At 54.3% G+C, this 68,449-nt stretch overlaps 4 protein-coding genes across 6 annotated transcripts in view; 1 reads left to right on the forward strand and 3 right to left on the reverse strand.

The window, feature by feature from the left end:
* The window catches only part of JOSD1 (Josephin domain containing 1), a 14,002-nt gene extending 9,621 nt beyond the window's left edge, over nucleotides 1-4,381 (reverse strand). Inside the window, exons 1-2 of the mRNA XM_080660589.1 lie at nucleotides 4,252-4,381; nucleotides 3,120-3,949 (exon numbers count right to left, since the gene is read on the reverse strand). Coding sequence (XP_080516715.1) covers nucleotides 3,120-3,304 — 185 coding nt within the window. The 5' untranslated portion in view covers nucleotides 3,305-3,949; nucleotides 4,252-4,381. The remainder of the gene's footprint in view (nucleotides 1-3,119; nucleotides 3,950-4,251) is intronic.
* Nucleotides 4,382-7,931: 3,550 nt separating this feature from the next.
* Nucleotides 7,932-31,865, forward strand: GTPBP1 (GTP binding protein 1). The gene is made up of 12 exons (XM_080662506.1): nucleotides 7,932-8,151; nucleotides 11,307-11,418; nucleotides 17,500-17,680; nucleotides 18,216-18,564; nucleotides 22,648-22,771; nucleotides 23,881-23,995; nucleotides 25,618-25,762; nucleotides 25,891-26,073; nucleotides 26,815-26,950; nucleotides 27,517-27,695; nucleotides 28,279-28,479; nucleotides 29,348-31,865. Exons 1-12 carry the CDS (start codon nucleotides 7,960-7,962, stop codon nucleotides 29,438-29,440), a joined length of 2,010 nt encoding a protein of 669 aa, XP_080518632.1. The 5' UTR covers nucleotides 7,932-7,959; the 3' UTR covers nucleotides 29,441-31,865.
* Nucleotides 31,866-33,006: 1,141 nt separating this feature from the next.
* Nucleotides 33,007-50,502, reverse strand: SUN2 (Sad1 and UNC84 domain containing 2). Of its 2 annotated transcripts, none has more exons than XM_080662460.1 (18): nucleotides 50,273-50,502; nucleotides 46,882-47,040; nucleotides 45,890-46,074; nucleotides 45,446-45,583; nucleotides 44,811-44,906; nucleotides 44,331-44,424; nucleotides 43,678-43,748; nucleotides 42,204-42,331; nucleotides 39,728-39,982; nucleotides 39,269-39,346; nucleotides 38,758-38,801; nucleotides 38,104-38,269; nucleotides 37,573-37,794; nucleotides 37,214-37,298; nucleotides 36,715-36,830; nucleotides 36,459-36,626; nucleotides 36,000-36,092; nucleotides 33,007-34,548 (listed from the first exon to the last, which is right to left on the reverse strand). In XM_080662460.1, exons 2-18 carry the CDS (start codon nucleotides 47,001-47,003, stop codon nucleotides 34,435-34,437), a joined length of 2,175 nt encoding a protein of 724 aa, XP_080518586.1. In that variant the 5' UTR covers nucleotides 47,004-47,040; nucleotides 50,273-50,502; the 3' UTR covers nucleotides 33,007-34,434. The 2 variants fall into 2 exon arrangements, with proteins under 2 accessions (XP_080518586.1, XP_080518587.1); XM_080662461.1 differs by lacking the exon at nucleotides 50,273-50,502 and adding an exon at nucleotides 49,547-49,726.
* A 9,754-nt stretch (nucleotides 50,503-60,256) lies between these two features.
* The window catches only part of DNAL4 (dynein axonemal light chain 4), a 9,536-nt gene continuing 1,343 nt past the window's right edge, over nucleotides 60,257-68,449 (reverse strand). The window contains exons 2-4 of one of the 2 annotated variants that reach the window (XM_080658544.1): nucleotides 63,593-63,802; nucleotides 62,557-62,640; nucleotides 60,257-61,343 (exon numbers count right to left, since the gene is read on the reverse strand). In XM_080658544.1, coding sequence (XP_080514670.1) covers nucleotides 61,179-61,343; nucleotides 62,557-62,640; nucleotides 63,593-63,661 — 318 coding nt within the window. In that variant the 5' untranslated portion in view covers nucleotides 63,662-63,802 and the 3' untranslated portion in view covers nucleotides 60,257-61,178. The remainder of the gene's footprint in view (nucleotides 61,344-62,556; nucleotides 62,641-63,592; nucleotides 63,803-68,449) is intronic. The other variant, XM_080658545.1, reaches the window with a different exon arrangement.

Here is a 68,449-nt window from a genome sequence, read left to right on the forward strand (position 1 = left end):
CTGAAACTCCACCCTGCTTTTGTATTTCTCCTTTATCTGGCTAAAATTCAACTGCTAGGTTGAATTTCCTTCTCAAGAAATGGTATTAACATTAATAAATTTTTTTTCTCATTTCTACTATTCATTAGTCACATCTTCAAAAAAGCAAAGAATTTTAGATCTGGGAATTTGAAATTATCTAGTTAAACCTGTCAACTTTACTGTTCTTTCTGTTAGGACCCAAATAGATCGATCTTTTTTCCTTTTACATTGTTCTAAATTCCATGCTTCTAAGTTTACTTGAGTCTGTTCTCAAGACTGGCCAATGTGTATCTCCGAGATGTACTCTCAGTGGCTGAGTCCTTTTCAACTTGTTTTCTCTATAGTGTCCAGCAGTGCCTGGCACACTGCAGGCAGCCAGTAAATGTTTGTTTAAAAAATTCCATTTTTTCTCTCCCACCTCTTCTCCTTTGCTTTTTCCTCGGATCCTTTTCATGCTTTTTTGTTTGTTTGTTTCTATTCATCCACACAGAATCTTTCCATACAAAATAGTCTAAACTATAGAATTCTTGGAGTGCGGACAGAGTATATTCTCTTTGTGTACTGATTTGCTATTACTTTAAGGTGGATCTTTCCACTATGCTGCTAGGGAATTGGGGAGTGTAGTACAACTTGCTAAAGCTTTAAAGCCAGGAATAGAACTCTGGTTCCATGTTAATGTTTAGCAAGTATTTAGCATTCTTTCACTCAGGGAAAACACAGCTAAAAGAGCCCCACTATTATTTAGTTTACAATCACAGTCCACATCTTCAGACCGAGACCCAACTTACTAGCAGAGTGAACAGCTACTGATGATATAATTGTTCTGACGTGTCTTTCCAATACTTAGGGAGCAACAGAGCAGTTAGGAGGCCCTGGAGTTACAAAGCTTGGGTCCAAATCCTGCCATTAATAGCTCTGTGCCACGATTTTCTTATCTAAAAAAATGGGAAATAACAGAATCTATTTTTTAAAATCCATGTGAGGAATGACTTAACACGAGGAAACAGTGCTTTGCACAGAGTGAGTGTTCATCTGTGTTAGTGATTGTCATCATTTCAGATGGGGCCAAATTTATAGAGGTGAAAAACCTCTGAATGAATCTTGACTGTTGAAATTTACTAGTGAGTGAAACTGGGCAAATTTAACTGAATCCTTGGATCACTATGATAAGGTTGCTGCAAGATTGCTACATATTGCCCTAGCCGGTTTGGCTCAATGGATAGAGCCTCAGCTGGAGGACTGAAGGGTCCCAGGTTCTATTCCAGTCAAGGGTATGTACCTTGGTTGCATGCCGGATCACCCGCCCTGATTGGGGTGCGTGTGGGAGGCAGTTAATCGATGTATCATTCTCACATTGATGGTTCTCTCTCTGTCTCTCTCCCTCCCTTCCACTCTCTAAAAAGATTGCTACATATTACCAGGTATTGTACAAAGCACATTCAACTACTCACTGTGAGTCCTTTCCTTCTCCCTAGACTTAGGTTAGAAAATAATTTGCAAATTTCCAATTAAAAAAAATACGAATGGCTGGTGAAAAGGAAGCAGTGTAATGGATTGGCCTCCTTTCTACTCCTTTCAGTTACATGACTTGATGATCTGAGACAAATTATCTACCTGCCAGGGCCCGATTCCTGAAGAGAATTAATTCTACTTGCCAGGTAATGGCCTTAATGCAAATGACACATTTGCACAGCTAAGGCATAACTATGGTTATTATTGGCAGAGAAAAACAATTACTCTCATTATAATTTTGTCAACACCCTGGGATTAACATTCCTTTAAGAGAGGTCTATGGTTCTTTCAGGGTAAAAAGTCTACACCTATGAACTTTCACCCCAAAATAGATTCTTTCCAGTTGTAACACAAGCCCTTATAGCGCAATAATTTTATCTGAGCAAAGGGAGAAAAGGGTCTTCTTAAACTGCCAATATGCACTGCTTCAAGAATTCTTCAGCTTTATCTGCACTGAGAACTGAGTAGGCCTTAACACTTTCTAGCTGGAGGAATCAGATCACTGCGGTGGACTGCAGACGTGCTGACATGACCTGGTGATCTGAGACATACTATCTCACCGGCCAGGGCCCCGTTTCCTGAAAAACCCTTTGATAAAAGAATTTTAGAACATCAAAGCAGAGAGAGAAAAGCTGAACTTCTATCAGCCTGTCATGCAGCATTTGGCAAAGTGGATAAGAAAGGGTATCTAGAATGAAGTAAAAAAGGGAGGGGATCAAGAGTCAGCTTCATATCACAGCTTTGCTACTTAGAAGCTATTTGGACAAATTACCTGACCTTTCTGCCTGTTTCTCCATCAGTAAAATAGAAACAGTAGACCACTGTTGGGAGGGCAACACAAAATAATAAATGGAAAGCACAAAAGCTAGCACATGGTCTCAAAGAAAGGTGTATACACCTTCTTTCTTTTCTTAAAAAAATATTTTTTTATTGATTTCAGAGAGGGAGATAGAAGCATCAATGAGAGAAAATCATTCATCGGTTGCCTCCTGCATGTCCCCCACTGGGGATCAAGACTACAACCCAGGCATGTGCCCTGATCAGGAATCGAACGGACCTCCTAGTTAATAGGTCTGTGCTCAACCACTGAGCCACGCCAGTGGGACTGTGTAGACACCTTTCTATGGAATCCACAACATTCCATCTCTGATGGCAGGTGACTGAGTAGTACTTATCTTGTCCCCTTCTAGACTGTCAAGTCCTTAGGGGCAGGACTTGAGAGGCATTATAGCATAGTGGTCAACAGCACAGACACAAACCTGAATTCAAACTTGGCTCCATCTCTTGTTACGTTTGTGACCTGGGCAAATCACTGAACTTCTCTGAGCCCTGTCTTTATCTATGAAACGGAAATAACAGCATGTATCCCATGGCATTGTTGATGCTCTTAGCACTGTGCCTAGCCCGTAAGTGTTCAATAAAAAGTAGTGGTTATCTTTCCAATTCTGTGTCCCTTATTCCTGTTAACAGTATCTAGCCGACAATACTTTTGGTTTGAAGGTGTATGGACATGAGACATTGCTCCACCCACAGAAATTCAGAAATAGCAAAAAGTATCAAGAAACCAAGAAGAAGGGGTCCCCTACCTCTGGAAAATCTCCTGCAGCGTTTCCCGGTTGAATGCACTGCTGTCCTGGAAGACATTATTGAGGGCGTGCAGGGCACAAAGCTCCCGGCGCTGTTTCTCGTGGTAGATCTGTGGGGGTGCTGCCTGGGGCAGCTCCAAGGATTCCGATTTGGCCTTGTCTCCTTTCCATGGCACGCAACTCATGTTTTTCGTTTTGGGTTCCAGAGAGGGCTAAAAACACCCCACCCTCCCCTCCTGAGGAAGAATGTAAGCTTCTGAGTCTTTTCAGGATTCCTGAGGTCCACCTTATTTTCTGGTGTCCATGATTTATGCTTTGTCACGGGGAGAAAAGATTGGAATCAAAAGGAAAAACAATCCACCTCTTCTCAATAGAAAAATAACTTTTGAATTAGTGTTTTTCACCACTAATGTCAAAGTGCAGAATTTTTTTAAAAAATCATAGAAAAACCTAAGACCTTGCTCCCTTCTCCCACCCTCCCCACCCGCCCCCCCTCGGGAAAAACCCCACGATTTCCTTGCTGTGTTTTCCTTTGTAAAAGCCAACCAGGCCTCAATGCAGGAAGACAGAACGGAATCGGTCACATCGCTCCTTTTCTTCCATTTCTTCCAAACCACAAGGCCACTGACCCAGGAGACAAGGCCTAGGTGGTATATAAAACGCAAAATTCGAGCAGCTAGCGAGGGCCGGCCAGCGTGGGATGGCGGGCAGCGTTGGGGCCTCCGAGGCGCCTCTCCATCCCCTCGGGTACGGTGGGTCCCCGCAGGGCGCGAGCCGAGGCGGGCGCGGCTCCCTCGGAAAGCGCGGACTCTCACCTTCTCGCCGCGGCCCTGCGGGGGAGACAACCCCGGTCAGCTCCGGCGGTCAGACGGGCCCCCGCAGAGGACCAGGCAGGCCGGGGAGTGGCGCGGCGGGTCCGGCCCCAGCCCGAGGGAAGGTCCTGAGCTGGGACGGGCCGACCCGCGAGGGGTGGAGCCGAACAATTCTCCTCACCCTCGGGGGCCCACCCGTCTCGCCGCCCCCACCCAAACCTCCCCGCCGGTCACGTGAGTGCAAGCCGAGAGGCCCTCCCGCACTCCCCTAATCCCGGCCCCCGCGCCAACTCGCGTCCGCGCCGCGAGTCACCCCTCACCGCGGCAGGCTGCCCCCTGGAACTGCGGGCCGCCACCTGGGCCGCGCTCCGGGAGCGCGCGCACCTGAGCCCAACGTCAGCGGCCCACGCCCAGCGCGTGCTCCGGAAACGCCCTCCTGCGCCGCTCGGCCCCGCCCCGACGCGGCGTCACGTCTGAGGTCAGCCTGACGTCAACGGCGCCAGCGGAGGGGGTCGCTGTTGCCGCGCGCCGGTTGACCGGGCTCCAGTAGCGTTGGTAGACCTGGTCAGTGCGGGGCCTGCGGGCCTCCGCGAGCGGCTGCGGGGCCCGGCGGCAGCGAGTGGAGCTGGTACGGGGTTTCTCCGCTCCGGTCCTCGCTGGGCGGGGCGATTGCGGGAGTCCCGCCTCAGCGCCCGCCGCTCCCAGGCCCGCCCCTCCCCCGGGCGTCGGCGCCGTCCCCGAGCGGTGACCCAGCCTGCGGGTGCACTTCACGGCCCTCCCCACCCGCCCCTCTTGCTGGGCCGGGTTGGCTTAGGCGGAGCGCTTCCGCCAACCCGGCCCAGCTACTCCTGCGCTGACCGTTTTGTGTTAGTCTAGCGAGCTGTTCACCGGTCGGGCGCAAATTCTCTTAGGTAAGGGGTCCGGGAGCACTCAGGCTGAGTCACGTTTCAAGTAGAGTGAAGAGTCTGATCTCGGGTCCTGGGTGTCCTAGTTCGGTTCACTACTCACAGCCCACTGTCTCTCGTCCTCCCGGCGGCTGCCTCGGAGCTTTCCTCCGGGTTTTCTTAGGGTCTGTCTAAGCGCATTGTGTGCCGGAAAGATAAACTCAGTCCCCCGTGGATTTTCCCCCTTTGGCTGCCCCGAGGGCATGTGGAAGGCATCACCAAATATTCACTATCCACCTTAGCTGCCCTCCTTTTGGATTTTTGTTCAGAAAATTGAAAAAACAATAAGAGATTACGCTTACGCCCTCGCCGGTTTGGCTCAGTGGATAGAGCGTCAGCCTGCGGACTGAAGGGTCCCAGGTTCGATCCCTCACCTCCCTTGTAGTTTGGTTGCGGGCACATCCCCAGTGCGGGAGGCAGCTGCTCGATGTTTCTCTCTCATCGATATTTTTAACTCTCTAATCCTCTCCCTTCCTCTCTGTAAAAAATCAATAAAATATATTTGGGGGGAAAAAAGAGATCACGCTTAAAATTCGTCACTTCGTTAACCCTGCTTCAACAGCACTCAACACCATTACACTCAACAGAGTTAGCACTTAACACGTTTGAGGACCCACTATGCGGTTTGGAGTCCTCCAGATAACTTTTGGATTACCTTAAATTTTTGTAATTTGTAAGCCTGCTAAGGGTTACAGATACATTTACATAAGATCAGTTATTGAGGCTTGCATGCATTGTTCTAGGTGCTTCACAAATATAAACTTACTGGTAACTATTCTGTGAGGTAGGTTTTTTTTTTTTTTTTTTTTTTTTTTTTAGAGGAGAGAACTAACACTCAGGTTAATTAACTTGCTCTAGGTCACATAGCTAGTAAGTAGTGGATCCAAATTGGAACTCAGGCTCAAGTCTAACCTGTCTTTAGAAAAAGGATGTAAAGATGGGTAGGGAATTCTCTTTATAAAATGTGACTTTAGACTTCTCTATTCAAGAAGCGCCTACTCTGCGAATAGGACACAGCCCTATTATGAGAAGAGCATGCTTAAAAAAAAAAGTTTCCATTTACTTCAGAAAGAGGAAGGGAGAGGGGGAGAGAGATAGGAAACATCAATGAGAATCATTGATCTTGATCGGCTGCCTCCTGCTCGCCTCCTACTGGGGGCCGGCCCAAAACTCATGCCTGTATCCTGACTGGGAATCTAAGGGTGACCTCTTGGTTCATGGGTTGACGCCCAACCACTGAGCCACACCTGCTGGGCAAGAACATGATTTTTAGTATCCTATCGTGTGTCAGCACATTCTGAACTTGAACTCTTTCTGGACAAGCCAGTTTATTAGTAAAATATTAAATATCAATTATTATTCTAAAGTACAATGCCTTGATAGTTTGCTTTTCTGACAAATCAAGATTTTATTTGTAACTACTTCAGAGAAATACATGGGACAGTGGTGAGCAACTTAGCCAATCACAAAGGAAAAAACTCATTCGAAGAACTATTACCAAGACATTTGGAGTTAGGTGACTTCTTGTCCAGGTTCCCAGCTGTGTTTGTACACAGAAGACTTGAAAACAGGAACAAAACGAGGTTGCCGCTTTCCTTACTGAAACTGAAAGCCATTTTGAATCCTGCCTTTTGTTCACTAAATCCTGTGTCCCAAACCCTAAATCTCGGACATGTTACCTTCTCGAGCGGCTGCTTTCTTGCTTGCTACCTGGGACCAGCGGCCTAATCCCTAATTTCATCAAGCTTTTCAGATTTTTGAAACAGGAATTCAAGATACTAAAACTTTGTTGATGGTGTTTTGGACTGGGGCTTTCCACAAGTGGTGATACTGAAAAAAATCATCCATAGGAAACTACCTTAAACAGACACTAGCTAGATCTCAGTTCCACAGTTCATAAATGTGGTGAGGTGTGTTGAACAAAAGTTCAACCGAGTAAATGTGAAGGTCTAATTGGCTTTATTAAGTGATTCATGAATTGGCAGTAGCAACTCATCTAGTAAATAGAAGGGAGCCCCAAGTAGTTGTACAAAACGGAAGGTTTTTATAGGCAGGAGGGTGGGTCAAGGAGGTTAAAAGAATGGGTTGTTTCAGACTAGGTCACCCTCCTTTGGGAAAGGCAGAGGGATCTTTTCAGGCAGCTTACCTCACTAGTGATCAGGAAGTTGCAGACTGATTGATTTAAAATTCCACTCCTGGGAGAGAATGAAACTGCATATTGAGTCTTGGTGAAGCTTACCACAGTGACTCCATTTTGGGTCTATTTCTTTTTAAAAGGTGCTTCTGGCTTCTGTTAAGCTTGCTGCCTCTTTTTGGTCGTGTAATTGCTCTCTCCGCAGAGACAGTGAATGGAGAATTCTCCCTAAGGTCAGCGTTTCATTAATTGCCTCGCGCTGGCTGCTATAGTATTCCAGGCATCGATCCAATCCTGCTATCAAAATTGCCTGGAGATTGCCAGCAGATCGGACCTGGGTCTTCCAGGGACTGCCCTGAGTCACTAAGTAGAGTGGGACGCGCCTTGTGCAGTTTACTATCTCCGTGGGCGGTGGCCCAAGCGCGGGACCTATCCCATGACCGGATTGGGCCTTGCCCCTGTCCATCATCCGAAGGCTCTGGCGCCGACTGTTTTGCCGTAGGATTTGGAAGTTGAGCACCGCCTCTGGAAACGAGGAGAGTGAAGATAGGTGAAGGTAAACGTTGTGTGTATGTTTCGCCTTATTGGATGGCTACTGTGTCAGTCATACTCTCCGCTGCTCCCGTTGGCTGGAAGGCTCCGGGCTGGTAGCGTGGACACAGTGCTGCCCCGCCCAAGTTGAGATCCGGGCGCGTGACGTCTCAGATATTTGTTGTTGGGGTTTGGGCCTCATTAATTATTCACTAGGTACTTGAAAGGGCTGCAGCGATTGGTGGCTAAGAAGCCTGGTCGATTGTTTCTTAGCTAGAGATAGGTGTCGCCCTCTACGCGACCGAAAAAGTTGCGCATAAATTATTCCGATGAGGTGTGGGGCGGGGCTACGCATAGATTAGTCAAATGAGCAGGGGAGGGACGGGAGGCCGGGTACGAATTAGCCTAAGTTATTAAAGATGGCGGCGGAGCGGAGTCGCTCCCCGATGGAGTCGCCGGTCCCGGCCTCTATGTTCGCCCCCGAGCCCAGCTCCCCGGGGGCGGCCAGGGCCGCGGCGGCTGCCGCCCGCCTCCACGACGGCTTCGACTCGGACTGCAGCGAGGACGGCGAGGCGCTCAATGGCGAGCCGGAGCTGGACCTCACCAACAAGGTAGGCCCGGGCGCCGGCATCGGCGCTAAATGGGACCAGGTGCCCAGGGGACCCGGAGGTGGGCCGAGCCGTTTCCCGGGCGACTGCGGGGGCGGGAGCGGGAGGGGCCGAGCCCGCCCACCTGCCGTTGCGAACAGTGCCGGGGGTTCCCGGGCGATGGGTGGCCCCGTGCGGCCCCCCACCGCCGTCCATCTCCCAGCGGCTCGGACCCGGCCTCCCGCCGTCCGGCTCCTGGGGAGATCACAACCCCTCGGCTCCGCCACGTGGAACTTGGGTGCCCGACACCGGCAGCGCCCCGCGCGGTGCCACCTCCTCCGATACCGAGAGGGGCCCTCTGGACTGTCCATGGCAGCCGAGGGTCGGCGGTGGCTTGGGCAGGGGGAGTGGAGGCGCGGGAGGATCAGGTCGTCCGAAGCGAAGCGGGGAGGCGTCTCTTCCTGGTGTCGGGAAAGGAAACAGAAAGTAGTCGCTCAGTCGGGGAGAAGGATGTCTGAGCTATGTCTACTTTGCAAATCCACCCAAAACAAAATTGAAAGATGGACCTGACCTATAATCTCGCCATCCTGGGAGTGGAACCACAACTTGTATGAATGCAATAATGAAGGACGTTTCAAATCGTGTCCTCTGAGCTCTTGAGAAGGTGGGCAGGAGTTAAGGTCTGACCTTCTGCTTGGCATTGTGGGGGGGTGAAAATTAAGTATAAGATGTGACTGTGTTTTGAAGGTGCTAAAGGGAAAGAATGCTAACTTGGGAGCCAGACAGGGTTGGGTTCTGGTAAAAAAAAAAAAAAAAAAAAAAAGAAAGAAAGAAAGAAAGAAACAGGTCCGAGGTGGGGTCACTTGCTCCCTTGACAGTAAAACAAGACTTAATTGCAGTTTCAGCCCCTCCTAGGTGTGGAATATTGGACTGTAATTTCCTCCTGGACACTAGACAGGTAATCTGCATAAGAGCCCCCTGCCACCCTTGCCCACCAACATGGGTCAACTGGCCTGAAACAATCTTTTCTTTTGCTAATAACTTTATATATACATATAATTTTATGTGCCCTAGGCATGAATAGCTCTGGCCACCAACACAGGCATCCAGCTACGATGAACTAACGTTGTCCCTGACTGATAGAAGAGCAACACCCACCAATCGTGCGTCTCCTTGCCCATTGCCAGGGGCTGCTAATAACTTTCTTATCTGGCCCAGTTTCCTGTAAGAACCTTCCACTTCGCACTGCTCAGAGCAGGTCTCTTATTTACTAGGTGGGATGCTGCACAATTCATGAATCACTCACAAAGCCAATTAGATCTTTAAGTTTATTTGGTTGAACTTTGTTTTTTAACAGATTCTTTTCCTGCCTTGCCACTTACAAAGGCTCTGTGACCTTGGGAAAGTTTCGCTTCTCAGTTCTTCAGCTACATGATTTTTTACATACAGATGGTTGTAAAAATGAGAGATGCATGTAAGCCACCTAGTATGGTGCCTAATACATAACTATTCAGTAAATGAAGTGAACTGAGGAACTGATCATTCCCTATGCAGTTTAATAGCAGCGGATGGAAGATAGAACACCAATACCCCCTCCTACCTGTTGCTGGAAAATTGCAGTAGAGATGTTTGTGACCTTACACAGTCTTCGGTGGCAAAATTGCATGAAACTTGGCCCATACTGGAGAAAACTTGTCCCTGCCACCTAAGCAACCAAATTTCAATTGCTCTTTCTTTAGTGGCAGCTGAGCTTTTAGAAGCCAGTGGTCTTATCTGGTACCTCTAATGCCATAGTGAGGATGGCCACGCTGGGAGAGAGGGAAGGTCTGGGGATATGTGTGAGGCAATGTGACATGATGCAAAAGACCCAGGCAGCACTCAGGTTACAAGTACAAGGTCTGATGAGTCAACTGGAGAGTTGTAAGAGATGTGCTTGACTCAAGCAGACCAGCTGGATGTCAATTCATGGTCAAGTTGCTGAAGAAACCTGAAAACAACAGTGGGAAATTGCAGGGCAGTATTGCAAAGAGAGTAATACCTTCATTTCCTGACCAACTTTAATGTTCCAGAATAGCGAAGTGGTTCTTCATCACATAGCTGGGGAAGTCCACCTCAGTATCTTAAAGTTGAGGAACTGTATGTATATAAATATTGGTGATATTGAGAAGAAAAATGACCATGTAGAGAGAGAAAAGGAATGGGTTGATAGATTGAGTCTTGAGGAAAAGATCAGAAGCTGTAAGTTCTGCACTTGCTATAATTATATGTGAAGATCTAAGGCTTTGAAAGTTTCCAAAGTGAGAAATAATTAGTGGCTAGTTTCATCCAAGAAGGTTTTTTTTTTTTTTTTGGAATGATTGTGAAGAAAACTGTACTTACCACTTACTGAGCTTTGGACTAGATGCTTACATGTTACCTTATTTGGTCTTTACAGTGGCGTGGCCTAAAGGTGCAGGTGGTATTATCTACATTTTGTAGATTGAAAAAAATGAGACTGAGAGAGATTAAGCTCTTTGTCCAAGGTCACACAAGAATGGTTAGAGAATGGCTATTGTTAAATGACCTCCCCAAATAAGTGGTTGATACTTTAATGTTATTGTCACAGATTTGTAAAATGATAGTGCTAATGCCCATCTTAGTGGTAATGGTGTTTTGTTGATGAAGATGAGTCTTGCAGCAGTTTTTACTACCAATCCCTAAAGAAAAAAAAAAAAAAATCAAGATAGCCAAGGCAAAATGGACCAGAATTCTTTTGTTATTATGGCAACCATTCATTGGTCTAGGGTGGAGGGCATGGCAGTATAGGAGAGCTTTGTCCTATGAGTTGCAAGCTGTGGATAGAAGACTTTGGCATGTGGGTATGAAGCATTGCTCATCAATTTCTACCCACAATGTCAGATTCTCAGTCATCGTTGGTCCTTCCCCTCCTGTTAAGCAGCTGGAGGCAGGCTGCTCACACCCTCTTTTCTGTGGGTGTGTTTCAGACAGTCATTTTAGTACATTATAAAACTCAACTCATAGAAGGCCTTAGGCTCAAAGGCTATTTAAGGAGTGGCAGAGGGGGCACGAGGGGGCTTTGTAGCTATTTTAGATTAGGGTGCTGTGGGGTTCAGGCAGGGCCTTTGGCTGTGGTGCTCTTTTAGTAAGTGTGGTCCTAAGGCTGTTGGTTTCTTTTCTAGCTGGTTCTAGTGAGCCCTACATCAGAGCAGTATGACAGCCTACTTCGGCAGATGTGGGAGAGGATGGACGAGGGATGCGGAGAGACCATATATGTCATTGGGCAGGGATCAGGTGAGCATAGTTTTCCTTTCACTTTATTTTTTAAAAATTATTTAGAGCACATTTCCCATCTTTTACCCATTTTCTTGATCAGTGTCTGCAGAACTGTTTGGAGGATATAAAAGTATCATGTGATAATGTTAATTCCCACCTTTTTGGTCATAATATGCTTGACTTGAAAGATTCCCTTTCCAAGCGGTTTTACAGATGCTTCTACCTCCATTTGCATAAAGGGGAATGAAGCACAAAGCAAGGGAACTCCTGTCCCAGGTGAAGAGCAAGCCACAGGCCTAGAATTCAGCCTTCCCTGGGCAGCTCTAGTCTCCCCTCCAGCCACTGTACAGATCCCATTGCTGCTTATTGTCTGCTTAGCAGAGAACTTACGTGATCCTTCTTGATACCAGCAAGAAGGAGACACCGGAATTCTTCTCTTCAGCAAGGCCGTCTTGCCCCACACCGCACTGACCACTCAGTCTTGCACACTGACCACGCAGTATGGATAGTTGTGCTAACAGAAGCCCTCTCTTCTCCCTGTGAGATCCCATCAGACAGGTAGACTTGGTAGCATTCTGGAAGGAACTGGTTATTATACTCCAGCCTGCTTATTCCATCGTAATGGGGCTGTTGTAGCGGAAGGCAGCTTCCATAACAGAATCCCACATTATGTCTTGGGTATTCCCCCCTAGTCATTCCTCCTTTATCCTTTCAATACAAGGCCTACTTACTTCATCTTCATTATGACACTGTGCTGAAATGACAGCTGGGCTTGTTAATGATTATGAATTTAGCCTGTACCAGAACTTCTCTGTCATCTTTGCAGGAAGCCTCAGTAGGGCTTGGTGTATCGTTAAAGGAACAGCTCTCTTTGTGAATGTAGGCTTTGTAAAGGCAGATAATAATTCTTTTGTTGACTGAGTTTAAGATGGAGAAGATCTCAATATCATTCTTTATTTGGCAAATACCTATTAAGTATCTTCTAAGGGCTTGATACTGTTGCAAAGTAGTTTTGGATACTAAAATCTGGTCTCTGTCCCAAGGAGGAAAGATAGCATATATACAAATAACCTCAGTAGAGAACAGTATTTGGAAATGCTCAAAAGTGACACAAAGAAGAAGGGCTTGATATCCAATTACTGCTGTGCCTTCCTTTGAAATGTTTTTCTTATCTATCCTTCCCTTTCCATCTTTGCTGCCACCGCTTGGTTTTGGTCTTATCACCCTTTGCATGTCAAGAAAGGGAGGGGGTTGGTTAGCATTGTCAAGTGCTAGAGAGACAGCAAGGAGAGTTGGGTTCAGAAAAAGCCACTCGTTTGGTGACTAGGGGATCATTGCTACCCTTTTGAAACCTTTGTGTCAGGTACACACTAGCCCTGCTGTGATAGGATGAACCATCAGAGACCACTTCATGCTTGTAGAACTGAAGAAACCACATCTAGATCAATTTTGACAAGTGGTGGGACTGTTCTTTGAAGACCCAGATTCCTAAAACACCCTCCTCTGCCCCCAATTCTTTAATGTGGACTTTTAGTGAATTTTCCCATACCCTGGCAGCTGACAACTGATTAACCCGTTCACATCTACACACCCAGGCATTATCTTTGCATCTGTCAACTGGGTGTTATTAGATTCTCAGTGACTCCTTCCTGCTGGAATTATTTAGAGCTCATAACTAGTTAAACAAGCTGAACATCAAACAGAGGACTAAACCAGATGCAAGGCCCAGGGGTCCTTCAGCACCTGCTTCCTGTGTGTGCCTGGCGCCTCACCTCTGTTTATCACATCCTTTGCCTGTAAAATGAGGATAATGACATCCTTCCCCACCCTCCCGCTGAGAAATTTTGTATGAATAAATTAGGCATTAAACATTCTAAGCAGTATAGAGGAATGTGCTCTTTAAGTATACATTCCTACTTTAAGATTGCTCTTATAAAAGGGGGCAATCTGGCCCAGTAGTTAGTTCAGGGTCTGGAGCCTGGCAGGTCTGAATTTGCCTACTGGCTCTAACTTATCTTAAAAAGGGGAGAGCAGTAGTGTCATGGTGAAGGTTAACAGTTGGCACATAGTAAGCATTATATAAATGTTAGCTACTATTAATAGTTGCAGTAATAATTTTTTAAGGGTTCCAGGTCTTAGTTGATTTACCATGAGATTGCTTTCAAAAAGAATCTCGTTAATTATTTTTAAAAATATATATTTTATTGATTTTTACAGAGAGGAAGGGAGAGGGATAGAGAGTTAGAAACATCAATGAGAGAGAAACATCCATCAGCTGCCTCCTGCACACCTCCTACTGGGGATTGAGCATTCAACCAAAGTACATGCCCTTGACTGGAATCGAACCCGGGACCCTTTAGTCTGCAGGCCGACGCTCTATCCATAGAGCCAAACCAGTTAGGGCAGAATCTTATTAATTTGTCAGATATTAAGTTATAACTTTCTAAGAGCCAGGTACTGTATTAAAAGTTCAGGGAACAGAGGAAGAGTATTAAGTCTTTGTGGAGAGTCAGGAAAAGCTTCAAAGAGGCTTTGACCCTTGAATTGGTTTTAAAGGATGAGTAGGAGTTTTCTGGGTAAAGGAAGGCAGAGTGAGTGAGCAGAGGAAGCCACAGGCACAGAGGCACAGAGGCAGTGGCCAGTGTGTAGTATGTGGTGGGCCAGTGGTGATCCAGTAAAGTAGGAGCGTAGCGTGTGAGGTTGGGAGTGCCAGGTAGGGGGGTCCTTGAATGCCATACCAAAGAGTTTAGGCTTTTATCCTATAAGTTCGGAGAACCTTTGCATCACGTTGAGCAGGAGAGTGCATATAGAAAAGGTAAGTCAGGTGGCAGGACTGAAGTCTCATTGAGGGTCCGGTGTGGGTGAACAGTGGCCTTTAGTAATTGGACCGCTGCGGCTTTTCTCCTTGGCCTTTGTCTCCACTTCTACCGAGTGAGGACTGCAGTGATGCTGGAGAAGGGAATATGATGGGGCATTTTACCATCTGGGAGCTCTGATGGACAAGGTGGTATTTGCCTCCAGGTGTGGAACAGGACTTGAAAACATTGCTTTTTGTTGTGTCAGAATCAAGAAACGGTGGCTAGAATTTGGGGATCTGGCAAGAATGGCACGATTAGCAGGCCTTGTCCAAGGAACACTTCCAGCAAGTTCTTCTCTGACCCAGATGTCCAGAGCTCGGTGGCCATGCATTTAGAAACTCCTCAGCCCAACTGCTCCTTCTTTGTTCATTTGGTTTGCATTTTACAAACTCTGAGAACTTTATATAGGAAAGGCACCCCACATGGGGGATCCAGGGAATGTTTGAGTTTGACTTCTTTCCTGAAGATGCTTATGTATAGTGAGGGAAGACGTGCATCCAAAACACTGTTCCACAAGATGTAGTGTGTGGGAAATGCCATCAGTGAGCAAAATAGGTAGGAGATGTGCTCGTGCGTTTTGTAGGATAGGAAATACATAAGCAAAGGTGTGGAGCTGGAGAAGTGCAGGGAACATGGGGAGGGGTGGTGACTGGGTCACTTGCACGGGGACAGAACTGAGGGGGGGTGTGGAATCAGTGGGGAGGCCTTTAAGGAATTGAAACGGAACCTGCTGGGCCTGGGAAGCCATTCCCAGGCTTTGACTAGGACGTGACAACATTAGAGCTTCTTTGTCTAGGAGCATGGACTTGTGTCTACGCAGGATGGGTTGGCGGAACAGAGACTGGATTTGCTAAGACCAGTTAGGGGTCTGTTGTGGTGACTGAGGTAGAATCAGGGCCTGAATCAGACTTGTGGCGTTGGGTTGGCCAAAAGAATAGAGCAGGGACAAAGAAAGAAGGGCCGGTATAAAGCGAGAATCTGCGGGACTGGAGTGGAGCATTCAGCTTGGGTGACTGGGAGGATGGTGCTGTCTTCAGAAATAGGGAAGGCAAGAGGAGGAACTGGTCTGGCAGTAAGAGGAACCCTTGCTAGAGGAAAAGGCTCTAGGTTTGGAATCTGAAGACCTAAGCTCACACAACCCTTTGGCACTCTGCCAGCTGAGTCCTCTCTGGGTTCGGTTTACCCCGCTGTTGGAAGAGGAATGCCCTCATAGCGTTGCAGTGAGGACTGAAGTGGTTTATTTATTTATTTATTTATTTTTAAATATATTTTATTGATTTTTTTACAGAGAGGAAGGGAGAGGGATAGAGAGTCAGAAACATCGTGAGAGAGAAGCATCGATCAGCTGCCTCCTGCACACTCCCCACTGGGTATGTGCCCACAACCAGGGTACATGCCCTTGACCGGAATCAAACCTGGGACCCTTGAGTCCGCAGGCCGACGCTCTATCCACTGAGCCAAACCGGTTAGGGCTGAAGTGGTTTATTAATGGTGTTAGTTTTTGTGCTGTTGTATAAAGGGAGGGGCTTGGATTGTTGAGATTAGACATCAGGCTTCCAGGAGTCATCCAGACAATTGGGAATTCATTCTAGAGTCCTGGGAAGATATGAAAGGGTTTATTTATTTTTATTTTTTGTAGGTTTTTAAATGACAGTTGAAGCCATAGTATGAGATAGTCAAGGGGAATGCTCAGAGGCTAGAGAAGAGGGCCACTGACTGACTACTGGAAGAGCCTGGCATTTAAGGACAGGAGCGGGAAGAGCCACAGAGTAGACAGAGAAAGGAACCAGAGAGCAGGAGGGGAATCAGGAGACTTCATGCGATTGGCAAGCAGGGTGGAGGGAGGCGGGCAGTGTCAAATACTGTTGTGGTTGAGAAAGGGCCATCGGATGAGGGGTTAGAAAGCCACTGATGACTTGAAAACTAGTTTTTCTAGAGTTAAAAGATTCAGGGTAGGATGGTGATAGTCAGCAAGTCTCAATTACTCTTTTGAGATGCTCCGTGATAAAAGGAGGAACAGAGGAGATGGTCGCTCAGGAGATCGGCAGGGGAAGTGAGGATGGGTTTCCTTTTCCTAATTTAGGAATGACTGAGCTTGTCCATATGGGGAGAGGTAGGAGGAAGAGGAAGAAAAGGTGCGAGAAGGTGCTTCAAGGCGTTTGGGAGGCAGTAAAAGAGATTAGGCCCATGCTGGCGGATTAGACAGAGGCTGGAGGAGAAGCTGAAGGAGTGATTGTGGCAATTATGGCATCAAGTGGAAAGCACTGATGGGAGTTGTCATAAATAGACTCTCAATAAATGATTGGTTAATTGGTTCCTCCCTTCCTCATCCTGAGCTCAGACTCATTTTTCCATCTACTTGCTGGATATTTCACTGGAGCTACCTCTGTCAAAATTCTGTTTCTGAAGTCATTCTTACATGCTCCCCCCATTTTCCTTTGTCTCCTGCCCTCATTATTGCTTGCCAGGATTATGAGAATGACTTCCTCACTGGGCTCCCCCTTTCCGGTCTCTCACTTGTCGGTGTACACTTTTTACCGCTGCCCAAGAGATCTTTCCAACCCGCAGCGATCGGGTCATGTTACTCCCCTGCCTAACCCCCCAAGGCTTCCCATTGCCCGGTGCGTAATGTGTTTTGCTGCTAATGTCTGTCTGCTCAACCGCTTCCACCTCTTCCGTGGTCTCCTGCCACTTGACATCCTGCTCCCCAGCACACCGAGCTGCTACCAGCCCCTGAATGTGCTGTGACCTGCAGTGCTCCATGCTTAGCCTCTCTGCCTAGGACACCGTTCCTCCTTTCTCTGCAAGCCCATTTTTCACACGTGGAGACCCAGCAGCCTGCAAAGCTGCCCTCCACTTCCCCAGGCAGTGCTAGTTCTCAAACTTTACATTCTCTTTGTACAGTTCTATAGTATAATATTCAAGTTGTATTGCCATTAATTAATTTCCTGTCTCTCCCACTGGGCTGTGAGCTCGCTAAGGGCACCTGTATTCCCAGGACTCAGCATGAGGCTTGGCATAAAACCCAGGAAGAGTCTCAGTGATTACTGTTGAATGAATTAATGAGTGTCCTGCTTAATGGGGAGGCCTGTGGCACTATTATTTATTAACTCTGCGTGTGCCCAAGTTTTTTAAAAGTGTCAGCTAGAGAGAGCCATGTTCTTGGTGCCTGGGGTGGGGCCTTGTTAGGGCTAGACTGTCTGGCTTGTTGGAACACTGATGTCTGGGCTCTTGTCACCAGATGGGACTGAGTACGGGCTGAGTGAAGCGGACATGGAGGCCTCCTACGCCACAGTGAAAAGCATGGCAGAACAGATAGAGGCTGACGTCATCCTCCTGCGGGAGCGTCAAGAAGCTGGGGGCCGTGTGCGTGATTACCTGGTCCGGAAGCGAGTAGGAGACAATGACTTCCTGGAGGTCAGGTGAGGAGGCCTCAGAAGTCCCTGCAGCATGAGTCGTGATTGAGCCTGTGACACCTAGCGTGTCAGCGTCACCCCTTCCCTTCTGAGTCGTGGAAAGAGTGTCCAGAGACACCATAGCACCTTTCTCTATTTCTGCACTTCCCCATCCCTAATATTTCCACTTGGGAAGGGTGGGAGAGAGGCCAGCCATTCGTTCTGTGGGCTGCATTTTCTTATCGGCCTGTGAGTCTAGAAACCGGGGTGATGGAGGAGGTATTGTGTGCCTCTCTCTGGGGCCCCTCTCCAGCCGCTTTGGGGAAGCTAGTGGGAGTTACGGGAGAAAGCCACTGTGGTGGGAGCCCAGTTCCCCCTGAATAACCCTTTCTGCTCCCTGGAGAATACCGCCAGGCACATTCCCACCGGCTTACCCAGGAGTAGGAGGAGCAGTGAGCTGGAGAGGCTCAGGAGCAAGTCTGTCCTTACAGACTCCGTTGGTGGGTTTCCCTTCACTCACCCACTAACTCTCACGTGGCTGTATGGGTTCATGTACTCGCAGGGTAGCAGTAGTGGGCAACGTGGATGCTGGCAAAAGCACGCTTCTGGGGGTCCTGACACACGGGGAGCTGGACAATGGCCGAGGCTTTGCCCGCCAGAAACTCTTCCGCCACAAACACGAGATCGAATCTGGTCGCACCAGCAGTGTGGGCAACGACATTCTGGGCTTTGACAGCGAAGGCAATGTGGTGAACAAGCCAGACAGCCACGGTGGCAGCCTGGAGTGGACAAAGATTTGTGAGAAATCCACTAAAGTGATTACCTTCATTGACCTGGCTGGCCACGAGAAATACCTGAAGACCACGGTCTTCGGCATGACGGGCCATTTGCCTGACTTCTGCATGCTCATGGTAAGTAAGTGCGGCGCTCCCGGCCAGGCTCCAGCGGGACCGTGAGGGTGCGGTTATGTGCACGGGTTTGAAATGGTTCTGAGGCTGAAGCCTGTTGGTTTGGGGCTTTGACACTGGGTAAGGATGACAAGTTTTGCCAGGGTCCTCTGAGCTCTACAGCCATCTCAAGGTGTGTAACTTGATTTCCCAGGTGAGGCTCAGATTGGATCCCCTAAGGAAGAACCAAGGTATTTGCAGACCTCTCATTTTTTGGAGAGACACAGAGGAGGGTTTCTCTACCTAGGGGGTCACTTATTACCTTTAGAAATGTTTTCTTCTGGGGTTGGGCTACTTTGAGGAGGTGGCATCAGGTGGAACCCTCAGAGAGGGGGCCCGGGGGAAGAAATGGAGGAGAGCACAAACAGCAGTCAAGAGGCGCCTGAGAGGTGGCCTCTTCTGGAGCCTGGAACGAGTGTACTTGTTGAGAGGATGCTGCGTGCCTGGCACCGTGCGGGGCCTGGAGATGCAGCAGTGAACAGGGCCGGCCTGGCTCCGGAGAGCTTACAGCCTAGAAGGAATAGATTTTTGAGCAGCTCATTTATGTAGATGAACTGAAAAGGAAAGGGAGCAGAGGCCTGTGTCGGATCACGTTGCTAAGCTTGTATTTGGGTCCCTTTGATCTTCCTGCCTGCATAGACAGAGTGGGATTCTGTGAGGCCCCCAACCTTGGTGGCAGCTTCACAGCTTTCACAGACAGAACAAGCAAGCACGTTTTCCTTCGGCAAGTCCTCAAAGCCCTTGCCCATATCCCAGTCCCTCCAGCTGCTTGCGTTAATAAGTGTAGTAAACACAGGCATCTGTTCAGAGCAAACTAGATCAAGTTGTCCCACAAACACAGGTTCTCAGGCGAAGTCTCCCCAGACTGGAGACTAAGAGAGGCGGAGCATCTGGATGAACACTCTCGTGGGCTCTCTGCCCGGGGTTCTTGGGATCTCAGTGTGATTTCATTTCCCGTATCTTTGATCATTGCAAGGGGCCATTACCAGCCTGGACTGGGCTAAGGAAACATGCTCTCTAAGAAGGGGTTTCTTTCTTTTTTTTTTTTTTTTTTAATATATTTTATTGATATTTTACAGAGAGGAAGGGAGAGGGATAGAGAGCTAGAAACATCGATGAGAGAGAAACATCGACCAGCTGCCTCCTGCACACTTCCCACTGGGGATGTGCCCGCAACCAAGGTACATGCCCTTGACTGGAATCGAACCCGGGACCCTTCAGTCCGCAGGCCGACGCTCTATCCACTGAGCCAAACCGGTTTCGGCAACTAAGAAGGGGTTTCAATGGATGGTCCTTGGCATATGGGGGTGGTATTAAGAAAGGTATAGCCCTGACTGGTTTGGCTCAGTGGCTAGAGCGTTGGCCTGTGGACTAAAGGGTCCCAGGTTCGATTCCGGTCAAGGGCATGTACCTTGGTTGCGGGCACATCCCCAGTAGGAGGTGTGCAGGAGGCAGCTGATCGATGTTTCTATCTCATCGATGTTTCTAACTCTCTATCCCTCTCCCTTCCTCTCTGTAAAAAATCAATAAAATGTATTTAAAAAAAAAAAAAAGAAAGGTATAGCCCTGGCCGGTTTGGCTCAGCGGATAGAACGTCAGCCTGTAGACTGAAGGGTCCCGGGTTCGATTCCGGTCAGGGGCACATGCCCAGGTTTCGGGTTTGATCCCCAGTGCGGGGCGTGCATGAGGCAGCCTTTCAATGGTTCTCTCATCATTGATGTTTCCATCTCTCTCTCCCTCTCTCCCTCTCTGAAATCAATAAAAATATATTTTTTTTAAAAAGAAAGCTATAGACATCAGTCAGTTTAAAATGAGCACTTTTCTAACGGAGCTACAGTGAGAAAGGCCAAGTTTTGGAAACATCTTCACCCATATGAAATGTTAAATATTATCTGACTTTTGGGCCAGATATAAATGTTAAAAATTTCTGTAGAAAATAATGAAATATTTTATTATTATTCTATGGCAATCTATTTCTAGGAGGGTAGGGGGATCATCAAAGCAATAGAGCTCTTTCTTTTCCAGGTTGGGCAGAACTAAAGCAAATCTGGGTTGATCAGGAAAGGTTGGAGGGAATGGGAAAAATTAGGAGGGAAGATGGGGGCAGTGATTGTTGTAGGTGAAAGCACAGGTATGGGACATCTGTGTCACTGGGCTCATCTGTGAACTGGCATGATCAAATCCCATGACAATTTTAATTTTATTTTGTTTTAGTAAGTACATTTATGTGATACAAAAATAAAAATGTACCAAAAGGCTTATAGTGAAAAGTCTCCCTTCCTCACTCTGTCCACTTTCCACCCAGCGGCAAGTAGTATTTCCAGTTTCTCATGTATCCAGAGATATTTGTAATCATACCAGCAAAAGTGTGTATATTCTCTTACTCCAATTTCAAACATTCAGAAAAGTTGAAAGAATAGTATAATGAATACTGTAAACTTGCCACTCAGATTCAACAATTGACATTTTGCTATACTTATTTGTACATGTGATGGATGTGTGTGTTTTTTTGTGTTTTTTTTTGCCTGAAGCATTTGAAAGTAGATTATAGACATTTCGACTCTTCGCCCCCAAGCACTTCAGCACACAGCTCCTAAAAGTAACAACTGGCTCCTACTGTTACTGCAACCAAGAAGGTGAACGAGGGCTCCCTAAATCATCCAGTATCTAGTCCAGAAGTATTTATATTCCTCAGATGTTTCCCAAATGTCGTACATCGGCTTTTTTCAACAGTAACCCATTCACCATTTTTTTAAATGGTAGTGTGCTATATACATCTTGCTTTTTTCCCCTTAAAAACTTCTTAGAGATTATCCCACATCAGTAGATAAGTTTCCTCTTTTTTTTTTTTTTTAATATATTTTATTGATTTTTTTACAGAGAGGAAGGGAAAGGGATAGAGAGTTAGAAACATCGATCAGCTGCCTCCTGCACACTCCCCACTGGGGATGTGCCCGCAACCAAGGTACATGCCCTTGACCGGAATCGAACCTGGGACCCTTCAGTCCGCAGGCCGACGCTCTATCCACTGAGCCAAACCAGCTAGGGCAGTTTCCTCTTTTTTGGTACGGCCGGCCCACTTGTGCATGTGCCCTAATTAATTTAACCAGCCTCTGTGGTGATGTTTAAAAATCTTTATTATGGGAAAGAATAGTAACAGTAATAACAGCAGCCATTGCTTGAGCACCTAACTCATGCTAGTTGTGTGCTGGACCTCTGACATGTTATGACATTTAAACTTCAAGCGACTCTCTAAAGTGGATATTATCCCCCCAATTTATAGATGGGGGCACTGAGAGCCAGGGTTGTTAAACTGAATTCACTTTGATGACCCTACCAGGGGTGGGCAAACTTTTTGACTCGAGGGCCACAATGGGTTCTTAAACTGGACGGAGGGCCGGAACAAAAGCATGGATGGAGTGTTTGTGTGAACTAATATAAATTCAAAGTAAAGGAGCAGAGGGGAGAGCAAGAGAACCCTCCACTCTTTCGCTCCGCGGGCCGGATAGAACAGCCGGGCCACGGCTGCCCTAGACTGTTGTTTTCCCAGATTGTCTGGGTTTGTCTTTTTTTTTTTTTTTTTTTTAAATAAAGCTTTATTGTTGAAAGTATTACATATGTCCCCCTTTACCCTCCTATTGACCTCCTCCAGCCTGCCCCTGCCCCCAGGCCTTCACCACCCTATTATCTGTGTCCATGGGTTATGCGTATATGCATACAAGGTCTTTGGTTGATTATCCCCATCCCCCCACCTTCCCTCACCTTCACTCCGAGATTCCGTACTCTGTGGACTTGTCTTTTATTGTTTCCAAGTCTTCTCAGATTTTGATAGCCCACAATGTTGAATCGGGTTAAAGCAATCTGTGCCGAGCCCAGCTTTCGTCTGTAGCCGTTTAGTTCCTGGCCTGAGACTTATGCCTCTGTGTCCAATTCTGATGGCGGCCTCAGAGATGGGAGCGCTCTCCCGTCAGCAGTCATTAAGTCTCTGTGCCACCAGCAGCAACCTCTGTCTCCCTTGCCCTGACAGTTCTTTCTGTGTTGGGGCAGGTGGGCAGCAATGCTGGCATCGTGGGAATGACCAAGGAGCACCTGGGCTTGGCATTGGCACTCAATGTGCCTGTTTTTGTGGTGGTCACCAAGATTGATATGTGTCCTGCTAACATCTTGCAAGGTAAGCGAAGCCTCCAGCTAGCAGCAGTCTCTGTTTGGGGCTGCCACCCCCTAGGGCTCCTTGGTGGTCTGCTGCCAGGGCTTCAGCCCGGAGCCTTCAGCTTCCTTATCTTGTGCTCAGACCTCACCTGAGTTTCCCATCAGCCCAGAACCTTCTGCCTTCTCCCTGCTCAGCTCTTGGTCTGAGCATAGCCTAGAATTACCCTCTGCACTTTGTTCTTTCTGGTTCCAAATGAGGCCTCTAATCTGGCATCTCTTTTCAGATGGCCTCAGACAGAAGGGGTTGGGTTTTACCATGTAAGCTGGATGTATGTGGCAACATTGGGGCGGAGGGTCTGGTAATGTTGTTGTTGTTTGCTTTTTTAATGTGTTTTCATTGATTTCTTTTACAAAGAGAGGAAGGGAGAGGAATAGAGAGATAGAATCATCAATGAGAGAGAAACATCAAAGATCGGCTGTCTCCTGCACGCCCCCTACTGGGGATCGAGCCTGCAGCCCGGGCATGTGCCTTGACCGAAAATCAAACTGGTAACCTTTTGGTTTAGGGTCGAGGCTAAACCACTGAGCCACGCTGGCCAGGCTGATAATGTTTTAGCACCAAAGGCTTCAAAACAGGTGCAGGACTAGGCCTTCGTGCTTTCTCCCTCATTGCTGCAGGTGGTAGGAGAGAAACGGAGAGAGGTCCTTTGGGAGGGCCTCATAGGGACCTCTGCAGGTGTCTGAATATCCTAGAGATCCTTCTGTCAGATGCTTCTTTTCCCCAGGAAGCAGAGCATTCTGAGCAGAACATTGTCCCTATGGACGCCCCCACCACCCCGCTCACCTTCCCCCATCACTTACTTACAGGATGCGGGTCTTCTAGAGATTAAAGAAATCCAGTGGGTTTCAGGCTCGTAACCTCAGCAGACAGGCCCCATCCGTGCTCTGTTTCTACTCTAGCAAGCACGCATCACCCAAAGTTTTGGTCCTCTTTTTTGCTTCTCCAGGCATTGTGGCATTTAACATTCTCTGTCTCCTGCTTGCAGTAGTGATGAGTGGACCTATCTTGCCCTAAAAGCCTGGCCAAAGAGAAGCCTGTGTCCCCTAATTCTGTTCATTCCCCCCTTTAAGAAACCCTGAAGCTGTTACAGCGCCTGCTGAAGTCGCCAGGCTGCCGGAAGATCCCTGTGCTGGTGCAGAGCAAGGATGATGTGATCGTTACCGCCTCCAACTTCAGCTCTGAGAGGTAATAGGGTAGAGAGCACTCACTTCTGGGCGGGCACAGACGGGGTGAAGTGGACTCTCGTGGTCTCAGCACCAGGTCTCCCAGGCTGGCAGGTGCCTCAGATTCTGAGGAGCTGGCCTCGCTGAGGTTGGAATCCCAGCTGAGACCTCAGTGTCCTTGTCTGTGAAATGGGAATGATGTTCCCTTCTCCATAGGGCTCTCGTAAGGGTTGGAAGTGGCTTATGGAAAGCACTTAGCACTGTGCCTGGCTCCTGTGTAATAGAAAACTGCCATTTTTATACCTTATTCTATGTTTTTATACTGTTGTTTCTCAAAAACTCTCGAATTACAAATCATTTTAGGCCTTTACTCATTAACATATCCTGTGATTCTATAAATATATTTGGATGTCTGTTGTGTGCCAGGCTCTTCATCTCAGCATTGAGGTTTCAGAGTTGACTCGGGCACTAGCCTTGTCTTCAAGGTGGTCAGCTCCTTGGTCAGAGATACTCTTTGAACTTTGTTAACTCTGTTCCTTCTCCCAGAGTCTTGGGGCTGCTTAGAGCCATCTGCCTTCTTGCTTCGTCTGTAGTATAGGACCCTGGCATTTGGCCTGTTGCTCTGCCCTGACAGTGTCTTCAGTACCACCATTTGACCAGCAGAGGAGGTACATTTCAGCTGTCCCCATTTTATCTTATTTAAAATTTTGTGTGTGTGTGTGTTTAGAGAGAAGAGGGAGAGAGAGAAACATCGATGTGAGAGTGAAACATCGGCTGCCTCCTGCACATCCCCTACCCAGGATCGAGCCCGCAACTTGGGTATGTGCCCTGACTGGAAATCGAACCAACAACCTTTGGTGCACAGTACGATGCCCAACCAACTGAGCCACACCAGCCAGGGCAGCTGCCCCCATATTAATTCACTGAGTTTTTCTGGTGCCTGTTCTGTGCAGGCACTATTCTAGGAGCTATGGGGATATATAATTCCTGATCTCCAGGAGTTTGATTAACCCTGGATAGGAGATAAGAGGCCACTGAGATAAATGACTGCAAGTCAGACATAGTTATGTGTAAAAGAGACACAAAAAGTTCAAGAGCTGAGAGGAGTCGAGTGCCCATCTGGGAAGGGTTTCCTGGAAGAAGCAGCACTGAGGTGTGCCCTGAAGGATGAGAGGATTTGGTAGTTGGATAAGAAGGAAGCAGTTCAGGCAGGAGGATCAGAGCGGACAAATACAAGGGAGCATAAAAGAATCAAGCTTTAAAAGAAAGTAAGTCCTCTGGTCTGGCTGGAATATAGGAATTTAAGAGAAAAAAACCTGCAGAATGCTGCGAGGAGGGATGCAGGCTGTTTTCTCTGTAATGGGAAGAGGACTGAGGGTTTTAAGCAAGCATGCGTGCACTCTAGGAAGAAACCGTTGTGAGTGCCTGAAATAGGGCAGTGGTAGAGGGACAGAGAGGAGGGGACAGATTTTAGAGACAAAACTGAGTAAGAGGAGAAGGCCTTAGAGTCGGGCCAGAGGGGAAGAGCCCTGGGAGGCGGATGAAGGGCAGTGGGCCTCCCAGGAGCCCTCCTGCTGCTCCCATCCTGTCAGGCAGGCTGGCCGCCTGAGCGCCTGTCTTGCTTTTTATTCACCCTCCACGTAGGATGTGCCCAATATTCCAGATCTCCAACGTTACGGGCGAGAACCTAGATCTGCTGAAGATGTTCCTCAACCTCCTCTCCCCCCGCACCAGCTACCGGGAGGAGGAGCCGGCTGAGTTTCAGATTGATGACACCTACTCTGTGCCGGTGCGTGGCTTCTGGCCGAGCAGGGCGGGAGGCTGGGCGGGCACTTCCCACAAGGGGCGTTGGGTTGGGTGTGTGGTGGAAAGGGGCTGAGTGGGGATAGACTTACTGGGCCAGGGTCTTCTCTGCAGGGTGTGGGGACAGTGGTGTCAGGGACAACACTCAGGGGCCTGATCAAGCTGAATGACACGCTGCTGCTGGGCCCAGATCCTCTGGGTAACTTCCTGTCCATTGCTGTGAAATCGATCCATCGCAAGCGTATGCCTGTCAAGGAGGTGCGGGGGGGCCAGACAGCCTCCTTTGCGCTGAAGAAGGTGAGTGTCGATAACACTCTAACTCCCCTAAGAGTCCGTGTTTTACTAGGCTCGGGGCTGTCTCCGGTCCTCATGGCTGCTCTGCAAGCCAGGGCTTACTGACCTCACCTACAGAGGAGGAAACGGAGCTGAGCCAGCCTGAGTGACATGCCCAGGAGTGCCCAGGTGGTACGTGCTGGAGCTGGCACTTGAGCCAGGCCCGCCTGCCTCCTGAGCTTGTTTCTCCCTCCAGTGCTTGAGCAGGGTGTCCTGAGCTCAGTGGTGAGGTCAGACAGGCATCTCCCTGCTGTGTTGAGGGCCATTGGGGTCCATGCCAACTCCTCTTCCCATTCCGCCTCCTGTCCCCAGGAATGGGGTGAGTGCTAGCTCTAGGATCACCTACCTTCTCCGCCAACCAAATTAGCCAGCAACCTGAGGCTGTCTCTATCCCCCCCAACAGTCATGTCATACTTGACCTGTTCCTTCCACCCATTGCTTACCTGCCTTTTCTCTCATCACCCACTTAACTCTTACCCATCCTTGACGGCCCCGCTGAAATGCCACTTCCTGCATGACCCTGAATAGCAGTGTCTCACTGCCACAGAGCGCTAAATCCTGCCTGGAAGGCCCGTGGTCCGGTGCAGTGAGGGCAAGGCCGAATGGGCGGTCCTCATTCCCAGAAGGTCGGCTAGTCCTGGGGAGCCAGGGGCTGCAGCCCAAAAGCACATTGTGCCTGAGGTCTGGGGTTCCTCTTTCTTTCAGATTAAGCGCTCATCCATCCGGAAGGGCATGGTGATGGTTTCCCCGCGTTTGAATCCCCAAGCATCCTGGGAATTTGAGGCCGAGATCCTTGTTCTCCACCACCCCACCACGATTAGTCCACGCTACCAGGCCATGGGTAGGTGTCTAAAGGGGTTGCCAGCCCAGGAGGCCCCCCACTCTAGCTCTCTTTACAAAGTGCTCCAGTGACCTGAACCCAAAAGTTTCAACTCCATCCAAGAGGTCTCCTTCCTGCTTAGTGATGCTCCCTTTTCCGCCCACGAGCTGTAGCGTTTATTCAGTCCTGCAAACAAACCGAGTGCCGGCTGTGTGCCTGCTCGGTGCCTGCTCGGTGTCTGCTGAATGCTTCTGTGTCGGGTGTTGCCAGGTGCTGGGGACAAAGGCCAGATAGGCAAGGGCCCTGCCCTCAGGAAGCCAACAGGTTAGAGAGACACATGCAAACATAGTGCCCTGTAGTCAGGAACCAGGACCATGGGCCCAGGGGCAGGTGGGGTCTAACTGGAGGAAAAGGTAGGTGAGTTCGAGGCACGATCAGATCTCAGTACAGCCTCCGCTCACTCGGCTCCCCTAGGCCTGCCCAGGCTTAGCCTGCCGCAGCTCAAGCATATTTCATGCCTTCACTCTGCCTCCCCTGCCCCGAGGCTAACGGTGGCTCACGCCTGTCTGCCCTGGCTCCCTTGGCAGTGCACTGTGGGAGCATCAGGCAGACGGCCACCATTCTGAGCATGGACAAGGACTGTCTACGCACTGGGGACAAGGCCACGGTGCACTTCCGCTTTATCAAGACCCCCGAGTACCTGCACATAGACCAGCGGCTGGTGTTCCGGGAAGGCCGCACCAAGGCTGTGGGCACCATCACCAAGGTATGGCTGGGCAGATCGCACCTGCCCCCAGCAGACACCAGGGGTCACTGGCCCGCAAGCACAGCAGGTGCTTCTGGAGAGGCCTTGCGGGATTTCCTGACCGGCTGGGGCCTAGGCACCAGTCCCTGCCTCGGGAGAGCTGGACCAGGGCATTTCTCCCGGTGATAGCCACACTTCAGATGTTTCCGGCTGTTGGGACAGTCACTGCTGGGGACTGAAGTTAAAACCTGCCAGACTCTGGTTCCAGCGGCCGCAAGGTCCTAGGGCTGGAGATGCAGTTGATGTTCTGAGGAGTCTTAGCCCGTATGGGAGCCTGGAGTTCAGCTCACCAGGCTCTGGCAGGCAGGGCCCCGTCTGGGAGCTGGGCTGAGTGGGAGCGGCTGAGGATCCCTGGCTGCAGGAAGAACAGCCAGAGCAGGTGATAAGATGGAGCTCTGGATGGGGAGAGAACACCTGGGCCCGCCCCCCCCCAGGACCAGCCAGGCTGGGAGTGAGCAGTCCCTGAGGGGGCGGGGGAGCCGGCCGCTGAGCTGATGGCACTGCCTGCAGCTCTAGCCTCATCCTCACCCCTTGGCTCCTGCAGCTCCTCCAGACCACCAACAACTCCCCGATGAACTCCAAGCCTCAGCAGATTAAAATGCAGTCAACGAAAAAAGGCCCCCTGACCAAACGAGAAGATGGGGGTCCCCCTGGAGGGCCATCCGTAGGGGTGCCTTCTCCTGGAGACGAAGCGGGCTCTCTGGGGGCTGTGCAGTCAGCTGCGTCCAGCAGTCTCCAGCCAACGGTGAGCATGCCTCCCAGCCATCCTGGACCCCTGACCACCTCAGGCGGGTGCGTGCAGGGCGATGGGGTGTGGCTGTCACGGAGTCAGGGTGACATGTGAGAGCCCTGGCAGCCTCTGCCTGCTGCCACATCTGTGCACAGACAGGTTCCACAGTGCTTTCTGAGCATGCGCTGTTTGCCTCTGAAGGCGCCGTTTTTCAAACTTGGAGGTGTGGCCTACATAGAAGCAACTTAATTGGTCCTGATGAGCATTTGAGAGTTTCCCACATTTCCGAGTCCCCTTTCCTAGTAAGAATAGATGGTACTTATGTGTGAGGGTGACGGTGCCGTGGTCCAGAAAATCTCTGCCTTAGAGGCTCTCCTGTGCCCTCCCCCAACATGACACCTCCTGAGGGGCCGGTGGCCTTGGCCTTGGCCCTGTGTCATTGTGGCTGTCACTCAGCATCCCCTGCCATCTCTGTCCCGGGTTCTTCCCTTTCAGAGTCTTTCTCCAGCCGACCCGCCTCTGGGGAAGGAAGCTTTTGCTGCACCTGTTCTTTCTGTTCTCCCCATAGCTTCCCTCTGGCTCCGTCATTCCTTTCTCTTCCCACCCATCAGTGGTGGCAGGTGCGGTTCCTGCTTTCTTTGTGCTTCTCTGAGCTCTCATACCCTTGCCACATGACCCACCTGCCCGGCAGGCAGGCAGAGCAGGCCCTCGCTCCATCGGACGAGCAGAGCCGTGCTCAGGCGAGGCTGGGACCACACTGCCTGCCCTTCATCTGCTGCCCCTGCTCCTCTGCCCCCCTCCCTGCCCCCCTCCCTGCCCCCCTCCCTGCCCCCCTCCCCTGCTCCCAGTGGCCCGCTGCTTCTCAAGCTCCTTTCTCTTTCAGCTCAAGCCCAGCAGTGGCGGCCGGCGACGAGGGGGCCAGCGACACAAGGTGAAGAACCAGGGGGCCTGCATGACTCCTGCCAGTGGCTGCTGAATTTCTCCTTCCCACCCAAGGGATTCTCATGCTCTGGCCATGTTCCATCCGATGGGCCAGAGCAGCCACCACCCTCCCCAGGCCACAGCCGGAACCTCATCATTCCCCAGCCCTGGTTCCTGGGGCTCTAATTTATAGGCCGAGGACGACGGCAGACTTCTGGAGCACTACCATCTCCCGCCCTCTTGCCCCCCTTCTTCACTCAGTTTTTGTACATCTGGGCCCTTAGTTTTTATTCTTTTATTCTCTCTCATACGTGTGTGTGTGTGTGTGTGTGTGTGCGCGCGCGCGCGTGCAGGAGTATGGCCACTCGGGGCCCTGGCAGTCTGTCTTCTCTTCCTTTCCTCCTCCATGGCTGGCCCTGGCCTCCAGGAGCTGTCCGTTTGTGTGTGTGTCTGTGAGAACCTTTAGGGGCTGTCAGGAGCTGATGGGCCCGCCCTCCCAGTGCTGCTCTGTGCCCGGAGCCCTCCTGGAGCTGGCCTCGGGGCGGGGGCTGCAGGTATAAGTGCTGCTGCTCCGGCTCAGGAGCCTCCTCCCGGGACTTGGGGCTTTTGGCAGGGTCCACAGTGCTGGCTTCCTCTTTTCCCTCCCTCCCTTTCTCCTTAACCCCCAAACAGGATGCCAAAAGCTCTTCCATTGTAACCTGTAGATGGTGGAGGGGAGAGGCGATTGGATTGTGGGGCCCTCCCTGCCCTTAACTCCAACCCATGCCACTGACCTAAAGACAGCTGGTGGCTTTTCCTTCCCCGGCGACAATCCTGTTTGCCTGGCTGGTCAGGGCAACTCCTGCTCTGCGGTTCTGCTGAGCCTCCGGGGCTGCCTCCTGCTTGGACCTTGAATCTTACTGGGTCTTGGGGCACTGATGACATAGACGTGTCACTGGCTCAGGGTCATGCTCACTAGCACCTCCTTTTGGTGGTGTGTGGGGTGTTCCTCTGAGCCAGGCTGGGAGTGGAACCCCTCCTTCCCACCATAACTCCGCCACGTCACCCCAGCATGGCTGCTGCAGGAGCACAACAGGGAATGGCCTGAACCCCAGGTTTGGAAGCCCCGGTTGGGATAGGGGGAGGCAGGTGCAGGCCCCGCACAGAGCAGGAAGCCCTCTGGAAGAATCACTGGCCTGGAGTGGGGGTGGGGTGTCAGGCCCCAGAGGCAGCGTGGGCCCTGAACCAGCCTGGCTGAGCTGTGGACTAGAGCCCTCCGTTTAGGGTGGACTAATGGGCAGAGGTGTGTTCTTTTTCTGGTCGGGGCAGACACCCAGCTGGCTGGGTCCTTCTTCAGCCTTGCCTCCTTCTTGTCCCCAGCCCTCCTGTCCTGCTCCCAGACTGCTGGTCCCTTCGCTCCCCTCTCCCAGCTGATTCTAGTTACCACTGGCCCATGGCCACCGACTGACCAGACCAGCACACAACATGAAAGCTTGTCCACGTTGACAGGTGGAGGAGCTGCCACTGAGAACACTGGTGCTCTGCCTGCTCCAGCCCCGGTCTTAGAGAACAGGGCAGGGATGGGGGAGCCCAGCTTCCGGGAGGCAGGCGTGGCCTCACCACCCACGCTCTCCCACCGGCTCTGACACGGGACAAGTTCAGCCTTCTCTGAACTTCAGTTGCCTCCTCCACGGCAAGAGATGAATGCCTCCGGGTGGTCAGAATTGATTGAGGGTGTATGTGAGGCCTCATGCGCCCAGCACGCTGCTTATATCCAGGCTGGTCCCCAAGCCCATAGCAGAGCTGGGGGACAGGCTTGAGAGATGTAGCAGCGACATGTCTCGTGTGGCTGGGGCTGTGCCGGGTGTCTGCTTGCTTCATCGTCTGAGGGAGGTGGTGTTAGTGCCATTGTTCTAGTTGGGGACACTGAAGCTCAGAGGAGCGGTGTCACCAGCAGGCGGGATGTTCCCACCCTGGCCCTTGGCCCAGCCATTCCTGCTCAGCTGCGTCCTTCGGTCCCCGCCTGTTCCTTTGTCTCCCGGCTGTTTCCCTCTTGCTTTTTGGCTCCTTCTGCTTTCGGGGCTGCTGCCCACGGAATCCTTCGTAATCAGAGGGCTCCAGTGTTGAGCGGCCCTGCTCTGTCCCCACGGCGGGTGCTGTGGAACTGATTCTTCCCTGGGCGTGGCCATGGTAGACCTCCGAGCAGGTGGTGCCCCGTTTTGTTTGAACTCTTCGGCCCCTGTGAGCATAACCACTGGATGTTTGGAAGCTGTGGCCGCCACCTGGCCTCTGTCCTCAGATGCTCAGGAGGCTGGTTTGGATCTGTGTGGCCAGCAGGCCACAGCTGCTAGCAGGGGCAGACCGAGTGCAGCGTTTCACTGTCCTCCACAGGGACTACACGAGTTCCCTGTGGGTCTCAGCCTACCAACTCTCCATTTGGAACAAAACACCAGCCCTTTTGTAGTTGATGAAGAATAAAGTTGTTAATCTGGTCATCTCGAGTGGCAAATCCTGACCCTTCTGTATGTGCGGTAGGGTTGGTGGCATCTTAATTCCGTCCCATCACTGTCCCGCTGTTGGCCTCCGGCACAGCATGGGGCAGCAGGACTGTGACATGGGCGGGGAGTGCACGTTTGTTGGGGCTAAGGGACGTACCACAGGGAAGATGGTGAGTTGTGCCGTGAGGGGCCAGTAGGATTTGAACGTGTGCAGACAAGCAGAGGGTATGTGCCTGGTCCGAGGGCGAGAGCAGAAGCCCCACGCCCTGTGACTGTGTGGTAAGTTCCAGGCACTCATTGACTGCTACTGCTCAGGGATGTCTCCTCTTGAAAAACGGTGCTAGTTGCAGAGCAGGTGTTGAGCGGAACGGGGAGAGAAGCGAGCAGTCGGTGGGGGACGAGCCTTGTGTAGGACTAGCTCTTTCCTGGGATGGAAGCTGAGGGGTTCTGAACTGGCCCAGAATCTCAGGGCTGGATTTGCACTCCTCCAGGCACCCTCTGTGGCACTTACCCCCAAACCCCTCCCTACTGACCTGTTCCTGCCTTTATTTTCTCAGCCGTGATGGGGACTGGCCCTGGGCCAGGTGTCATGGTCAACGAGGCGTGTGTTGGAGGGTCCAGTTGGGGGACCGCCCCTGGCCCTCTGAGCAGCTCATTAGGGACATTGACTTGGGAAGTGTTTAGGGGAAGGGCCAGGGCCTGAGCTGGCAGCTTCTGGCTCTTCAGGACACCCACTTCCGTGTCCCAGCCCAGCCCAGGCTCAGGGGGCAGATGTCTAACTCCCGTGGAGGATCGCAGCCCTGCAGGCAGACGTGGTCACTAGTTAGGCAGGTAACGCTCCACCTACTCATAGGGCCCTAGGAGGTGCTTCCTAATATGATGTCAGGTCGGTTAATAAAGCCGCCCCACTTTCTCCTGCCGATCCCTGAGCCCAGAATCACTGGGACAGGGCCTGCTCAGGCCCACCTCCCACCACAGCTGGGTTTTAGCTGAGAGGCCTGGGTTTCTAAAGCAGGAGTAAGTCTTGGAGGCGTTGTTTTGGCCAAGAATTCATTCTCGTTTTCCCAAAAGAGATTCCCTGTGCAATGGCCAGATGAAAACCATGTTTCTACCCCCCGCCCCCATAAAAAAGAAAACACGTATTCCATTAGTCCTGGGCATAATTTATTTTTTGCATAGGTATAAATTAGAATCCGGAGATAAAAAAAAGGTAAGAACCCAACAGTGCAGCATTTGTGACAGAAGAGCTGGGGCAGAGGTGTGCGGGGCCAGTGCTGGAGGAGCACAGGATGGCCTGGGGCCTGGCCTGCAGCCCAGCTCCGCCCCGTGAGGCTTGGCCCTCCGGAGGGCGCCTGCCTGCATGGCAGCCCCTCTTGGCATCCGGGTTACAAGGAACTGAAATCACGCAGCACCCCACAGAACGGGACTAGAAATCAAGCCCTTAGCTTTGCAGTTAAAAAACGACCTTGAAAAGTTCACGTAGTAACAGCAGGGCCAGCTGAGTCCAAAAACCCTGCCTCCCGCCCCTGCCCTCCCCCATCCCCACCCCCCATAGAAAAGAGCCAGAAAGGAAGCGACTGAGCAAGAGCTGGAAGAGCCCTGAGGGGGTGCTGAGGGTGGGGGCCCTACCCAGGGGCCTGATTAAGACGGACAGTCCTCCCACCATGATACCCTGAATATCACCATCGTCACTGGGCCACCAGGGGAGCCTGGGAGTCCTCTGCCTGCTCCCTTCTAGCTAACCCCGGGCGCACAGCCTCAGAGGGCGGGTCTGGGCTGCACCCTGGGGGATGTGGCAAGGACAGGCAGGCCCCATCCCAGCATCGGACGAGCAGAAACAACTCGTGTCCCCAGCAGAGGGGACCCTACAGGGCTGGCCCTGGGCCCCTCCGAGGCTCACAGGAGCAGACCTAGGGTACAAGAAGCCCCACGGCCACCTCACGCCAAACACAGTGTATAGAAGCCCTTGGAGGACCCTGTGGGCCAAGCTCCCCGGGGTCGATGGAACTGGCTTCTGTAAGAGCCCAGCCGCCGGCTCCCAGGAGCTTTCTGCCTACAGCCCATCTCAACCTGAACTGCGAGCACCCTCCTCCCATGGGGCCTCCATTCCCTGCCCCAAGCCCTAGCTGTGCCCCCGTGGCTTCGGCATGTGCATCATTCACACGCCACACACCTCCCAACAGAGCTTCCTGGGTGCCAGCCCCTCCGCCGTGGGCAAGGGGCAGTCAGTCAGGTCTTGCCCACGGTTGCTGGACGTGTCCACTCATCACCGCTCCTGCCTCTGAGTCCCACATGATATGCTACATATATACACCCTCCCAGGAGGGGAAGCAGACCCTGGGCCTGGCATGAGAACAAAGGATGGAAAGACACGGGAGCCAGCTGAGCCCCTGGAGCTGCCCGCTGCTGGGAAAGCCCAGCACTTTCTATGTACACTGGGCCAAGGGCGCTTGCTCCTGGAAGCCAGTGCGCTGATCAAGCATGTGGGGGAAGTGCAGGGGTGCTGCTCCCCGACTCCCAGAGAAGGGGCGTGGCTGGCCTCCCTGTTGGCTGGCAGCAGTGCAGGGGAGGCCTAGTGGGCGGGCTCCCCATGCACCCTGAAGCGGTAGATGCAGGTGTACTCAGGGTGGCCCCAGTTAGTCAGGATCCGCAGCTCCACCACCTGGTATGTGGCCATTTTGGGGTCCTGGGTGGAGAAGGAAGAGGTTAAGAGTGTCGAAGAGCCCTCAGCCCTCACTGGCAGCAGGCAGGCGGGGAGGTGCCACCCTGAGGCCAGGCCCCCTGCCCTGGGGCCTCTGAGCGACCTGGACTTCACAGCTCCTGTCTTCAGACCCTGCAGGAGTGTCCAGCTGGTGGGCCAAGGGGCTCCAGAGGTCCTCCTGGGGCCACCCACCGGGGCCACAGAAGAATGGCCTTGAGCACCGGCCAATTCATCCCAAACTGACAACCCACAGGAGCTCGTGGTCACGGCAGCACTACCTTCACCGAGTTTGCTGCTCTATGTTGATGTTGGAAAAGAATCCCTTTTCTTTGAATTAAGCAGAATTTCTTTTCTTTCTCAAGTTGCCATCAGGCCTCTGTCCTCTATGCTCAAAAAGCCAGTTTTTGAGCCAGCTTTCGATGCCCCAGCACAGTGTCTCCTGCTCTTCCTCTCCCCCTCCAGCCTCCTGTCCTCCACCTGCTCCTAAAGGCACAGTCCCAGGGGTCCTCAAACTTTTTAAACAGGGGCCAGTTCACTGTCCCTCAGACCGTTGAGGGCCGGACTATAGTTTAAAAAAAACACTATGAACAAATTCCTATGCGCACTGTGGGCCTGGGACGAGTCGGCTGCTAAGCAGGACAGGCAGCGGCACCCGGCGGGCCGGATCAATGTCCTCGGGCCGTAGTTTGAGGACGACTGGTACACACACCCTGAGAAACCCCGGCTACTCCCATGGCTTCGTGATGGCGGAGCTCACAGCTCAGTCTGTCAGGCCCGGTGACAGCGCCACGGACCGTCTGACAGGTGCCTCAAACTCGGTGGCCAAGCCTGCCCCCGTCCGCATTAGCCTCCTGGCTGCCCGCTCCGCCTCCCCCGTCCCTGTTGTGGCCGCCACCTCTCCATCCTCCGGGTGAACACCCCATCGTCATTCACACGCCACACACAGCTTGCTTTCCTACAGCCACTTCCCGACCGTCTCCCTTTCTCCAGGCTTGTCCCCCTTGGACTCACCATGCACACGGCCACAGTGACATTATGCTGCACATCATGTTGTCACCTCTCTGCCTAAAGCACAGCACTGCCCACCCCCTTCCACCCCGACCCTGAGGGCTGAAATTCTTTGGCCTGGTGTCCAGGCTCTCTTCCTGCCACTGTCCCTTCACCTCACATCCCCAACTGCACACTAGTGGACTCCAATCCTCACCCCTGGTGGAGGCTGCAGGGTCCTGGGCCCCAACAGCCCCAACGAATCAACCTCCTGGGGGAGCCTGGGGCCCCGCATTTCTGGGAAGTCACTAAGACAGCTGTCCTGTTCCAGGCCTTGGGCTGCGGGAGGGCAGGCGCTGTGGTGTCCTGTCTGAACCCCGGGGCCTGGCACAGGGTGGTGGGTAGGGAAGTGAGTATGCCACCTCTGCTGGCACCACATAATCCTGTACCTGAAAATAAAATGTCTGAATGGGCTCCCCGTCCTGGTTGTAGGTGAACTGGCCAAGAAGCGTCCCCTCCTGCTGCAGGTCTTCATCAAACCCCTGCAAAGAGCACAGGATGAGGGAGGAGCCTGCGCTGGGACACGCGCCCCGGCCACCAAGAGCAGCGCCTCCCTCCCTGTGCCCACCGTCCCCTCCCTCCCTGGTGGACCGACCGCAGGGGATCTGAGCACCGGGAACAGGGCTGCTGTGGGGTCTGTGAGAGACAAGCCACTTTGCTCCTGGGGCCTCTGTTTTTTCCCCCGTGGCCTGAGACAACTGGGATCCAAGTCCCATTTCCCACCCTGGACCATCTCTTCCAGATCTGCTCCCTGCCCCCAGCCAAAGAACGACCCCCAACTTTATCCTCAGTAGAGACCCCCAGGTCCTCCTGCAGCTCTCCTCGGGCCCACACAGCGGGATACTCACAAAGACAGCAAAGTCCTTGGGGGCACTGGAGATGGTGCTGTTGGGTGACAAGGACTTGGGCACATGCTCTAAGGTGACAGCCGTGGGGCGGATGCGGGCAGAAAGGCGGACCACGGCAAAGCCCTGGGGCCCCTGGAAGGCCCAGCAGTTGCCTGGGTGCACATCTGGCTGGAAGGGAAGAGCCGGGTCAGGGCAGGGCTGGGGACAGCTGCACAGGAGACTGCGCAGGACCCTGCTGTCCCCGCCTGGTGCCCACCTGGAGGATGACGCGGGGCGACTGAGAGTGGTACCACAGGGGGATGCCGAAGAGGCTGAGGAGGGCCGTCTTGGTCTCATAGGTCTCGGAACATCGGGTGCTGATCACACTGGCCCCTGACCCAGGAAAGAAAGAGGTGTGGGGGCCTGGGGCCTGGGGAGCAGGGGAGGGAGACCTGACAACCAGCTCAGCAGCCAGAAGGACCCCGGCTTAAAGGACTGAGGCAGCCCAAGGGGGGACCACTACTGCCCATGTCCTCTCTGAGGATGGAGGGCAGAGGCCCAGGCCCAGTCTGTACACCCAACCCAGACCACAGGGCAGCCGTCAACGGACTCATCCCAGCCAAGGATGGCGCCCGGCACGTCTTGGGCCTTTGTGGCGAGTTCTGGGTTGGGTGACTTCTGATCAGCCCTGCTTGCCTAGCACATGGCTGCTCCGGCAGGTGCCCGAGGCCGGTGCGGGGACCAGGCTCGGCTGCCGAGGGAGAGCGCGCACACACCTCCGGACTCCAGCGCGTAGTCCACCATCCCGATGCGGTCCTCGCTGTAGCGCTTCAGGGCCTGGTTCACGATGCGGTGCACCTCCTGAAACAGGCACCAGAGCAGGGGTGGCGGGAGGCAGACTCGGCCGCCCTCGGACCTCCCCTGCCGGGCCCTTCTGTGCTTGCACCACGCTGGCGTCCAGCCACACGTGCCACCCAGGCATAGTCCACCCTCCCGTACCCGCCCCAAAGCAACCACTGAGCCTCCTGCAGGGCCCGCACCAGGGAGCTGGCAGTGGGGGACGTGCAGGTCTGTGGCTCCGGGGAGGAAAGCCGTGTGTATGTGTAAGTGCGAGTCCCAGGGCATAATTTCTCACCTCCTCTGTCACCCCAATCACGCCTTCCTTCTGCAGCCTCAGCCCCAGGCTGGCCACCGCCTCCTTCGCCGATTTGCCCTGCATCTCGGCCACATGACTGAGGATCTTGCCCTCCAGCTCCTGCAGCCGAGCCTGCATCTCCTCTCGCTGAAGGATCCCTGTGCGGGACCCCCCACCTTGGAGGAGGAACTGACTGACCCAGGCAGGGAACTGGGACTCCACCTAGGGACGGAAAAGAGGTCTCACTCTGGGATGCCGGCAGGGCGGAGTCTGGCTGGGGAGAGAAGCAGGGAAGGGGTGCAGGCCTGTGAGGGAGGGCCAGCATGTGCCTGCTCGGGCCACACAGATGAAAGAGTTATGAATGACCCATCCCTGTCTCCCAATACAGGAAGACAACATCTGTGTCAAGTCCAGGGCCAGGGCTCGTGGGCCTAAGGCTGCAGGGGCAGGAAACTGCCCCCTACAGACGCCAAGGACAGATGGCCTCAGAGGGCAGGTATTCAGCGGGGGACCTGGACGCCTCGGACTCACGTCATCCCGCACGGCCTGGAGCTTCTGCGGCAGGAGGCCCACTTGGTCCGCCACCGAGCTCTGCTTCAGGGCCAGGGCTGCCAGCTCCTGGCGCAGGCCTGCCAGCTGGCCCTCCAGCCGCCCCAGCTCCTTCATGGAGTTCTCCCGGAAGGACTCCTGGGTCATCCTAGTCCCAGAGAGAGGAGAGTGAGCCGTGGATGCTGGGAAACAAGAGGACCCCTCACTGGCTCCTGATGAGTGCGTGCCACACAGGTGATGCAAGGCCTGCTCGTGGAGATCCTGGCTGTGAGCACAGCACCAGGTTTGTCATTCCTACCCCGCTCCCTCTCTCAGCTCAGATCCATCGTTCACTCGGCCTCTGCCACTCGCTCCCCCGTGAGCAGATGTCCAGGGCAGGGGAGGCAGCGTGTGAGGGTGTGCAGAGAAGATGGTGTGTCTGCGTGAACCCCCCAATCCCAGTTCTCTTGCAGTGCCCACCCCAGCCTCCACTGCACCTCAAGCACAGGCCTAAAAGCACATGGTCCTGAGCTGGCTTTCAGCCATCCCTCTCTCTGCTTAAAACACAGTCAGAACTCGGCTCTGGGGCGCTGCTCCCCAGTCCCGCCTGGGGCGGGAGGCGGAGGGCAGGCCTAGGCCAGGCTGCAGGCTCATTACCTGTGCCACTCGGACTTCAGCTGCTGGAGTCGGTCCTCAGACTCCTGTTGCAGGCACAAGGGAGAAACGCAGGCGATGTCAGGTCAGAGCAATTGCCTTCCGGGATCTGCTCCCTTTGGGGTGTCTTTGCCTAACCACTCCCTCCCCGGGGTCTCCCGACTGCTCCAGCAACTGTCACACTGCCTCAGGGTCAAGGTCCTGTGCGAGTCTCCCCATATCTGGTGCGCTTAGGCATGTATGCACCACTCATTCGTTCAGCATGCTAGACCCAGCACCACGGCCACTTGACTGTGCCCCTTCCTGTCCCCCGCAGGCTCCCAGTGTGTCCCCGAGAGCATTCCAGCCCAGGTGGGTTAGTTCAAGCAGAGGTCAAGAGACTCCTCCCGGCCTCCGCTCCCCCCCACCCCGCCATGTCTAAGCAGGCCCTTCGGGCGACCAAGGTGCTCCCCTCGGCCCTAGTCAGAGGTTGAGTGGGGTCAGGGCCCATGTGGGCCCCAGTGCCCAAGCCCACCTGGGAGGCCCGGACAATCTTCCGGAAGAGGTCTTCTGCGTCCTGCTGGTGTTCTGCTCTCAGGGAGACCAGCTCTTCCTGTGGGCACAGCAGGAGGGTGGGGTCTCACGGAGCTGCGCTCAGAGGGCCCCTAGCCACCAGTGAGTGGGGTGACTGCAATCCAATCCAGGCCTATGTGATGGCAGCTCCCGGCCTCTCTGCCACAGCGCTTCCTGGAAGCGTGAAGCCGCCCCTTGATCTTCACTGCACACCCACGGGGTGCCAGGCACTATAATCTACGTGCTGCCGGCCGAGCAGGGGCGTGGGTGCAGGTAGGAGAGCGTCCATGTGAAAGAGGAGAAAACTAAGCCTGCCTCTCGCACGTCAGGGTGTGCAGGGTCTCCCCCTCCACCCGCACGCCCACAGTGTCACCCCCACACGGCACTCAGCTCTAGCCCGAGACCACAGCTCTTCCCGCACCTGGATCTGGGCAGCGGTGTCCCTGCGGAAGTCCTCCTTCAGGGCGGCCTCTCGGCGGCTCACCAGCCCCTCCAGGAGCGCCAGCGTGTCCTCCTGGCTCAGGCCGCGGCCACTGCTGTCGCCAGCAGCCCCCTGCCGCAGCTCCAGGCGTTCCAGGCGCATGGCCTCCTTCTGCCACGTGGAGGAAAATTCGGCAGCAAGGGCTTCCAGGCGCCGCTCCAGAGAATGTACCCGGGACAGAATGCGCTGCTCAGCCTGCAGGGCAGAGGGAACAGCAGAGAGGTGAGAGGCCGCCACAACAGTGCCTCCTGGAGGAACGGGAAGGAGTCTCAGCCGCGCCCAGATATGAACACCTGCTGGGTCCCAGGCTCTCAGGCCAGTCTCTGCCCCACAGGTGGCGGGTCCTGCAGCAGCCAAATGGGTTCGGTGGGTTTGGTGACAGCGAAGCACAGGGTACGGGACACACAGCGGCTGGAGGGGTCTGATCCCCAAGGAGAAGTGCACGTGAGACAAGAGATGGGAACACAGTGCCCTCCCCGAGAGGGTCCAAATGGATGGCCACCCCCCTTCCCTCTTGCGGTGCACGTGTGCCAGAGAGCGTGGGGCTAAGAGGCTCAGCTGCTGACTGTCAATAGCTCCCACTTCTTCCATCGGTAACTACGGCTAAAAGACCACGTCATCTGAAAAGGCTCTCTTTTTCCTCTTGAACTGGATGCCCCACAGAGAAGACAGAACACAAGTCATTTGGACGTGAGGGTGGCATTTGATAGCGTGCCATGAATTTTGAGAACCTTGTTGGCTTCACCACGAAAATCTTTGCCAACAGAAAGCATACCACACAGCCTGTCCACTACCAAACGGCAAGGCCACTGGGTACAGAGGTCAAGTCTGATTTTCAAAAATTCCATTTCTTGGCATGACTCCAAAAGCAAACACACAGTGAAAAGTCGTGCTCGTAACCTCGGCCCCTCCTCCAGTGCGCGCACCCCCCCTCCCAAACCAGGCAACTATTTTCATTAGTGTCTTTATGCAAAGGTAACTTTTTCTTTATAAGAAAAGGTGGTTCTGAAATTGAATCGTATTTAATGTCTTTACTAATGATTAAAAAAGGAAGTTTTATAAATGCCAGAATGTCATCAAATTAAATTCAGCAAGATACAAGCAAAGTTAAATAACTATAATAGTTTTAAGTTTTCATTGTGGCCCTCAGGACCTGCGCACACACAGTCTGGTTATTTGTGCACTTCACACACACACACACACACACACACACACACACACACGGACTGCAGGCTCTTTGAGGTACAGCCTCATCTGCCTGTCTCATCTGCCCCTGGCAGGTTACAGGAGTGGCCCCCGTCCTCCCGCCCGCATGTGCACCTGTGGGGCGTGGCCTGGCACGTGCCCCCATGGAGAGGCGGAGCCTGTCTCCTGCTTGAATCTAGACTGGCTCTGCGGTTTGTTGAGGCCAACAGAATGCGGAGGATGCTAGTTCCCACAGAGGCCTCAGAGGGCCTGGCCTGATTCTGCCCTTCTGGAACCTTGCACGGCTGCTGTGAGAACACAACCGGACTAGCCTGTTGGACAATATAAGGCAGGGAGCCCAGCCCGCCCCGCTGACCCACCAGTCAGCTGCAGACACACGAGGAGCCCAGCCAAGGCCAGCCTGTCCTTGCTCAGACCAGAAGGGCCAGCTGGGGGACCCGCAGACTCGTGGCTAATCTACCACTTGTACTTGAAGGCACCAATTTTAGGGGTGGTTTATCTGTGCTAACAGATAACTGACCATGATATTACCTTATTCATAGACGTGCTCAGCAAATATAGGATGGGGCAAAAGTAGGTGTACAGTGGTGAGTACACAAAACACAGAATTTATTTTTGTATTACTTAATTATTGTATTATTATTATTTTTAATATATTTTATTGATTTCTTACAGAGAGGAAGGGAGAGGCATAGAGAGTTAGAAACATCGATGAGAGAGAAACATCGATCAGCCGCCTCCTGCACACCCCCTACTGGGGATGTGCCCGCAACCAAGGTACATGCCCTTGACCGGAATCGAACCTGGGACCCTTCAGTCCGCAGACCGACGCTCTAGCCACTGAGCCAAACCGGTTAGGGCTATTGTATTATTTTCATATGAACAACTGTGAATCTGCTTTCACCACCCTGTACTTGTGAAACTGTGTGGAGAGGAATACAGCAATAAGACGACTTGTCTGATTCCGTTCCCTCTGTTTTCTGGGCTTAGGACGGTGGGAACTGTGGGGCAGTTCTGAGTCACAGCTGAGCAGACTGCCCCCAATACGTCCACTCCGAAGGGTAGAGGAAGGGGTACCCGGGGGACAGGCAGTGTCCCTGCTAGGGTGGCACCACTCTCAGCTCTGTGCCAGGTAGAGGTGGGCCAGTCTAAGTGCAGGGAAACGAGCGGCGAACAGCGGCGGCGGGAGCCTGCGTGCTCAGACACTCACCTGGAAATGCGGGGAGGAGTCTCTGGGCTCCCACACCTCATGCTGCTGGCCGCTGCCCCTCGCTGCCCACCAGGAAACCAAGGTGGGGTGGACTGTGTGCAGGCCGTAGGGGTAGAAATTCCAGGCACCTGGACACAGGGGAGAGGCTGGTTACCTGGCGGGGGGCCGTGAGCAGGAAGGCGCACACCATCAGGGCTTCCGCCTACTCAGTGTCCGTAGTTCTTGTGAGCCATATTGGCTGCGGAGTCTCCATCCCGTAGATGCCACACTTGTCACTCATCGGCCAGAGCAGATGGAACGGGAAGCACGTGACCACCCGGCTTTAAGTCAGGCCCTCTGGACACGCCCTCACGTTCTGCACTCCCAGCAGGCTCCTGGGCCCGCCCCTCTGCCCTTCAGACACTGTGCATCTCCTGGGGATGCCCTCAGGAAGACATCACCAACTCCACAGGGTGAGGGTGAAGCGCAAAGTAAACGGGGTTAACTCCTGGGAAGGCGCTCCCTGAACAAGACGCTGCACAACTGTACAGGGTGCTATTATCTTAAGGGCGATGCCGTTCCCAGTGGGTATGAACAAGCTGTTCTTGTAACAGGAAACGAAAAGGAAGTGGAACACTTGGGAAAAGGTTCTGCCTTGGTATTGGTAAAAGAAATACAAGTTGGATAGATGCTCAACCTATAAAACCAGCTCTCTAAAAACAATAAAGCATGATCTTTCATTGTAAATTGGTACAATCATTAAAACTGAGCCTGGGGGCCATGGAGGCAACTCCTGGAATTGTGAAACTCACGTGAAACTCTCAAATGAAAAGCTGACACATGTATGTGTGTGTGTGTGTGTGTGTGTGTGTGTGTGTGTGTGTCCCATGACAGAGACTGGGACAACCTCACGATGACAGGCACCTGTTGTAAAAGGCGCACTTACTTCTCGTTACTGCTTCATTGTTTTGATCTTAAAGATCGCTGACGACTGAACTTAATCGTGGAACAATAATTCACTCACCCAGCCTATGTCCTGATTTGGAATGGAGGAAAGTGACCATTAGTAATAATGGCACCGAAGTCCCTGATTTTCACCCCAATATTCCTGTACGAGGCCATGTTTGGGCCCGGTGGCTCCAAGGCTCCTGTTGACATGCCCGGCGTCCAGTGTAGCTACTCCAACTGAGGACGAGACCAGCGGGTCGGGGCATTTCCCCTTTCACCCACTGGACACCCTGAGAACGCAGCAGCGTCTGTCAGCAGAGGACCAGGAGAGCCACACAGGCGTGGCCTGGGGCTCCGGGCGCAGGTGCCCAGGCCCGGTCTGACCCACTCGTCCTGCCTCCCTTTTCTGGTCAGTGATCACCATCCCTCTAGTTTTCAGTTCTGCTCAGCACTGCCTCCGCCCACACGGTGCCCTACGCCGCTGGCTCCGCAGCCCCATTGCGGCAGCTCCTGTCCTACCGTCTCCTGTGACGGCGGGTCAGCTCACCGTAGGTCAGGCCAGTCAGGAGCAGCAGCAGCAAGAGGAACCACAGGAACGTCTTCAGGGATGAGAAGCGCCTGGACCAGGGGTGGGGTGGGGCGGGCAGGGAAGGCGGACACGTCAGAGGCTCAGGGCCTCTCGGTCCCCCGGGAGTCCCTGGAGATTGTTTTCTGGGTGCTAAAGTAATGAGGACCTTGATGGCCCCGTGAATTTTACTGATGTTATTAAAAATAAGTCGTGGAATCTTTAAAAAAAACCACTAGAATTTTCATATACAGAGGTTCTCTATGCAAACAAACATAGAAAAAAGTATGGGACTCCTTAAACATTTTCTCTTTAGAAAAATGGGAACACTTTTCTCGGTGCCATGAATCCATCCTCGCCCCTCTTCTTGGCATAGCTGGCCCCACTCCAACCAGAATACAGCCAGAGCCACCCTGACTTCCGGCCTCGACCTCTTCCTCTGCCAATGGGCACAAACCCACAGCCTCAGGCAGCTCCTGAGGTCGAGGCAGAACCTGGGGTCCAGGTCGTCACGGGGCCGGGAGGGAAACCCCACTGCGGGCTGGAGCCCAAGGCCCCGCCAGCAGGAAGGGCCGGCTGGTCTGAGACTCAGCCTGGGACTTCCTGACTCCCTGTCCAGGAGGCGTCTCGCTCACCTGGTTAAAACGAAGACGTCGAGGAGGGAGGCAGCCGTCGTCAGGCGGTACCAGGTGGTGCCGACCCACCAGTAGAGGAGTCCGAAGAGCCGGCCTGGAGGAGGGACCATCAGGCCTAAGTGCCACCCTGAGGGGCGGGGCCTGCGGTCGTGGAGAGAGCACCCCTCTCTCCCCCTGCGGTTCTCCCAGCCTCACCACACCCCCGCCAGGCACCTCTGTCCTGTCCTCTGGCCACCAGTCCCTCTAGCCACCCCCTACCCCCACCCACTCCACCAATGCCCTGCGCCACAGCCGCTCCGCTCCTGCCCTTCCGACCGCGAGGATGTTCCCATGGCTCTTGGCCCCTGTGATTATTCTAGAATGAGCTTCCCCGATGGTCCTACAGCCCCTCTGTGTGGGCTGGACACCAGCGGAGAGATGGGTGAGAAGGGGCTGCTATAGGGAACGGAGACAATTGTGCACAGAACAGCCAGCACCCACCTGGGAAGGTGACCACCGTCCAGAAGAAAGAGCCTGCCCGAGAGACCGCGCCCCTCAGCCGTGAGCCTGCGCCCTGCTGGGCCGCCTCCGAGTACCCTGCAGGGAGGGAGCCGGCTCAGTCTGCCCTCTCTCAGGAGAGCCTGGGACGGGCACTGCCCGCCACGGTCTTCTCCTGTAGACGGTGCACTGGGACCCCGTACCATTCTCCACATTCCCAGTGCCACACAGGCTGGCACCGTCGGCCAGTACGCGTCTGCTGATGGAGCTTTCGATGGGTTTCTGACACTTTACTTCCCCTGAGCTCCCTGCCTGCGCCCCTCCCCGCAACCACTGCTCAGAACCAGACCCAGGGGTCAGGCACCTCCTCAGCGTGAAGCCTGTGTGAAACGCTTGCTGGAAGTGAGCAAACAATGGAGTTGACCTTGACCGTAGGCCTAGTGGGGCAGGGACGGCCCATGGTGCTGAGGGACACCCCAGGCTGGGGTTCAGGGTGCTACAGGCACAGGAGGGGCGCCAGAGGATCTGCGGAGGTGCCTGTCGGACACCAGGCTCCCTCAAGCTGTCAGGGAGCCCGGGCGGGCGGTCCTGGAACCCGCTGGAGCGTCTGTCCGAGGCTGAGGCTGAGTGTCACCTACCTACGTAGTCATCCTCGGAGGAGTAGCCGGAGGAGGACCCCGGGAAGTCCTCGGAGAGCTTGGCCCCCACCAGCCCGTTGATTTTGCTGCTCTCAGTGTCCCCTGTGCCTCTCCTCCTCCTCACCCGCAGGTCCTCACCTGAGGAGGGAAGAAGGCAGGGTTCTCCCGGGCACAGAGATGCTGAAAAGGGTACTCCGGGGGGCCCTGTGGGGAGCCCCTGGTGGACTCTGTCCTTGGCCTCTCCCGGGAGGGTGAGCTGGGCCCAGCCCCTCTGTCTCCTGGGCTTGGAGCGGCTACGTGGCTACTTCATCTGCAGGGACCTGGGAGTTGACACCTGGGAGCCCCCCCTCCGGCCCCGCAGGGTCAGGAACCCTGGGTGAAGGAGCCAGCACTTGGGACCTTGTTTCTAGAGGAAGCAGAGCCCAGGAGAAAGGTTCCACTCACTCCAATAGGGGTCACTGTGCAGCTGGTCATCGAGGATGGAGCTCCTGGCCAGGGAGGCGGCCCGGGGGCTGCCGTAGTAGGACTCCCTGACCACGGACTCGCTGTAGTAGGTGTGTGTGTCCGAGGGGCCCAGCTGGGGCGCTGGGGAGAGGCGCTTCGTGCTGCTGGATTTCCTCTTCACGGTCCTGCGGTGTCAGCCAGGAGGGGAGAGGAAGGTGAGCCAGGTCGGGAATAGGACAGGAAGCCAGGCTCTGCACTCCTGTAGTGAGTGGGTTGGCCCTGTTGCTAGGCAACGAACAGCCTGGGGCTGCAGACTGGCACAGGTAACTCCTCTGCTCTCATTATCTCCTCATCTCACTAGCAGGCGAGATGGTCAAGGTGATGAGTCAGATTCCAATCTAGGTCTCTAACTTCAAAGCCAGGCTTTTTTCTCACGCTTCTTAATGATTAGTAATTTGTACAACCCACTGAAAACCCAGACAAGCCCAATGGCCTCCGGGAGCTCGGGGGCTGCTATGAGGGCTCATGTCTGCGATGGGGGCAGGATGAGGGCACCCGCCTCACTCATTTCCTGGTGCCCTGGGACCCCCTCCTCTCCTCGGAGGCTTGGCTGGCCCTCCCGAGGCCCGGCACGGTGAGACACACGCGTGCAGGTCCGGGGGGCCATGACGGAGGGTTCCTGTGAGCCCAGCTGGTGGTGCGGGGTTTCCGGCCTGGCTTTTTCTTGAAGCTGCCTCTCCCCACTTCCTGTTCTCTGAGCACAAGGCCACAGCCTGGCTTACAGGAGGGGGAAGTGGTACTCCTCCTGGCCTCCTCATAGGAGTGGGTGTCCCCTGGACTGGACATGGGCGTCTTATCTCTGCCCATGAAGGTCACGACAGGGAGAGGTCGTGCAGGGATGCCCAGCCCGCTGCTCTGCGCAGCAGCACAGTCTACGGGGGGGGGGGGGGGGGGTAAGGGGGCGGGGGGGGGGGCGGGTGGCAATCCCCTACCGGAAAGGACTGTCCTTAAACAGGGTGCTCTGGCTCCCCGCCACTGAGCTCCCACCACTGCTGCTGCCGCCGTCATCGTCCCCCTGGGAGTAGCGTGTGAGGCGCTGGCTTCGACGAGACATGATGAGGTGGGATGGGGACCCTTCCCCTAAAGAGAGTCTTGGGAGAGAAAGGAGGGCAGGTGAGGCTTGGGGCTGTGGTAGACCCTACCTGGCGGAGGAGAGACCAGGCAGTTTCTCATTCAAAGCAGCCTGCGATGTGGGAGACAGCCCCCCACCCCCACCCCCTGCTGCAGCCCGCACCTGCCCTGGGCTCACTCGGTGCCCGGCAGGCCCTTTCCACAGGTTTGCTGATTTTCAGTTTATCTGTCACTGAGCTCCGTGAGAGCCAGAACTGCCCTTCCGCAGCCTGTGGCACGTGGCACACGGGAGAGAGAGGCACACAGGAGATGCTAAATGAATGCCTTGACCACTGCCGCCCGGCACAGACCCGCCCACCCAGCCGCTCCCCTGCACTGCCCTCTCCCTAGAGCAAGGCCCACCCTCATCCTAGCCGTTTCCCTGGGGGAACACGCTTTCCTTTTCTTTCCCGTAGCTCTTCTCACGGACCAGGGCCCCAGTCAAACTTTGACGCCAGGGACCCCTTCCCTGGCCCAGCCCCCTGCAACTCTAACAGGGGTTGTACGCTGTGTCCCCTCGGCGAGTTACTCTCTGCTTGCATCAGGACATCTCGTTGTCATGGTGATGATAAAACACTTAGTAAATGCCTCCTAGGTACCTGGCTCCTACAAACCCAATTCTTTTTTTAAAAAAATATATTTTATTGATTTTTTACAGAGAGGGAGAGGGACAGAGAGTCAGAAACATCGATGAGAGAGAAACATCGATCTGCCGCCTCCTGTACACCTCCTACTGGGGATGTGCCCGCAACCAAGGTACATGCCCTTGACTGGAATCAAACTTGGGACCCTTCAGTCCGCAGGCCGACGCTCTATCCACTGAGCCAAACCAGTTAGGGCCTACAAACCCATTTCTGATCCTACAAGCAAGGGAGACATCATTAGTCCCATCGTACAGCGGAGGAGCCTGGGACACCCCTGATGGGTGACTTGCCCACAGCCACCCAGCCCCTAAGTGACTGAGCCGGGTTTTGAGCTCAGATCTGACATGTGACAGGGCTGGCTCTTTCCACCCCACCGTGAAGTGTTCAGGTTGTTTCAGGAGTGTGTTGTGTGGCCCCAATTAGAGTCTCCAGAGCCTCAGATATGTTGAGAACGGGCTGTACATAAAGTTGTTACACAACAGATATTTGTTAACAAACTAACAAAACGGCAGTGGAGCAGCAGTGTGGGAACACAGGGGCGGAAACCAAGGCTCCGGAACTGATGAGGCAAAGGAGGTCCGGGTGAAAGGCCTGGCGAAAGGTGCTGTTCTGCGCGGCCGGTCTGGCTCAGTGGAAAGAGTGTCGGCCTGCGGACTGGAGGGTCCTTGGTTCCATCCCGGTCACAGGCATGTCCCTCGGATGCAGGCTCCAGCCCTGGATGGAGCATGTGCGAAGGCAACCAATTGATCTGTCCCTCTCACATCGATGTTTCTGTCTCTCTCCCTTCCACTCTTGCTAAAAATCAATGGAAAAATATCCTCAGGTGAGGATTAACAACACCAAACCAAAAAAAGAACAAATGTGAGCTCTTCTTTAAAAACAAAAAAACCACGTGCGGTCCTGCCACTGGAGGAGGACTAATAAGCTCCAGAAACCCAAATTCAAAATCTCGGGTTACAACTTGAGGAGTGTCACCGTCCACACGCCACCTCTGCCAGCCCATGTTAGTCACGCGACCTCGGCCCACTTGAGAGGTCCTTGTCCTTGACACTTGCTATCACTTCTAAGACTCCTGGTTGATGTCTAAATGACTAGTTCTCTCTAACACATCCCGACTCAGGCTATGGAAACCAGAAGGTCTGGTTAGTCCAGCTGGCAGATTCTAGAAAGTTCTCTTCTGAAAAACAAGCAGCCTCATGTCTTGGTCTCACTGGCGTCTTCTGGGGTGGGACGATTCACCTGACATGTCCCTCTGGTTCTAGCCGGGGTTGGTAAAGGGCTGATGGTAGTCGCCGAAGCAGGAAGTGGGCCTGGGTTCTGGTCTATATTCCACTCCTTATATGGTAACTGCCTCCCCTACTGCCCTCCCCACCTGAGGCTCCAGCTGCCCACACAGCCCCTCCTCTCAACTCCCGCCCCACTGAGTGGAGGCCTGCACTGTGGGGTAGAAACAAAGCAATGAGTTTACACAATACTGAAGGCCTGGGCGGCCAGAACATAAATATTCATATGGACGTGGACAGGAGAGGGGGGGGGGCTGAAAACTGTCAGCGCCTGCAGCCTCCCCGAGGGGCCTGTCGTTCCTGTGGCACGCTGGGATCACAAAACAGTTTGCAATTGAGTTTGGGTTTCACAAGAGGGAAAAGGTCAAGGCTTCCTCCTCCAAAACAAAACAGGAGATAAGCCTCAAGCTCAAGTCTTTTGCATATGAGAGTAGACAATGCCCCCAACACACACGATCGATCGGTTAAGAAACCCGCAACTAAAACATCCCTCCCCACTTCTGAGCTGAGCCACATCGTTTTCTCAATGCCGCCTTCCTCCATGCCCATCACAAACTTACATGACAGTATCTACCCAGTGTTCAGACTGAACGCAGATCTTGGCTATCTCCCGCGGGCCATTTCCACTCGGGGCACTTCCCACTACGTTTCCTCCCGGGGCCTAAAACGCTCCCGGTGCCAACTCCCCTCACTCCCTGAACCCGCAGAGATGTTTACCAACCACACGCCTCCCCTGCTTCTCCGCTCAAAGTCGCACTCCCGCCCCCTACTTGTTTGGGTTCTTTTTAGAACTCAACAAAATGGGCCTGCTCCTATTCCCAGAGTTGTGAAAGGCAGAGGCAGAGAACTGCCTGTCCCTGGAAGCTGCCCGACTGGCACGAGAACATGGGCACTGCCCTGGGCTGGCTGGAGGCAGCCGGGTCTTCACTCTCCTCCTCCCGGAGGTTCTGCCCCGGGAAGTCCCGCCTGGAGACATCCGCCCTCAGGGGGGACCAGTGGGCCGCCAGCCCTGGGGGCGGGGGCCCGCAGCGGTGAGTCAGGGCGGCCCGCTGGCCTTGGCACGGCGTGGCCCCTCCCGACTGGCCCAGGGGCGTGCGCCGGGCGGGGCTGGAGCCGGGCCCAGCCTGGCCCGGAGAAGAAGCAGGCCAGCAGCTCGGCCATGGCCGGAGCGGCCCAGGGATGACCCGGGATCAGGTGGGGCCCGGCGCCCGCGGGGAGGCGGACAGGGCCGGCCACCACCCTCGCCCCGCGCGTCTGCTCGCCAGGGGCCCACGTCCGGCTGTTACCTGCTGTTCCGCGCGGGGCCGGGCGTGCGAGGCCCGCGCTGCCACCCGGGCGCGCCCCCTTCGCGTCGGGATCCCGGGACGGCTCTCGGTGCGGGGCCCGGGCGCAGGGAGTGGCGGCGCGGAACGAGGTCGGCGCGCGGGAGCTGCGGACAATGCGGCCCGCGCACAACTGCGCGGCGCGAGTGGGGCCGGGCGGTGCGCGCGTGGCCGAGTGTGTATGTGTGCGCCTGTCTGTCAACCCTGACAGGCCGCCGCCCATTGGCTAGGCCCCGCCCGCCGCCCCGCCCACCGCCGCCGCCCATTGGGCGGTTTGAACACAAAGGGCCCGGCTGGCCCCGCCCGCCGCGTGGGCCCCGCGGGCCGGGCGCGCCCAGTTAGGAGTCCGCGCGTGGGAGACGCGGGCGCGAGGTCGACGTCTGGGCGCCGAGGACTCAGCTGCAGCCGGCGGTGGGGGTCGGCTGGGTCTCGCTGCGCATACACACCCGAGGGCTCCCTCGCGCGCTGCACACCTCGCGTGGCCTCCTGGCCGCGGCCTCCCAGCGCCCCGCCAGCTGACTCGACAAGGCGGGAATGCCAGGAGATTATAGGCATGGGTGGTGGGGGCACAGCCTCCGGGAGGATGGCCCGAGGGGTGGGGAGCAGGGGGGAACAGACTCGGACCCGGAAGCGTAGTGAGTAGTGAGCTCCCCGCGAACTCTCAATAAATTATCCAAGGCGCCTGCGTAATTGTCCTCCTAGCCAGGCCTTTCTACACCCATTTTACAGATAAGGAAACTGGCTCACAGAGGTTTTAAGTGATTTGCTTCAAGTCCTACATTGAGATTAGAAGAGTCTCTTCACATCCAAGCCCGCGTTTTCCATTTTAGGGTGATGTGGGGATTCAGACATGGCAGGAGGCTCTGCCATTGCCCAATCTGTCCCTAGGGCCCCCACGTCTCACTGCGGAAGCTTTTCTCCGTTTTAAGGAGGGAGCTGGTGCTAGGAGGCAGGCTACCTGAGAAGAGCGCGGATAGATGCCAACTAGGGAAAGGCTGCCTGCAGCCGCCCGCCCGGGGGTCTGTGCCCTGGGTCCCCACAGACTCAGCCAGGGAGGAGTCGCTTCCTCTTCAAGCTCCTCTAGGGGAAGGCGGAACAGGCTGTCGTTATTTCACTTTAAAGTGCCAAGAGGAAGAGACGAGAGATGACAAAATCACCGAGACAGGACAGGAAGGGGGGCAGGAAGGGAGGTACTCCATAGGGCATTGAGGACATTTGAAGCCCTTGTGCTGATTATGTACAAAAACCCACCCTCTGCCCGCCCTAGGCCTCCACTGCCCCACCTGGAAAATAAGGGTCTCACCTGTACTTAGGGCATCTTTTTTTTTTTTTTTTTAAATATATTTTATTGATATTTCACAGAGAGGAAGGGAGAGGGATAGAGAGTTAAAAACATCGATGAGAGAGAAACATTGATCAGCTGCCTCCTGCACACCTCCTACTGGGGATGTGCCCGAAACCAAGTTACATGCCCTTGACCGGAATCGAACCCGGGACCCTTCAGTCCACAGGCCGACGCTCTATCCGGCTACTTAGGGCATCTTGAAGACAATGGTGCTGCCGGTGCTGCTTCTGGGGTAGATGGAGAGCTCCCTGAGGCCAAGGGCTGGCTCTGTCGGACCCAGCACAGCGCCTGGCTCGTGTCTGAGTACCTACTGAGAAGTCAGATTTAGGGGCAGCGTCCGGGGGGCGGGCAGGGCTCTCCCTTGACAGTCTCCTCGCCAGGGCACTTCACTCCCCTTCTGTCCTAGCCGATTTCAGTGGCGTCTCCAGATCCCACCATCTCCCTTGCAGAGCCTGCGCCCCTCCTCCCCCAGGGTCCTGGCCCAACGACCTCCCTCCCAGGATGTGCTGGTTTGTGAAGCGGGAGGCCACGTGCCTTCCACTGGTCTCAGGCAAGGGCCGTGGCCACAGGCCGGTGGGAGGCAGGCCCTTCGTACACTGCGTAGCCTCCATGTGCCTTTAGTAGGCACATAATGGGCCCCGAAGACACGAGGTCTCAATCCCTGGAACCTGTGAATATTGCCACACGTGGAAAGTCTTGGCAGATTCAATCAAGACGAAGAATTTTGAGATGCAGACATTATCCTGGATTACCAGGGCGGGCCCTCCATGTAATCACAAGTGTCCTTTTAGGAGAGAGGCAGAGGAGGAGAGGGCAGTGTGACCACAGCGGGAGAGCTTGGAGAATGTGGTCACAGGACAAGGAATGCTGGCAGCCACCAGGAGCTGGAAGAGACGAGAGATGGATTCTCCCCTAGAGCCTTCAGAGGGAGCATGGCCCTACCGACAGCTTGATTTCTGCCCAATGATTTTGATGTTGGACTTCCGGCCGTCTGAGCGGTGAGAGAGTAAGTTTCTGTTGCTGTACGTCACCACGTATGTGGTAATTTGCTACAGCAGCTATAGGAAAGGAAAAGAACCTGGGAAATGCTTGTTTGAGGCTCCCATGATACGCAGGCCCCTCCCTCGGTCCTGGCTGTCCTCACTGACACTGCATCGGACTTGTGAGACCACACACACACCTGTCTCCCACCTCTCCTGCCCCCTCCCCCCCCACATCTCCCTGCCATCTGCTCCATCAGCATCTCTGCCCTTCCCGGTTCCTCTCTGCCTGGCCGCCATTCCTTTGGCTAGTCTTCCCCCAGCCCCACTCTTCTCTTTCACTGCTCCATTTTTGCTCCTTCTTCCATCACCGTCATGCCCTAAACGGTGGCAGGTGGGGGTGGTGGCTTTGCCCCACCCGGAACAGGGTTGTGGTGGCTGACAGTGCAGCCACTGCAGTGGGGCCACGTTATGATTTTCTTCATTGCTAGACACTTTTGCCTTAGTGGCCCCTTCCTTCATAAAAATTTTTTTTTTAAATTTTATTTTATGACCACATTGGTAGGAAGATGGCTGTGGTCTAGGCTTCATTCATTGTAATTATTCCTTATCAGGATATTTAATTTTCCTTCTGAGTTTAAAAGATGAAAACATTTCGGTGTGCCCCCAAAGCACCCTGGGCCCCGGGCGCCGTGTCTGCTCTGTTTCGCAGAGAGGGTGGCCCAGCCCTCCCTCTGCTTTCAGCAGCAGCAGCAGGTAGTCCCGGGTTAGTGTGGCTGTGGTGACCAGCGAGGAGGACGCGGCATCTGTAGCCCTGGCTCCAGGCCAGGGGCAGCGCCGGGCCAGCACTGCACCTCTCTGAGCCCTTTTCCTCCTTCGGACGATTGAGTGACAACAGCTGTCCTGTCTGCCGCAGGAATGGCCGTGTGGCCTTGGGCCTGTTTCCTCCTGTGTGAGGGCAGGTGAGAGGGCCTGCTCACTCACCAAGGGCATCGGGAGGAGGGGGAGGGGGTTGGTCTGTCCTGGACTCCTAGTCAAGTCAGGTGTCTCCTCTGTGCTTCCAGAGACCAGGGCGTCCCCATGACACCCCCACATGGTGGTGGAATGACCTGTGTACCTGCCTGCCTCCCCCATGGGCCCGGACACGTGGGCCAGGGACTGGTCCGAGGGGGGTCCTCAGTGCCTGTGTCAAATGACCACCCGAGTGAGGACACTGCCAGCTCCCTGCAGCCAAGGCCACCGCCACACCTTCCTCCGGGCCGACAGCGTGTTGGCGTCTGTCATTAGACCATCACAGCAGAGAATCCTTGGTGGGGGCCGGGGGTGGGGGATTTAATACCAAGCTTCCTGGCTGAGGAACAGGTTTGGCAGCTATGGAGAGGCAGTAATCTCAGGGGATCCGGTGCCCCCCCCCACGCCCCCCAACCTCGGGCTGTTTCTCTGCCTCGGTGGGGATGTGCTGTGGGCCCCGCCCAGCCTGGCGATGCTCTTTCATCTACAGCGCTCAGAGCGCAGTTAAGCCCCATTTATGGAGGAAGCCCAGTCCTAGGAGAGGCAGGCACTGGGTCCAGGCACTCAGGGACAGACTGTGGACACTCCTGGTCAGGGTCTCAGGGGTGCCTGTGCCTCCGTCATCTCTGCCCCCCCCCCCCACACACACCTGCTACAGTGCCGCTCCACGTGCATCAACGGGCTGCCTGACTAGCTCCCAGTCTTCAGCGGCCCATCCTCGTGGCCTGGAATGCCCTCTCCCCGTTTCTCTCTCAGCTGCTGACATTCTAAGGACGTTCAAGGATGAGCTCAAATTTCCCTGCCCCTAAGTATCCAAGGCAGAAGGAATGGCTCTCGCATCGTGTCCCCATATCCTGAGCGCCCCTCTAACCACACACACGCTACCCCTGCCCAGCCTCAACTTGCCCACCCGCGCCACGGGGACAGTAATTGCAGCCCTTCCCGGCCCGCCGGTGGCTGTGGAGACAGATGCGGTGGTGAGATGGGAGCTCTCCAGGGCCTGGGGGAAGGCGCAGCACGAGGAGGCACAGAGGCGGCCAGCCCCCAGCAGTGTCAGTGTGGGTGTGGCCTCATGCCTTTCCCACGCAGGGCAAACGCGAGGGGCCTCCTCACTCAACACCCAGCTATCGGCACTGCAGCCTCATGGGAAGAGTGTTCCATCATGAGTCACTCAGCGCGATCCCCAGAGAGGGTGCAGGAGTGGGGGGGAGTCCGGGTGACAGGCCTTGATGGTACACACCTGGGGCGGGCATCTGCTCAGCTCAGCCCCACCGGCCAGGGGCCCCCTCCCCCAGCGCCTCCGAGGGCCTCTGGCCAGGGCCTCCCGGGGCTCAGAGACTCCCATCGGCCCGTCGCTCGGGCTGAAGGGCCTGGTGGTCAGGAACTGTGGGCTCCAGAGGGTTGCCTTCTTGATGCTGAAAAGTGGGAGGGTGGGTGGCATCAGCGAGGGGTGGCCTGGGACTGCCCCTTTCATCCCCCTGGCCCGAGAAGGACTCTCCTCTTGCTGCTGGGGTGTGTGTGTGTATATGTATGTACATGCCTGTGTGTGTACAACACAGACACTAGATTTGGGCGGCCATTGGGAGTGACATGACCTTGGGCAAGCTGCAGAGTGCTCCTCGGCCACAGCAGGGGTTGAGCGAGCTGCCTTTACGGTCCCTCCCGAAGCCCAGGCCGGCTCAGCCCTCCCACTGGCGTGGCCCTCCCTGAACCCGGCCAGCCCCCAGGACATGCCCTGACTCCACACCCAGCCCAGTGGCTGCCGAGGTGCTGCTGGGGCAGCTCTGTAGGGGTGTGTGTGTGAGTGTGTGTGTGTGTGTTTGAGTGTGTGTGTGTGTGTGAGTGATGCCTGCTCTAACCGTCCCTCCTCCTCTCCTGCTGGCTGCCTGCCCTCTCTCCTGCCACACGGGCTCTGAGGGGCCTCAGGTCGCCATCCCTTCTCCTTTCTGTCTGGAGTGTTCCAAACTCGTTTTCTCCCCCACATCCTGGCCTGCCCTCCACTCCTCTGCTCGGTTACCCCATCCTCCTCCTGGGTTTGATTCTCAACAGCTTTGCTCTTGGGACCAAGGGGCTGTGGTTATTCATAATTGAGGCAATTTCCCAGTCTTCCTCTTCCGGCCTCCGCCCAGCCCACAGCTCCCACCTCAGATCCTTCAGAGCCAGGTCCCTGCCTCCACCGCACGCCCCACCGCACCCCTAACCGCCAGCCTCCCTCCCACTCCTCAGAGCCCACGCCCCTTCTGCCCTCCCTTTCTAGGATTAAACACTTCCCTTTGGGACCCCCCCTTCGGGGTCCACCTCCTTCTGCAGGGCAGTCTGTCTGCCCCCGTGAGCCCTCTCCTGTCATCCTCCTTGGCAAGCCCTGGTTCCACAACTGGACTCTGGAGCTTTTCTGGGAGCTCAGGAGCGGGGAGGAGGGAGGGCGCAGGGGAGGAGGAGTGGGGAGCTGGGTCCTGAGCACCTGGACCTCCATCCTCACGGCAGCCCTGCGAGGCGGGGACTGCTGAGCAGGCAAAGTCACTGGAGGGGGCATGGGGCTCAGAGTGCAAAGTGGAGGTGCTGGGCCAGGCAGGACCATAACTTCAGTGAGGGTGAGGACCTGCTGCCCCAGTACCCACATAGGCAGAGCTCGCGGTAGGTGCTCAATACATGTTTGCTAATGAAGAGCAGAAGGAAGTCAGGCCTGACAGACTCAAAGCCACCACACCTTTTCCCACTTGGGCCTGATGAACCTGAAGAGGTGGCCGATGGTCTGCTGGGCCTGAGAAGAGCAAGGTGTAGCAGAGCCCACCCAGCACCCTCAGCGCCCTCCAGCAGGCCCTGGCCAAAGCAGTTGCTGGTGAGCCATGTTATGCCCACATATAGCCACAAGGGGTCGCCCCACGCCACCAGTCACGAGGAGACGGGCCTCCTAGTGGTAGAGCAAGGATCTCTAGCAGGATGCCGGGAGCGGGGTTGGAGGATTGTACCATGTGGAGGGGTGGCTGAAAGGTGCACCACAAGGAGGGCCCTTGGGTCAGCGGAGATGTGCCCAGAGAGGGGGTGGCTGGTCCCGGCACACAGCCAGCCCGGGGCAGAGCTGACAGGTTCCCTCCAAGGTCCTCACATCACCCGTTTGGGGGAGGTCCTGTCATTTTGGGGGCATGATTAGCTTTGCCTGGGTTCCCCAGACTTCTGGACTGCAAGGCAGACATGGGGCCAGGAGAGCAGCGCTGGGGGATGGAAATCCTGGGTGGGATTCGTGGTGGAGTTGGCCAGACCCAAGGCCACGATCCTCCTCCATCAGGGTGGGCCCAGGGGTCACACTGGTGTACAGCGCATGCCCATGTGGAAGAGTTCTCAGTGGGGCAGGTGTCCAGGGGTCTGGCTTGGCAGCTCTGCCCACTTGCTTGGCCCTTGCTGACCCTGGGACCCCTGTCTCAAGGGTCAGGGCTGGCCCTGGATGCCCAGACAGCGGGCTTTGCTGAGAGGCAGAGAGGCCAGGCTGGGCCTTGCAGGCGAGTGAGAAACTGGGCTTTATCCTGGGGCAGTGGGCAAACTACCTGGCAGGGGTTACCCTGGGAGCAGCGTGGTCCTCTTGGTTACTGTTGGGTGAGCAAGATGTGGGTGGGGCCCAGCCGGCGTGGCTCAGTGTTGACCTATGAACCAGGAGGTCATGGTTCGATTCCCAGTCAGGGCACATGCCTTGGTTGTGGGGAACATGCAGGAGGCACCGATCAATGATTCTCTCTTATCAATTATGTTTTTCTCTCCCTCTCTGAAATATATATATATGTATATATGAGAAGATGTGGGTGGGAGGTGGATTAGGAGGCAGCTCAATGGTGCCTGCACTCCAGCTCACAGTCCAGCTCATGCTTGACCAGCAGAGCAGGTGACTGGCCCTTGGCTGCCTCCCGTCAGCCCTCCATGCCGGGAAAGGAGACTTGTGTTCCTGGTTCTATGGCATCGAATTCTGCCAGGAGCCTCCAGGGCTCCCTGCCTCTGGTTGGCAGCATGGGTATGCCCCACCCAGCCCAGCCTCAGCTCTGCCCACTCCCCACCCACAGCTCTTTGGCTGCTATGCTGACCCTTCCTCACTTCCCCGGGGCCTACGGAAATCCCTTTCAGGCCCAGCTCAAAGGTCACTTCTTTCGAGATGCCCTCCAGGCAATCTGGGCATCGAGGCCTCTCCCTGGCACTCCCAGCCTAGGGGAGCTCAGCGCTCACCACATTAGCTGGGTTTGTGGCCAAGGTCACAGTGGGTAGGGAACACTGTGGAATGGCAGGGACTGGCCGTCTCCAGCCTTTCCAGGGCCCAATGGTGTATGCAGCATTCAGCAAGAGACAGGGGAAAAGAGGAGTGCCTGCTTCATGTACCCTGATGCTCGAAGCTTCCTAGAAAAGACTTCCATCATCCATCATCCATCCATTCATCAATTCACCAGCCATCTGTCTGTCCATCTTCTATCTATCCATCCATCCATCCACCTGTCTGTCCCTCATCTATCTACCCATCCATCCATCATCCATCCACCCACCCATCCATCATCCATTTGTCCATCATCTATCTATTCATCCTTTCATCCATCCATCCGTCTGTCCATCATCTATCCATCCATCCATCATCCATCTGTCCTCCATTCATCCATCCACTATCCATCTGTCCATCATATACCCATTCATCCATCCATCCATCATCCATCCATCCACCCACCCACCCATCATCCATTTGTCTGTCCATCATCTATCTATCCATTCATCATCCATCCATCCATCCATCATCCATCTGTCCATCCATCATCTATCCATCTTTTCATCCATCCGTCCGTCCATCATCCATCCATCCATCCACCCACCCACCCACCCATCATCCATTTGTCTGTCCATCATCTATCCATTCATCCATCCATCCATCTATCATCCATCTGTCCATCCATCATCTATCTATCTATCCATTTTTCATCCATCCATCCATCCGTCCGTCCATCATCTATCCATCCATCCATCCATCATCCATCTGTCCTCTATTCATCCATCCTCTATCCATCTGTCCGTCCATTTTATACCCATTCATCCATCCATCCATCCATCCATCATCCATCCATCCATCCATCCACCCACCCACCCACCCATCATCCATTTGTCTGTCCATCATCTATCTATCCATCCATCAATCCATCCATCCATCCATCCATCCATCCAACCATCCCCAAGACTGACCCTGACCCAAATCCTTCCAACGTTACAGCACTTCCACATTTGTGGCCACCACCTCCCCGGTGCCCTATAGTGACCTTGGGAAGGAGACAGGGCAGGAGCTTTGAACCTTGTTTTGCAGCTGAAGAAACCGAGATGATGAGAGGAGCAAGTGGCTTGTCCCAGCTGGCAGGCTGACCCCGGAGAGGGGGCAGAGCCACCTCCTTCCCTCCCTTCCACTCTCCCCGCCTGGACTCTGGGTCACAGGGCTGGCCTATGATGAATCCTGGCTCTGCCACTCAATCGCTATGTGGCCTGGAGCTTAGCCTCTCTGAACAAAGGGGGATACCGGTCTCCTCACAGAGTGATGTAAGCAGGACATGAGCAGCGCTTGGAAAAGGCTCAGTGAAGTGCCTGGCACACTGGGGCACCCAATAGTTTGGAGATATTATTAATACCAATTCAGATCATCTGCCTCCGGTTCACGCCCAACCCCACCCTCACCCCCGCCTTTCTAAGGATGAAGGAGAGCAGCTGGCAGCGGGAGGTGGTTGCTTTAAATACCAGATGAGGAGAACAAAAGGAAAACAGGGCACTGGCTCATGGCTAAACTTTTTTTTTTTTTTTCTACTTGTCACCTGATGATACCCCCCCTTCTTCTTCTTCTTTTTTTGGGCGGGGGAGAGTGGAAGGGAGGGAAGGAGGTGGCTTTCAGGCCTCACCTGCCAGAGGCCCTCCCTACTCCCTAGGTCCGTGGTCAGCAAACTGCGGCTCGCGAGCCACATGCGGCTCTTTGGCCCCTTGAGTGTGGCTCTTCCACAAAATACCACGGCCTGGGTGAGTCTATTTTGAAGAAGTGGCGTTAGAAGAAGTTTAAGTTTAAAAAATTTGGCTCTGAAAAGAAATTTCAATTGTTGTGCTGTTGATATTTGGCTCTGTTGACTAATGAGTTTGCCGACCACTGCCCTAGGCTGCGTGCGCAGCCCCTCCTTCCTCCTCCCAGAATGCCCTGTCCTAACTTTTATCACGTCCGTTTCCATTCGGTTGGGTGACTGGGTTTAGTTTCCTTCCTGACTGGCTGTGAGCTCACAGAGGGCGAGCTCTGTGGCTTTTCCCTCTTGGCATCCGCACTCCTGGGGCCTGGCACTCGATAGCTGTGGAATAAACATCTTTGAACTGAATTAAAGCATGTGAGACTGAAAACATCGTGATAGGACCTCAGTCTGGCCACCAAGGGCATCCCAGTCAGTGTCCACATGGCCCCATCCAACTGCACTCAGCCCGAACGCAAGAGGTACTGGGCAGGGCCAGGGGCTGTGCCTGGGCACAGGGCTCCACAGCCTCGCTGTCTGGCCAGACGCCTCTCGGTGCCTGGGATACACCACACTCTGAGGATCCTGAACACGTCTCCCCCCAACCTCGAGAGGCTGTAGATGGAGTCAGTTTTTGGCCATTTTAATTGTAAAAACCAAGACATTTGTATAAATAAGACCGCTATGTAAAATAGGATTCATCCTTCTACTAAAACACTCTCCCCACACTCAAAAAGAATCTAGAAAACCCAGCAGAGAGAAGTACAAATCAGCATGCGGTCCCTGATGAGAGTAACTGGCAGGCCAGGTTCCCTGCTGAGACGGGCCTCGGGGAGGGCACTCCTGGCCCAGGCGGCTCGCCAGAGGCTCAGTGACACCTCAGAAACTGTTCCCACGCCCTGGCCACTGGCTCCCAGCTGCACGCTGGGGGAGTGGAAAAGGTTGACGAAGCCTGGCGGCGGGGGGCGGGGAAGGCTGCTCGGGTCCGCAGGCCGAAACTGGGGCTGCGGAGCTGTTGGCCCATGAGATGCAGTGGTTGCTCAGCCGGGGGTCAGCTCGGGGAAGGGGCTTCTGGGGAGCCCCCACTTCCCCGGAGGACGAGGAGAGAAGCTGCCGCTGCCCCTGGAAGGGAGGCTCCTTCCTGGGGCCATTTGCATATGGTCCATGAAGACAAGGGCAGTGGCCACGTGCCAGCGGCCCTGGGTGGAAGGCAGGGGGCTCCGGATGGGATGCGAGGGGTGTAGCCCCGAGAGACGTGGGGCTGGCATGTCCCCGCCGGAGAAGTCCACCTCCCCACGCACCTACCCTGTCACATGCCCCGGCCCCCCCTGCATGGAGACCACTGCCTGCTGCCCCTCACACCCTGGGACTCAGAGTGAGATGGCTGGGAGCCTGGGGATAGAGATGTCGGTAAGCTCACACACGGGGCCTGGCTCAGGACACGGGTACACAGGACAAAAGACAGACCCCACGCTCTCCTTCAGAAAACTCGGCCCTGCCTGGGGCTGCTCCCCATCCGGAGGAGGGGCAGGGTAGGGACAGTGTCAGGAGCACTTCCAGACGCACACAGCCAGCGTCCCCCCGAAGTACAGGTACAGGAGGTTCTTCACCTCATGTGTGATCTCAAACCCGAAGCCCTCGCCGATCACCACGTGCCAGGAGGAGCCGAACTTCTTGTCCATCGTCTCTTTGATCATCTTGGCGGCACTCTGCAACGAGGGGGCGCTCGTTAGAGGGCTGCGAGGGACAGCACAGTCATCGGCTCCCTCTGTGGGAAGCGGAAGTCTTGGCAGGAGAAGGCCTGCCTCCTGGTCCTGCTGTCCTGCCCCGGAACCACCACGGTGCCAGGAGGCCCCCTCCCGCCAGGCCCCCACACGGGGCAGAGGCCCGGACCTCCCTCCCCGTCAGGAAGATGGCCGAGGGGGCAGAGCAGGCCGCAGGCTGGACACAGAGTCCTGGTCAGCTCTGTTTCTGGGTCAGTACCAGGCTGTTCTCAGAACTGTGAGTCACAGGCCCAGAGCGCCCTGAAGGCTGAGGGCACAGGAAGTGATCGTCACTGCGAGGCGTCGGGTTACCTGCGGGACACAAAGGCTGTTCCCGAAAGGGTTCGTGGCTCCCAGAAGAGGAGCTGGACTGCGTCCCTCAGTCACACAACGGCCCCGTCCTCCCTGTGCTCACTCTTTCAAGAAGGGGTCTAGGGAAGGGCGAGGCCCAGGCTTGTGGGACAAGTCCCAGGCGCGGGCACCTGCCGGGCACCAGCAGCACCCGCCGCAGAGCCAGGTGCCAGGTGAGCACTTGGGCTGCACCACCTCAGTGCACACAGCCTCACCACTGCCCAGTTCTAGACTAGGAAACGGCTCAGAGATGAGAAATGGCTCATCCAAGGTGAAAGCTAGGAAGGGCTGGAGATGGGATTTCAGCTTGGGGCTGGCTGGCCCAGAGCCCTGGCCCTCATTGCCCAGGGTCTGCCTCCCCGCCGGCTGCCATGACACCGACTTCTCTCTCTCTCAGCACCTATAGCGACTGATAACAACAATCCTGTGTGGATGCCCTAGACAGTGCCCGGCACAGAGATGGGTCTCTGAATGGAAGAATGGATATGCGAATGAATGCCTGGGCGGGCCTGTTCTCCCCTGGCCTGGAGCCAAGGGAAGGTGCCCTATCCAGCAGCCCCCCTGAGACAGGGCAGGGGGCAGGGGCATCACCAGGACCCCTCTGGCTTTTCTCCCTTGAGGGCTGGACGTGACCGCCAGAACAGTGCCCACAGAGAGCACCGGCCTCTGCCCTCACCGCCCTTCCCCAGGCTACAGATGCTCTAGCCTGTCTCGCAGGACCCTCTGGAGCTGGCTGTGCCGACGGGGGTACTTGATTCACCCACGGGGTCACCAAAGGCAGGAGGGGCGCCTGCACCAATGGCAATACCTCGTTGTTGTTGGAGAATTTCTCACAGGCCGTGACACACAGCTCCATGGTCTCCACTCGCATCTCCTCTGGCATGTCCGAGTGCTAGAGACAGGGCAGGGTGACAAACAGAGATGGCTCAGCCCGTGGCCTGGGCTCGGGCTGGCCTCTCTGTCCCAGGCTTACGGCACGGGCACTGGGTAAGTGCCCTGGCATCTCCTGACTGGGGCGCATGGCTGGGAACTGGGGGCACGGCCTCAGCTGAGCCACGTGGCTCCAAGGCTCAGGCCCTTCTGCCTTCTGGAAGCCTTGTCGCACCACCTGCAGCCAACAGACGTGGGAGGCGGCCGCCCAGGCAGGAGTGAATCCGGCTCAGAAAATGGTTCACGGGCTGCCTCCCTCGGACACCGCTGCCCTCACCCCGGAGCCGGGGACAGTGCGGCCTCGCGGCTCCTGGTTTCTCCCTGCTTCTCGGCTGCGCTTCTCAGTCCACTTGGCGGGATCCCCTCCCAGTCCCAGCGCTGGGGGGCCCCGGGCTTGGCTCCACCCTTTCCTCCTCTTGGCTCTCTGCTCTCCAGGGGCCCCAGCCTGTTCCGTGGATTTACTTATATTTGGGGAGGGGTCCCACAATTTCATCCCCAGTTTTAATCTCTCTTTGGGCTCCAGACTCTTACATCCATCTGCCTACTTGACAACCGCACTCCAATGTCAAAGACAACCCGCCTTTCCCCATAACCCTCCTCTCCCCTCACTCAGGAACGGAAGCTACGTTGTTTAAACCTTCCCTTCCTGTGGGCCAGGCCTTCGTCTGTCTGGTTCACAACAATATCCACAGCCTAGAACAGCCCAGGATATGTAGGGTGGCCTAAGTAAATACTTGTTGAATGAATGAATGAATGAATGAATGAATGAATGAATGAATGAATAAATGACCACTGACTTCTAAATCTCTAGTTCTGAGCCAGCAAAGCCCTTCTCACCTTCCCCCACTGCCTCTTGCCTCCCTCCGAGGCTGCGTGGGCCCTGCTGGCCCCCTGCCTCCCTCCCTGGGGCTTACCCTGACCAGAGGGAAGGTCTGCAGGCGTTTATAATCAGCCTCATCTTTCTTCCCTTCTGCTTCTCCCATGATCCTTCCACTGTGACCACTGGAGGCGAGGGGGGCTTTCAGGAGGTGCCGAGATGGGCAATTAGGACACACCCAGGAGACTCAGGACACAGGCAGGCCCTGCCAGCTTGACGGGAGCAGAAAACGTCTTAACCAGGGGTGCTGCGGAAAACAGGAAAACCAGGGGGGAGAGTTGGTTTTAAAACCACGCATCGCCAATTAGCAATGTCTCAGTGACAACCTGACACCTCCCAGTCTTCACTCCTCCGCATCCGTTTCCAAATGGCCAGCAATTCTGCAGACGGGCGATGAGTCAACACGAGATGCTGGGACCTGGCGAGGAGCGCACTGGTACGATGCCACAGCCCACACCGTCGTTATGAAGACAAATACTGACTGCGGGCCAGGCCGACGATGGCACTGGAGCCAGCAATGAACAAACAGAGCCTTGCATGCCCACGGCGAACATGGTCCCTATTTCTCAGCAGACGTGATGAAACAGTTAGTATTAGGTCATGACTGGCAATCCTGGGCTTATGGGAAAGCGAGGGCCTCCTCCTTAGATCCCTGGCCTGCGGAAGGAATGGAACAGCGGTGCCATGTCCTCTTGGCATGCCAGGCTCTCTGCCCCGCTCACCCCCGTGTCCTGACTGGCTGGCCCAGGGGTTGGAGGCCTGGGCGTTAGTGCTGCTTCTACTGCGCACCCCTGTATGGCCTTGGCCTTGGACTCCTCATCAGTGACATGAGGGCAGTCAGCGTCCCTCTCATGAGGCTGTTATGAGAACCAAATGAGACGACGTCTGTAAGCAACGAGCACAGTGCCAGGCACGTGGTGGGCATCCGTGCACTGTCCTGCCTCCCTCTGGCTCCTGGGGAATCAGAGAATGCACGTGGCCGTGACCGGGAAGCTATAAAGCCGAAGACACAGGCATAGGTTTTTTCCTTTTCGCGTCCAGTTACCTAATTACAGATGGGCTTTTCCTAAAGAGATGGCTGGATCCTAAATGACAGGGGCATTGCTGGACATCCTGGTGTTTCTCTTTCTACTTCAATTTATCCGATAATTCAAAGACTTTTTTTTTTTTTTAACTCAGAAGAAGTGCTACTATAAATAAGTGCCCTTTTCTGGCTGTGCTCATGTTGTTAAACCCTTTTTAACATCCATGTCAAACACATACAGTACAGACACATGTTATTCCAGCATTTCAGACATTTCTGAACGAAGTTATGTTCATGGCATAGCCACTGAAACCCCAAGACGCCCAGCGTAGTACGAACAGGTAACGACGGGTGCCATTTAACAGGTTTCCAGCGTTCAAAGTGCTGCAACACCCCGTGAGGCCGGTCCTGCACCTACAGAGGCCCGGGGCCGCTACGCAGCTGACCTGAGGGCACCGCTAGCGAGCAGCAGAGCTGGGGCGCGAGTCGGGGCCGCCTCTGGTGTGGGCACTCCTAATCCTCCATCAGGCCTTCTCACAGCACTGGCACGCAGTAGGCACCCACAACACTGACCTCCAGTGCGTGGCTCCTGGGTTCCAGAGGGAGATAAACGTTGGATCTTCCCTCTCCGTGTCTGCTGTTCTGACGCTAACTTGCCCTTGTTTGACCGAGCGCTGAGCTTTTCTGACTGTGCTCTCTTCCCTCTCCCGCCCGCCCCCACCCCCCAACATAACTCAGTTGCCCTCAGCGCCATTCTAGCCATTCCACTTGGTCGGCTCCCTCAGCCTGGCACCAATTCCAGCATCCCACCACACTGGCGTTTTCTGATTTCTCAGTGGACAGATGGCTCCTCTTATCAATCCTGGGCACTTGTACCATTCAGATATTAGTTTTTGTTTGGCTCTACATAAAAGTTGGCAAGTTAGCAAGCACAACTCATTGTACTTTCGGCTCATGCTTCTGTCACAAAATCCAGTGAATCCCTTTGTCTTCGCTCATTAACCTACGGCCCATCCCCAATTCCATCCTGTCCCTCTTGCTCTATTACAGGCCACTTTATCGCTTCCTCCTCCACGCTACCAAGGGGTGACGGCAGGTGGTGGCGACACTGATGATCAAAGGATAAGGGGTTTAAGGCTTGTTTACCTCCCGAGATTTTCCAAGGGGGAACCACTTAAAATGCTGAAGCAGCTGCTAACATATCTTCCACCTAAATATTTCAGTTTGAGTCAATTCATCCTTGGGCTAAAGAGTGCCAGCATTAGGGCCGGAAAGGGCGCTGCAGGCCAGTGTGCACATGCCTGTCCTGCGGGCAAGCAGGGTGACAACTTGGACCCTTCAGCACACGGAATCCCGATGAAATAGACTTGGGAAGTGTCACAAAGCCCATTCTTCAAGAACAAAGGGGAAAAGCCATTGGGAGTTGTGTGTGTGTGTGTGTGTGTGTGTGTGTGTGTGTGTGTGTGTGTCATTGTCCTGCAGAGCAGAGAAGGTGCAGGACCAGGAGGCGGAGCATTTGGGCTTGAATAGCAGTTCTGTAACTGAGATGACTTCTTCCCTCTGCCCTGCTTTGCAGCCTTGAGCCGGGTTTGCTCCTCTGTGAAACAGCACAGTCCCAGCGTAGCTCCGGAAGGCTGCGGCAGGCGCCAAGGACATGCATGCGCGCACTCAGAAATGTTAAAGCTCTGAACTGTATCTTCCTACCGGCGTGATAGTAGCCAGGGCTTTGCCAACATGATTCAACCACGTTTATTAAAGAACATGACGGCAAACAGCTTTCATAACCACTACAGGTACAAAAGGGATGAGAGTTAAAGAAGGAAAAGCAAGTTACAGATGGTGCTTCCAAGTACAGAAAGGCAGGAGAATTTTCTATGATGCTGTACCATTCGAGTACAGCTACAGTCATTCAGACACGATTCAAAACCCTGCTGAGAGGAAGCTACCAAAAATAGAACTAGAGGTTTTAATAACCTTATCAATCTTCCATGCAAACGCGTGTGTACCTGACAGTTCCAGGCCAGAAGTGTCCCATCAGACCTAAAAGAGAGCCCGTTAATTATGTAAGTGTGCCCATGGCCAGCGTACTTGAACCTGCTGGGTACCAAACTGGACCCATCCCAGGGCCCGCACAAGGCCAGAGGCAGCCTTGCTCTCTCTCCTGCCCTTTAGGCTCCTCTTCAGCCAAGGGCCCCTCTGCGTGCTTGATCAAGACATGTTCTTTGTGTGTAACATGACGTAATAAACAACACGGACTCACGTGGTACAGATTGGGATGAAATCACAAACATTCTGGTCAAGATACAGAGTACAAGCCAAAGTCATAACCACCGCCGCTATTGGCTCTGCCCGAGAACAGCTGCCTACTTACCACAGACAGTGGGTTACCCAGCTCCCACTCCCCTTCCCCACCCAAGAGAACAGAGTTGAACATAAAAGACTAAGAATGACATTATCATAAAAAGAAGTAGAAGTTAGCACTTTTAAAAAATATGTTGTCCTCGGAGAGAGGACATATCAGACGATGAACTGGTAAGAGCAGAAAACTACGCTTCATCTTAGTCAAAAGGCTGAACCACTGGCTTATTTAAAAATAATTTTAAAAAAATATTTTTATTAACCGGAGAGGAAGGGAGAGGGAGAGAGAGATAGAAACATTAATGATGAGAATCACTGATCAGCTACCTTGACCGGGAAATGAATCGGGACTTGGTTCATAGGTCAACGCTCAACCACAGAGCTACACCAGCTGGGCTAAAATGCCATTCACAATAGCTCATTACTGGTGACATCTCACAACCACTCATGACTTAGCAGTGCATCAGGAGTCCAGACCATCACCAGGGGCTGAAGGACTTTATCTATTCTGGTGTAGATGCCCCAGAGCCCCAAGTCCAGTGTCTGGCACACGGCAGAACAACAACAAAAACCTAAATTGTAATTAAATCATATTTCATTTGCCCCCTGGGAAGGGAGAGGACATATCAAATTCAATCCGTAATGCTTACTGAGTACTGACCTTAAGCAAGGCAACAGGATGGGTGCTCTGCATACAGTGTCTCAGAACCCCTCGGCCCCCCAACTATCAGACAGGCGCTGTTATCCCTACTTTTCTGATGACCGTGCAGGCTGAGAAAAGGAAAGTGACATTCCACTTGGCTAATTAATAGAGGAGCTAGGATTCGATCAAGTATATATAACCTCAAGCTTATGCTTTTCCAACGACTCCACTTTAAGCAAGAGACAGTCCCTGTTTTCAAGCTTACCATCTGTGAGACCAACACACATACACAAGGAACTAACTGTGGCTCAGGACAGAGAGCGTAAGTGCCACAAGACAGAAGCCAAGATAGAGGAAAGAGGAGAATTCTAGATGGCCAGGGAGAGGACAGCAAGAAAAACTTGAGGGCAGGGGCAGCCTTTGAGTCAGACCCTAAAAGGAAGCAGGAATCCCGACAGGTGGACAAGAGCTTCCAGAAAGAGAGGGGAACAAACACAGTGCTATCAAAGCAGAAAGCTCCAAACGTTTTCTGTGAAAGTCCAACAGGCCAATATGGCTGGAGGACAGAAGCTGGCAAAGGAGAAGGGAGAAAGAAGGCTGGGGAAAGGTGGGGTTAGGTTGTGGAAGTGCAGAAGGGCCCTAAAACCCAGGCTGAAGAGGGTGGATGTTTTTAGTGGGGAATGAGAAGCCCTTTGGAGGTCTCTTGGGGGTTGGTTGTGGTTTTGGGCAATTATTCTCGTTAATATAATGGAGTTAACAGGAAGGACAAGAAGAAGGGACAGTGAGGAAGCTACAGCCATGGCACAGGTGACAGACATCAAAGACGTGAACCAGGGTGGTGGCTTCAGAAGGGAAGGGATGTGAGATCC

The sequence above is a fragment of the Plecotus auritus genome, assembly GCF_963455305.1.
Source record: "Plecotus auritus genome assembly, chromosome: 3".
NCBI classification, from domain to species: domain Eukaryota; kingdom Metazoa; phylum Chordata; class Mammalia; order Chiroptera; family Vespertilionidae; genus Plecotus; species Plecotus auritus.

Bases quoted from the DNA above. Each gene is read 5' to 3' on its own strand.
- GTPBP1 (XM_080662506.1), top strand. From the start codon at position 7,960: ATGGCGGCGGAGCGGAGTCGCTCCCCGATGGAGTCGCCGGTCCCGGCC. The intron at 17,681-18,215 runs GTGAGGAGGCCT...ATGTACTCGCAG, and splicing joins AATGACTTCCTGGAGGTCAG to GGTAGCAGTAGTGGGCAACG. The intron at 25,763-25,890 runs GTGCGTGGCTTC...TCTTCTCTGCAG, and splicing joins ATGACACCTACTCTGTGCCG to GGTGTGGGGACAGTGGTGTC.
- SUN2 (XM_080662460.1), bottom strand. From the start codon at position 47,003: ATGTCTCGTCGAAGCCAGCGCCTCACACGCTACTCCCAGGGGGACGAT. The intron at 43,749-44,330 runs GTGAGCGAGACG...CCCCTGGTCCAG, and splicing joins GACGTCTTCGTTTTAACCAG to GCGCTTCTCATCCCTGAAGA. The intron at 36,627-36,714 runs GTGGGCACCAGG...CTTCCCTTCCAG, and splicing joins CGCCCCGCGTCATCCTCCAG to CCAGATGTGCACCCAGGCAA.